General features: G+C 39.1%; 3 protein-coding genes across 3 annotated transcripts in view; all 3 read left to right on the forward strand.

The window, feature by feature from the left end:
• The first annotated feature begins 16,979 nt into the window (after positions 1-16,979).
• On the forward strand, positions 16,980-49,076 carry LOC130233682 (A disintegrin and metalloproteinase with thrombospondin motifs 5). Its single transcript, XM_056463847.1, has 8 exons — positions 16,980-18,103; positions 32,091-32,223; positions 32,957-33,124; positions 33,327-33,610; positions 37,913-38,096; positions 39,002-39,177; positions 39,965-40,140; positions 41,674-49,076. Exons 1-8 carry the CDS (start codon positions 17,186-17,188, stop codon positions 42,458-42,460), a joined length of 2,826 nt encoding a protein of 941 aa, XP_056319822.1. The 5' UTR covers positions 16,980-17,185; the 3' UTR covers positions 42,461-49,076.
• Positions 49,077-53,765: 4,689 nt separating this feature from the next.
• adamts1 (ADAM metallopeptidase with thrombospondin type 1 motif, 1) lies at positions 53,766-63,153 on the forward strand. The gene is made up of 8 exons (XM_056463857.1): positions 53,766-54,513; positions 56,714-57,054; positions 58,673-58,805; positions 58,887-59,344; positions 59,525-59,711; positions 59,785-59,963; positions 60,048-60,223; positions 60,942-63,153. The coding sequence occupies exons 1-8, from the start codon at positions 53,943-53,945 to the stop codon at positions 62,140-62,142; spliced, it is 3,246 nt and encodes a 1,081-aa protein (XP_056319832.1). The 5' UTR covers positions 53,766-53,942; the 3' UTR covers positions 62,143-63,153.
• A 3,035-nt stretch (positions 63,154-66,188) lies between these two features.
• Positions 66,189-72,089, forward strand: part of cyyr1 (cysteine/tyrosine-rich 1) — a 12,747-nt gene continuing 6,846 nt past the window's right edge. Inside the window, exon 1 of the mRNA XM_056452980.1 lies at positions 66,189-66,491. Coding sequence (XP_056308955.1) covers positions 66,413-66,491 — 79 coding nt within the window. The 5' untranslated portion in view covers positions 66,189-66,412. The remainder of the gene's footprint in view (positions 66,492-72,089) is intronic.

Genomic DNA, 72,089 nt, shown 5'->3' on the forward strand with positions numbered 1-72,089 from the left:
GACAGGAGCGGCACCCGGTGTGGTCTTCTGCTGCTGTAGCCCATCCGCCTCAAGGTTGGACGTGTTGTGTGTTCAGAGATGCTCTTCTGCAGACCTCGGTTGTAACGAGTGCTTATTTGAGTTACTGTTGCCTTTCTATCAGCTGGAACCAGTCTGGCCATTCTCCTCTGACCTCTGGCATCAACAAGGCATTTGCGCCCACAGAACTGCCGCTCACTGGATATTTCCTCTTTGTCTGACCATTCTCTGTAAACCCTAGAGATGGTTGTGCGTGAAAATCCCAGTAGATCAGCAGTTTCTGAAATACTCAGAGCAGCCCGTCTGGCAGCAACAACCATGCCACGTTCAGCGTCACTTAAATCCCCTTTCTTCCCCATTCTGATGCTCGCTTTGACCTGCAGCAGATCCTCTTGACCATGTCGACATGCCTAAATGCATTGTACTGCTGCCATGTGATTGGCTGATTAGATATTTGTATTAATGATCAGTTATACCTAATAAAGTGGCCGCTGAGTGTATATTTTTTTCCATGAATAAGTGCAGTTGATGAGAAGTATCCTCATTCACTGAGGTGATGTGATATTAGGTGGAGTTGTCTTTATTATAAATATTGTGTTCAGTTTGTGGAGCGAGCATTAGAAGCAGATGTGCAGAATCATAGATCTATTGTGTCAGATTTATTGCAAAGCGATTACATAACCTGTCTGTTAAAACTATGACGGCTGGCCGTTAATATTGTCACAGCTGGTTTAAATATGCTATATTTCATAATTCTCTGCATACTGCAATGCTGGACTCTGAAAGGTGATGTCACGCTGTCACGAATCAGTTTGTGTGTGTTGGGCCACTGATGATAAGCATTCTGATGACACAGCCTTAATTTTTCATCTAAAACTCACTCTTTTCAACAATATCTTGTTTCTTTCTTCGTGTAAAGTATCTTGATAGTAATCATGCTTGTGCTTGTACTCGTGTGTGTTTTGAGAAAACTATGACAGAATGTTGATTCATTAACGAATCAATTTGATTCGTCAACGAGTCATTCTATCGAATCGGTTCTTTTAATAACATTTTTCTATGATTCTCCTTCTTCAGAACATTTCTTAAAGGAATACTTCACCCAAAAATGACAAATTCACTGACTATTTGCTCCCTCAAGGGTGGTTAACCTGAAAATATGTAACCCTACTAGGAAAAACAAATGCTGTGGAAGTCAATGAAATAGGTTTCCAGCGTTCTTCAAAATATCTTCTTTTGTGTGAAAGTTAAACATATTTGGAACAAATGGAGGATGAGAAAATGATGACAGAATTTCAGATTTGGGTGAACTATCATTCAAACAAAAGCATAATCCAATACCACTAAAGTGAGTCGAATCACTTCGTCAGTTATAAAGTGAATCGTCTAAACGAATCAGTCGCAAAAATGAATCAGCGAATCAAATGACAGTTGAATCGAAAGCGCAAATTCGCGCCATTATTTTTGGCGTCTTTGGCTTTCCATACAAACTGTGTTTCGTGAACCGTAAGGTAACTTTGTTTGATCGTTTTAGTTTTAATCTCATTGATGAAATGAGCCCGTGATCGGTTACCAGCCGCTCGTCACCTTACCGTTACCGGACGCCGCCGTTGTGGGTCAAATAAACTGGACACTGATAGACGCCGCTGAGTGACTGTGAGTGTCTGCGTGAAAAATGAAGAGTGTGTGTGTGTGTGAAAGAGATAGAGAGTGCGTGTTTTCTGGTTATTTGTGGTTGTGAATGGGATGTTGATCTCTGCTATGTCCACTTTTAATGTTGGAAATTGAACTCTACAGTTGAACATAGTGACTTTTATTGACATTTTAGTGGTTTAAAATAAAAATATAATGTATAAGAGATAGAGAAACAAGTCTGTAAAATAAAAAAAATGTGCTGCAGTTTATTACAAGGTTTTTGTAGCGTAATATACAACATCAACACCGACAATATAGCACTGCACACTATTAAATATGTTCATTAAAGTCACTTTTTACAACTTTTCAAGCTGTTTGAGGAAAGATCAAGGTATCATAATGCAATTCAGAAGCATAAATAAACCAAAAATAAAAACATGAATTTAGCTTTTTAACAGTGCTTTTTAATGCTTTAATGCAGAAACAACATTTCCTAAAGCAATAATTCGTAAGCTTTATGTCCTCGTCATTTCAGTTCTTCATGGCATTGTAGTTTATTCCCTCATGAAAGGTATTAACCATTAAATCTGACCAGCACTAGTCCTGTAAGCCGTCCTTCATTGTTAACCGAAAGTCAGTTGTTTATATAAGTGGCAAATAAAGTCTCTGAGGCAGACAGAGAGTCTCGAGTGCTGCTAATAACCCTGCTAATGTCTGCCTCTGAATAACAGTGCATTCATGTGTCCGTGTGCAGCGTCTCCGTCTGCCGCTGCTGGACTCCACGCTGACAGACGAGCACCTTTATAATGGGACGCGCTTAACCTTTGACCTCAGCACAAAGAGGCCTAAAGAGGTGGTCGGGGACGGGTGTAACCGAGCGAAACTCAGAGGATCTGATCTGGAAACACTGTAATATCACATGTACAGCCACAACCTGAAGGTAAAAGAAACTCTTTGTTTGTTGCCAGCAGCTTTAAAAACAACTCATTCAAGACTCTCTTTCATGTCCAGCTACAGAAACGATAGATGTTTGCTTTAGAGTGAAACACCTTACATGAAAATTAAAAATACTATAGTAATTTATGGTAAATACTATACTGTTTTGGATTATACTATAGCAAAGTACTTGAATAAATTTGTCAATTTTACAAATGCTATGGCAACAACAACTATACTGATTGATCTGTTGTGGTGATTCTACAGTTGCTATGGTAACTACAACTATACTAATTGATCTGTTGTGGTGATTCTACAGTTGCTATGGTAACTCAACAACTAAACTGATAGATCTGTTGTGGTGATTCTATAGTTGCTATGGTAACAACAACTATACTAATTGATCTGTTGTGGTGATTCTACAGTTGCTATGGTAACTCAACAACTAAACTGATTGATCTGTTGTGGTGATTCTACAGTTGCTATGGTAACACAACTATACTGATTGATCTGTTGTAGTGATCCTACAGTTGCTATGGTAACACAACTATACTGATTGATCTGTTGTAGTGATCCTACAGTTGCTATGGTAACACAACTATACTGATTGATCTGTTGTAGTGATCCTACAGTTGCTATGGTAACACAACTATACTGATTGATCTGTTGTGGTGATTCTACAGTTGCTATGGTAACAACAATTATACTGATTGATCTGTTGTGGTGATTCTACCATTGCTATGGTAACTTAACAACAATACTGATTGATCTGTTGTAGTGATTCTACAGTTGCTATGGTGACTCAACTACTATACTGATTGATCTGTTGTGGTGATTCTACAGTTGCTATGGTAACACAACTATACTGATTGATCTGTTTTGGTGATTCTACAGTTGCTATGGTGACTCAACAACTAAACTGATTGATTTGTTGTGGTGATTCTATAGATGCTATGGTAATACAAAAACTGCACTGATTGATCTGTTGTGGTGATTCTATGGTTGCTATGGTAACACAACAATACTGATTGTTGTTGATCAGTACAGTACAGTTGATCAGTTCACTATCGTTAATACTACAGTATGCTGGAGCATCCATTAGAAAAGAGTTGTAAACACTATAATACTATAATACACTTTATTATAGAATGGTTTAAAAACACTAGTATTTACTGTATTATTTATGTGGCAGTCAGTGAAATCTCTAATAAACCTTTCTATAATGATCAAAGTTCTCCATAATATGTAAAATATGCCTTACGATCTTATGAATATTTAGGATATTTAATTATTTGAAGTTCAGATCATTCCTGTATTTTCAGCATCATTACTTGTAACATTATAAATGTCTTTACTGTCAAATAAAAGCATATACTCCTTACAAACAATATGAGAATACAAATATAAATGATTTTGATTCTGCAGCATCAACAAAATTTCACACATACACAGACAGAAACATGCACATGGTTTGGCACTCACAGTCCAACGTGCATTGGCTTTCCAATGTTGTTGTTTTGCACATTACAGCATCAGAAATAATCTTTATCCTCTGAACAACACAATAACACACAACCATATGGACACACACACACACACACACAGGCCATCCCCAGCCTATATATAGAGCACACACTATCAAAACGTGCATATGGACATGCATGCATGGACACGTGCACAGACGGCTCGCATATTGAGCGTCTGTGCGAACACACACACACAGAGAGAAAGCTGACAGCACTAAATAAATCCATTTATAAAACAAGAGCGCCAAGAAGCACTTCTAGTTATCATTGTGCGGCCCATCTGTTATGTGCTGCAGTCCCAGCATGCCTCATTCATAACACAAACAAACATTTTAAATAGTTGTTTTTGTAGTATATTAAATGTTTTAAAATATTTTTTTCAATATATATTTTAAATTACCATTATAAGAAATGTGCATAATATGGAATTTTATGAATAATTAACATGGAAAAATAATAAAATGCATTAAATGTAATATAATTAATCTATAATATTAGTTATAAATAATTGTAACTCTCTATTAACTACTCTTCCTTTCCCTATGATTTAATATACAATAAATAAATAATTAAATAAATAAAAAATCCTCACTTTTTGCTTATTTTAATATAAAATAAATAATTAAAAATAAAAATAATTCCTTGATTTTTGCTCGTTTTATTTTTCCAAAATGTTTGTTGACATCTCACAGTTCTGACTTTTTTGATCCAGATATTTATTAACATTACAGTCATGATTATTTATTTAATTAGGCATTTAGTTAGTGTTTACCTCCTTTAATTCATGTAACCTTTTAACAAACAACAAGCAAAATATAAATAAGACTCTAGTTTTATTCTAGGCATGGGACGATAACCGTTTTTAAGGTATAGCGTTCCTAAGGTATATGTACGATTTTTTTATTTACGTTTTTTATTTTTTTGTCTTTTAGGATTTTAGCCATTGTCTTTTAGCCATTTTAAATTGTGTTTTTAAAACATTATTTAGCCTGACATGTTTAGTTAGGGTACCAGCGGGGTTTTATTTATTTAGTTTTTTATTTTAGGTCTTAAAAAGTCTTAAAAATAGACTGAAATATTGTGTTTTAGGTCTTAAATCATTTTAAACGGGTCTTTATTTTCCATGTACAGCTATACCCAACACCCATCCAATCACTATCAATATATTTCAAGTTTTAAGAAAGATTTATTTATTAACTCTGTTTACTAATTAATATGGTTTAATTATCTCTCACAATAGCATTTGCTTTTAATGTTTTTTTAAGGTTGTAACTTGACCATTAAAAAAATCTTTAGGATTTAGCCTTGTGTGAGTCTGAAATATCTTTCATTATGGTCTTAAAATAGTCTTAAAAGTATTATATTTGAGAAACCCTGTTACTGCTCTAACATATTTTAAATGTTTCACAAAATAAAATACACTGTGTTCAAAGGAGAAAAGGATTTAGTTTTTACCCAGACATTTAAAATGAACAGATTTTAGAGCAGTAATCACAATACTGTGAAACCGTGATATCTTTATCAAAGGTTATCATACCGTCAGGATCTTATACCGGCCCATGCCTATTTTATACCTCAATCAATCAACTCTGCCTTTTCCCAATGGTTTAATATTGTGTATAAGAAAATATTAAAAACCAGACACGTTTCTAACATTAATAAACATCTCTGCATGTTTTCTCTGAGTGTTTTTGACAGGACATGTGAGTAAAGCATCTCATTCCTCACTTCTTGCTCAGATTAATCTGGTTTTTGTGTTCTTTTGGCAGGTTGAGGTGCGAGTCAAAGGTGAGCCGTGGGTTACAGCAGAACCGCTGGAGATCTCGGAGCATTCATCACCAGAACACACACACACACTCCAGCAAACATCCGGGAGCCTCTGGATCTCCAGCGCTGACAGTGAGGTGAGAGATGGAGGATTCTCTTCACAGCCCGTCGTAACTCTGTTTTTGACCACAGGGAAAATAACTCGCCTGATAGCAGAGAGTCTGACGCTGATTCCCCGAACTCACGGTCCACAGTTAAACAATTATTAGATGTTTTTAAGACACTTTTTAGCTGAACTTGAACTTCTTATTGTTCTGACATCTTTGTCTTAAAAAATCTTACAATTCTTTCCTCTTACCTTTAATAATTAGGCAGATTATTTTGCTTGTTTTAAGGAGAAACTCACTTAATTTTGACATTATCTCTGAAAACAAACCATATTTTCTGTTTGCCTAGAAAATACTTTTTTAATTCAGAATTTTTAGATATTTGACTAGAAACTCATAGAAAAACTTTTTTGCAGTGTATAAAGAGCTCATAACAAAACTATTATATAAATATATATATACATACACTCATTGGCCACTTTATTAGGTACACCTGTCCAGCTGTTTGTTAACGTAAATTTCGAATCAGCCAATCACATGGCAGCAATTCAATGCATTTAGGCATGTAGACATGATCAAGACGACCTGCTGCAGTTCAAAGCGAGCATCAGAATGGGGAAGAAAGGGGATTTAAGTGACTTTGATCACACCGGGTGCCTCTCCTGTCAGCTAAGAACAGGAAACTGAGGCTACAATTCACACAGGCTCACCAAAACTGGACAATAAAAGATTGGTCTGATGAGTCTCCATTTCTGCTGCCACATTCGGATACTCGGCTCAGAATTTGGCCTCAACAACATGAAAGCATGGATCCATCTTGCCTTGTATCAGCAGTTCAGGTTGGTGGTGGTGGTGTAATGGTGTGGGGGAGATTTTCTTGGCACACTTTGGGTCCATTAGTACCAATTGAGCATGGTGTCAACGCCACAGCCTACCTGAGTATTGTTGCTGACCATGTCCATCCCTTTATGAGCACAGTGTCTCCATCTTCTGATGGCTACTTCCAGCAGGATAGCGCACCATGTCATAAAGCGCCAATCATCTCAGACTGGTTTCTTGAACATGACAATGAGTTCACTGTACTCAAATGGCCTCCACAGTCACCAGAGCTCAATCCAATATAGCACGTTTGTGGTGGAACGGGAGATTGGCATCATGGATGTGCAGCCGACAAATCTGCAGCAACTGTGTGATGCTATCATGTCAATATGGAGCAAAATCTCTGAGGAATATTTCCAGTACTTTGTTGAATCTCTGACATGAAGGATTAAGGCAGTTCTGAAGGTAAAAGGGGGTCCAAAACGGTACGTAAACACACAATAAAGTGGCTAGTGAGTGTATGTGTGTGTATTTATATATATGGCCACTTTTACTAGCCACTTTATTAGGTACACATCACTAGTACTGGTATGTATCACTACTACATGCACTAGTATATATATAATTTAGTTGAAGTCAGTGGTTTGTTCTGGAGGCAATTGAAAACAAACAAATATTGATTAAGGAGGCTAATAATATTGAGCTTAAAATGTTTTTTTAAGAAAAATGCTTTTATTCTTGCTTAAACTGTTAAGACTTTCTCCAGAAGAAATAATATTATATAAGAAAGAGCAAGTATCATTGAATTAACCATACACACATCTGATATGTAAATCTGAGGTAGTGTTTTTCTTTAAAGTGTCTGTGGAAGTTTTGAGTTGATAATAATGTGGGATAGTGAGGAGGTGGGCTTCGGCGTCACTATGAAATATATACGTGATGGTACACAGTGTTCTCTGTGACTCCCACACACTCATATAGAAACACAGCAGGGAAGAGGGAGACGTTCACACACTGAATGACAACAGAACACATTTGTGCCAAAAATTATACTCGCATTGCTGATTCCTTCATGAAAAACCCTCTTAAAGAACACCTACCATGCAAAAATTACTTTAATAAGGGGTTTAACCTGAGTTGTGTGTCAGCAGTGTGAGAGTATATCCAGCCTCTAATGGTCAACATGAAGTAATCGTATTGTTTATAATCAGACTTGATAAATGAAACACTTTGACTGACGTGCATTAATTGAAGCCCCACCCACTAGTGATGATTATTTAATTGTGTATTCCAGCCAAACTAAAAGAAATAAGTCTCCTGAAGAAAAATATAATAGGAAATACTGTGGAAAACTCTTGGAAAAGTTGTACAGGAGTTAATCATCAGGAGCTGATGATGTTGAAGTGTTCAGGGCCAGCAGGACAGTAAATATGAGCTGTAGTCTGTGTGTCTGACAGCTCCTCTGGAAAACACTCACATCAGAGATTCAGCTTCAGTAAACAAACACTGGCAGGAGATCCGTCCACAGATATATGAGAAACTGAATGAAATTTGGCTCTGTGTGAAATATACCGTCAAGTTGGAAATGATTCATAGCGCAGCCAAATTCTGACTTAAAGTTTTTGTTCAAATGTAAAGGAAAGCTGAGAAATATTATTTCCATAATTTTTTCCCGCTTGTACATCACCTTATTATCTTTAGGGAGAAGTCTGCGTCATTTATGGTCAAATCTAAAAACTTGCTGCTTGAATTAAAGTAACTTTAAGTCTGAATTTGCCTGGGGTATGAGTAATTTCAGACTTTTTTCTTTTTCAAATATTTTTCAAGTGCTATTTAATGGATAATATTTTTATTTTGGAATAAAATAAATCTCATTTGTTTTATTTTGGATAGAATGAAAGCAGTTTTTATTTTTTAAGGTCAATATTATTAGCCCCCTTAACCCGTAACCTGTACTGTTGAGGATGTTTTCATCCACTCTGGGTGATTTTGAGTTTTAATTTGGCCATAACTTTCTCTGTGTTTCAGCTAGCAGAATGGGTTTTGGTGACAAATCTTATTTTTAAATATATATTTAGAAAAATTAAAAAAAACTGTGATACTCTGGGCAAATGTATGACCCTTTTTATGTTCGGGATAAAACATTCACTGAATTAAACTGCTGTAAAAATGCATCACATTTTTTCATATTTTTTTGCATGAATCTGTTAATCAACCTCAGTCCTGATCAAAACTACTATATTGCTTAGAAAATTACATGATTTTAACTCTTTAATTACCAAATTCATAAATCATTTCACTGATTTGGTGAAAAAAAACACAGAAAATTACATTTTCTTTTTTGTTTTAAAAGTTTTTTATTGAGATATTCATTGCATTGCATAGCGTTAGCAAATATTACAACATCTCTAGTTTTTTACAAAAAAGAAATCAACAAATTAAATTACACACACATAGAAAACAATAATAAATAAAAATAAATAAATAAAAAATATATAAAAATAAATAATAATAGTAATAAAATAAAATAATTAAGTAATTCCTATAAACCCAGAATACGCTTTTCAAAACACACAAAATGTCTAACCCCTAAAACCCACCCCACCCCTGGGACTAAAGCTTATACAGTACTGTTGTTGTGACCTTCACCATCTGGGTTTTTAACCTACACTTTCAAGAAGAGGAGACTAAATCTAGTCAATTTTTTCAATTTCTTTGCCATAATAAATCTGATCCTTTCCAGATGTACTAATTTCGTTAATTCTTCCAGCCAAAAATTACATATTTTAACATAAAAAGTAATTGTGGACTGGATTTTTTATTACGTTTCATCAAAGTCTTGGACATGTAAAACAGCATTGCCTTTGATGCACTGTTTTTGATCAATTTAAATTTTTTCTCCCTAATTTACTGTTGGTAGCTGTTTTTGCCTCATTGACTTTCATTATACAGTAATCACATTTCTTTAGTACAAAATAAAAGACAACATATAATCATGCATTTTTAATTGTTGGTGGTTTTTCCTTTTGGGAAGAGGTCAAATTTATCATTTGTACTGTTGATCATCAGTTGACAGCATTAACCCTTTAGAAAAAAAGCTTAGTTTCTGGATTTTATATGGAGTGCAACAGCAAATTAAAGTGTGTGTGTGTGAGAGTGACCTTTACACACTTAACCTTAATGTGTCTGAGAAAATGGAAATATGTATCTCAGCTTTCAGAACTACATGGAGTAAACAAAAACAAAGACGGTGTATTTATGCACCATCAAATGTGGAAGTCAATGAGGCAAAAACAGCCACCAACAGTAAATTAGGGAGAAATGAAAATCTAACAATACATCAAAGCCAATGTTGTTGATTATCATTCACATGTGCAAGACACAGTCCACAATTACTTTTTATATTGAAAATACTTCATTTTGTGTGTTTTTTTCACCAAAAATGAAAAAAAACTTGATCTGATGCATTTTTACAGCAGTTTATTCAGTGGATATTTTAATCTCCAACATAACAAAAGAGTATAGTAAATTTGAACAGTGTACAAGAGTTATTTGTTTTGGATAGTCTACAGATGACTTGCCTAATTACCCTAACTTTACCCTAATTAACCTAGTTAAGCCTTTAAATGTTACTGTAAGCTGAATACTAGTGTCTTGAAGAATATCTAGTCTTATTTTATGTGCTGTCATCATGACAAAGAGAAAATAAATCAGAAATGAGTTATTAAAACTTCTATGTTTAGAAATGTGTTGATAAAAATCTTTCCAGTAAACAGAAATTTCATATTTAACAGAAGAGCTAATAGATCTGACTCCAACTGTATATTATTTCAATATAAACTTTTATTTTGGATGCGATTAATTGCGGTTAATCTTTGCTCGGCACTAATACATATAATAAAATGGTGATTTACAAAATAAGCCTGTTTGTCAGCCTTCTGCATGCAGACTCTTTTGTCACTGACACTGAAGCTTCTATTCTGGACGTGCCATAAATTATCCAACAGCTCAAAGCTCCGCTCATCAGTCTGCAGATGAAGAAAGTGCCGTATTCAATAATTAAAATAACGTTACTCAACTCCTGGAAGAGCAGCCTTTAAAAGCTTTAAATCTGCTGTTCACACGGGAGGGAAAATCCTGTCATCGTTTACTCACAATCCTGACTGAGCCAATAACACTCTGACAGTGTTCCCTTACAGTTATTTCTGAATGTTCTCTGAGTGTAAAAAATGTTTCTTATTAGTCTGTCAATGTTAGATTCCATTCGGATTTGTAAACGTTGTGGGAGCGTTAGTTTTGAATAATCTCCGAAACAATTATAACATTTTATAACTAAAACATTTCATGAATAATGTGTTTGATTTCGAGAACATTAAAGACCAATTAAAAGTTATTACTGGATAAACATTGGATCATAACTTTGAGAGAACCTTGTAAGAATGTTCTGGCAACATTGGAAGTAACATTTTATAACTAAAATGTTTATCAAATAATATTTTTATCCTAATGTTTTGAGAACATTAAAAAAACGTATTACTTTAAACATATAATACGGTACTGATTATGGATTAACTGGATGAAGATTTGATCATAACTTTGAGGGAACCCTGTAAGAACATTATGGCAACGTTAGTTTTGAATGTTCACTGAATGTTCTGAAACAAGTATAACACTTTATAACTAAAACATTTCATGAACTTTATTTTTGTTTTAATATTTTGACAATATTAAAGACCATATAAAAGTTATTATTGGATAAACGTTGAATCATAACTTTGAAAAAACCTTGAAATAACATTCTGGCAACATTAGAATTAACATTTTATAACTGATATGTTTAATGAGACAATGTTTTTGTCCTAATGTCCTATCTAAAGACAAGATAAAAGTTATTACTTGATAAACATTGAATCATAACTTTGAGAGAACTTTGCAAGAACGTTCTGGCAACGTTAGAATTAACATTTTATAACTAGAACATTACATGAACTATATTTTTATCCTAATGTTTTGAGAACATTAAAGACCAGATAACTTAACATAAACAAACATAAACAAATGTTCTGTTATTGTTACTGGATGAACATTTGATTATAACATTGAGAAAACATTTTAGGAACGTTCTGGCCACATTAGAATTAACGTTATATAACTGAAATGTTTAATGAACAATGTTTTTGTTCTTATGTTTTGAGAACATTAAAGACCAGATACAAGTTATTGGTGGATTAACTTTTGATCATAACTTTGTGATAACATTGTAAGAACATTCTTAGAAGTAACATTTTATAACTAAAAAGTTTCATGAATAATATTTTTGATTTAATGTTTTGAGAACAGTAAAGATCAGATAACTTTGAACAAACGTTCTGGTAATGTTACTGGATGAACATTTGACTTAACTTTGAGACAACCTTGTAAGAACATTCTGGCAATGTTAGAAGTAACATTTTATAACTAAAATGTTTATTAAACAATGTGTTTGTCCTAATGTTTTTGCTCCATTAAAGACCAGATAATAGTAATTAATGAATAAACATTTAATCATAACTTTGAGAGAACCTTGAAATAATTAATAAAATAAATTAATAAAATAATTAATAAAATTAACATTTTATTTCTGAATTGTTTAAAAAACAATGTTTTTGTCTTAATGTCCTTCCTAAAGACAAGATAAAGGTTATTAGTTGATGAACATTTGATCATAACTTTGAGGGAACCTTGTAAGAACATTCTGGAAATGTTCATTTTGAATGTTGTCTGAACGTTCTGAAACAAGTAGTAAGATTTTATAACTAAAACATCAACTATATTTTTCTTCTAATGTTTTGAGAACATTACAGTTGCAGTGTGTAAGTTTGACACCCAGTGGTTGAACTAGGTATTGCACTCCTGATTCAAAACACACGTGAGTGCAGGTTGCCAGATTGACGACACCAACAAAACCTGATTTAAACCTGAATAAAACCAACGGCATGTGATAGAAGGAATATTTTTATATTATAGGAGTTTTTGTCCTAACCAACAGCTGAAATGTATATATTAGAAACGGCTTCTGTTTCTCACAGCTGAACAACAGAAAACTGACAATGATCAGCTCAGCTACAGCTCATGTGCTTTATTTAGTGTTAAATGATAATAATGTGAGTCTGAATGCCATTTTACATGACATTTATTGCCAGACTACTGAAAGCAGCAGCAGATAGTTCACCTCAGATCTGGAAAATTAAAATAAACCATCTAAAATTGAACTTTAGAACTAAACACATATCAGTGATTCAGCATCTACTTTTAATAATGTTAAAGAGGTTTAATATGTATTAATTCGTTTATAAACTTTACCATTTCGCTGGAGTGCAGTGAGTGCACTATTCTGTGCTTCTGAATGGCTGGATTTAAATGTTTCTGTCATGTTTCGTCAGGTCCAAACAGCCAAATTGCTCATCACTGCATAACCTGCTCTCGCAGTAACCTGCTCACCTAATGTTTACGTTCCTAATATTTATGTTATTTGCTAATTAATAACCACCTCATGTGGAACTCTGAATCTGCGTCTCATTTCAGAGTCTGCTACTGTCCACCGGAGGTCACATTTCGGTCACCAACACATACTCTGAGAACCCAGAGTGCTGAAATATAATTGGCTAAAGTGTCAGTGGGTGGGTTAAAAGAACCAAAACAAAGACAGCACTCCTGCACGGAAAACATGTTCAAAGCAGAATATCTGACTTCAGCATTGTTTTTCAGATAAACAAGAATGTTCATTTGACATGTGTCTGAAATATCTTATGCTTTAGAAGAGTCAAAACTGACTTACAGCACCTTTAAAGACCAGATAAAAGTTATTGCTGGATAAACGTTTGATAATAACTTTGAGAGAATCTTGTAAGAACGTTCTGGCAACGTTATTAGTAACATTTTATAACTAGAATGATATTTTTATCCTACTGTTGTGGGAACATTAAAGACCAGATAACTTTGAACAAATGTGCTGTTAATGTTACTGGATGAATATTTGATGATAACCTTGAGACAACCTTGAAAGAACATTATGAGAATGTTCCCGATTAAAGGGAAAGTACACACAGAAGTGTAAATTTCCTCATCATTTACTCACACTTAAGTGGTTCTAAACTTTTATGATATTCTAAGGAATAAGGGGCAGCTCGGTGATGTCGCACACAGCAGAAGGTCACTGGTTCGAGTCCCAGCTGCATGGAGTTTGCATGTTCTCCCTATGTTGGCGGGTTTCCTCCGGGTGCTCCAGTTTCCCCCACAGTCGAAACAAATGCGCTATAGGGGAATTGATCAACTAAACTGGCCATAGTGTATGGGTGTGTGTGTTTGTGTGTGTGAATGAGTGCGTATGGGTGTTTCCCAGTACCTGGTTTACAACTGGAAAGGTATCCGCTGTATAAAACATATGCTGGAGTAGATGGCGGTTCATTCCGCTGTGGCGACACGTGATATATAAGGGATTAAGCTGAAGGAAAATAAATGAATGAGTTCTGAGGATTAAAAGCGATGACAATTTTCATTTTTGTGTGAACTACCCCTTTAGTGTCCTTAGAAATCAATTATATTCTTCAATTATTATATATATAATATATATTATTCATTCAGTCACTCCTTTTCTTTTCGGCTTAGTCCCTTTATTAATCAGCGGAATGAACCGCCAACTTATCCGGCGGATGCCCTTCCAGCAGCAACCCATCACTGGGAAACACCCATACACACTCACTCTCACACACACTCATACACTATGGTCAATTTTTAGCATACCCAATTCACCTGAACCACATGTGTTTGGACTGTGGGGGAAACCAGAGCGAAAACCCACGCGAACACAGGGAGAACATGCTAACTCCACACAGAAACACCAACTGACCCAGGCTTGAACCAGCCACCTTCTTGCTGTGAGGTGAATGTGCTACCCACTGCGCCACCGCGTCACCTAATATATAAATTACGTGATTAGAGATTTTGTTTTGTGAATATTAATGTTATTATGATTTTTTTATCTCAGTAAGGACAGTTTTATGCACTAATATATTTGTTAAACCAATGTTAAAGAAATATTATTTCCCTCGTTGTCAGATTATTTAGCTTTGTAATTTGTAATAGCTTTGATTATTTCGATTGTAAATGGTGTTAAACTAAAGCCTTACCATTTTTTGTGAGAATTGTCTCTCTTTAATCCAGTGAAACGTGCATTGTTGTTGTTGTTGTTGTTGTTGTTGATGATGATGTCACACAGTGTTTGAGTGACAGGGCAGCAGAATGGAGCCCTCATTAGTGTGCACAATACTCAGTGTTCTGCGTCAGTGGTGTCATTGCCTGCGGCGGTGGATGCACTATTGAACAGGGTTTCCCATGCAGCGGCGGATTCCCTCCACCGCATCACGTTTATCTCCACGCTGAACACGCAGATCTCATACGAGCCCTTCTGAATGTGTCCCCATGTGGACGGCAAACCCATTAGGCGGATATTAGCGGAGATTTAAGCGTCTGTGACACAAAAATAGCATCGGAAATGTGTTACGCAATCATTTTGAGCCCTGGAAAAATACAGAAAAGCACACAAACCAATGCATGACAGGAGCGAGCATCCTCCACACTCATTCACTGAGCAGATGCTCTTATAGATGAGGAGAAAAGAGGCACTTCAGAAACACGACTCTGCAAAATATGGTCTTGTTTCTAACTGAAATATCTGACATTTCTGAAATTAAGAGGCATTTTCTGGACAAGCACAAAATATTGTGTTGTTTTCAGAAATAATGAGTCAAATTAAAGTGTGTTCATCATTAAAACAAGCAAATCTGCCAATGAGGGATGTGAAATAATCATGTTTTTCCTTTTTATTTAAGGTTATTTTGCTTATTTTAAGGAAAACTCAATTAATTATGGCTTATTATTGCATAAACAAGACCGTATGTTTCGCTAGTCTAGAAAATGCTTCTTTATTTAGGAGTTTTTAGATATTTGGGCTAGAAACAAGGCAAATAATGTAAGAAATAAAACATTTTGGTGGTGTTCAGAGAGCACGTCATGACTATTTATAGATGTTATCATTTTTATATCAGCTTTTGGAAGATTTAGATGTTTTGTTTGATATAAAACAACACTGTGGAAGTTTGTTTTCAATCATAAACATGCAGATTTACTTCTTACTCTACATGCAAGCTTTACAGATATTCCAGCCTGATCTCACGAGAAAACGTAAGTATTTTACGTTTTGACAGTTTAGTGGCTAATTCATACGAATTCGTACGAGTTCAGTCATATGAAATGGTACGATTTTAAAAAGGAGGTGTGGCACCTAACCCCACCCCTAAACCCAACCGTCATTGGAGGATGAGCAAATCGTACTAAATTGTACGAATTAGATTGTACGAATTCATACGAATTAGCCACTAAAAAAAAAGTTAGGTATTGCCGTGAGATTGTGCTGGATATTCTGAGTAAACAACAGAATTTCAAGACCTGCAAACTAGCAGCTGTCAAATAATAAATCTGAGATGTTGAGATGTGCAGTACACTGCATTAAATGCTTTTCTTACTCTGAGTTTTGGTCTTGTTTCTAATCCAAATATCTAAAATTCTTAAATCAAGAAGCATTTTCTGGACAAGCAGAGAATCTAGTCTTGAAACAATTCATTAAATTAAGTGAGTTTTTCCTGAACACAACTGTAATCTGCCAATTGGGTGTAAGTAAAATAATCTTGTTTTCCTTTAGACTGAACATTATTTCTCTTCCCCCATTGGCAGATTCTTCTGCTTGTTTTAAGGTAAACCTCGCTTCATTTTGACTTCTTAGTTCCTTAAACAACACAGTGTGTTTTGCTTGTCCAGAAAATGATCCTGATTGAAGAGTTTTTAGATATTTAGACTCAAAACAAGACAAAAACAATGAGTAAGAAAAGCAGAGAGAGAGAGAGAGATGGTTAAGAATGAGAGGAGGAGTGGAGAGCGAGCGCAAAGGGGCAGGACTCTCTCTCTCTCTCTCTCTCTCTCCCTCTCTCTCTCTCTCTCTCTCCCTCTCTCTCTCTCACCCTCTCTCTCTCTCTCTCTCTCTCTCTCTCTCTCTCTCTCTCTCTTCCTCTCTCTCTCTCTCTCTCTCTCTCTCTCTGGTGCTTTTAAGAGGAAACTTTGTGTTTTGTTCTTCAAGTTCACTTTAGTTCTCGCTGCTCTCTCATGCTGCTTTCTTTGGGTCCGTGCGTTTAGTACTGACAGACGCGTGAGATGCGCACCGGCAGCGCTGGACCCGCGTTCAGATCCGCGTCAGATCATCTCAGAGCCCAGTTTCTGGATTGTAATGTTTCCCAAAGTTTCACCAAAAGTGGCGCGTGACTGATCTGCACCGGATTACATGGGATGATAACAATAATGTGGCTGGTGGTTTTGTTGTGTTGCGCGCTGGACGCCTCCGTTGCGCGTCCACCTGCGAACGCGTCTCTGCTCGCACCTGACGGAACCGTGCGCGCGGTGGACCGGATTTATCACGGGGGAGGAAAAGCCGGGTATCTTCTGTATCTGGATGAGCAGCGCTTTCAGCTGGATATGGAACGGGATGAAACGACACTGGATCATCAGTTCAGCGCTGACGCGCCGCCGCGCAGGGAATGCGTTTACCGCGGAACCGTCAACTCAAACGCGCAATCTCTTGCTGTTTTTAACCTGTGTGGTGGCGGGCTTGATGGGTTTTTCGCGCTTGATCACTCCCGGTACACCATCACTCCTGTTATCCGAGCGAAAGGGCACGAGAATGACGTGCACATAGTCGAAGACGCCGACGCGACGCGCGCGCTTCATCTCTACACCCGGGAGCGCTTCAGTTTCGAGGCGATGCCCGAGCGACACAGCTGCGGCACGCGGGACCGGAAAACGCGCAGGAATAATAAAGAAAAGCACGGGCGCAGATGGTGGACAAAGTTTATCAAACCCGACGCTTCGCCGACGCGACGCAAACGCTCTGTATCGCGCGCGCGGCACGTGGAGCTGCTGCTGGTCGCGGATGCTTCCATGACGAAGAAATACGGGAAGGACTTACAGCACTACCTGTTGACGCTCGCGTCCATCGCGTCCAAACTCTACGGTCACGCGAGCATCGAGAACCCCATCCGCCTGTCGGTGGTGAAAGTGGCGCTTCTGTCCGAGCACGAGAAGGGCATCGAGGTCTCCAAAAACGCGGCCGCGACGCTCAAGAGCTTCTGCAAGTGGCAGAACCAGCAGAACCCTCTGGATGACGACCATCAGCATCACCATGACGCCGCGATCCTCTTCACCAGGCAGGTAAAGCGGAGGTCAGCCTCGGTCAGCCCTGGCACTGCGGCTCGGGCGCGCGCACAGATACACTGGGGGAAAATGATGCATTGGATTAACTAAAGAATTAAGGGATCTGCCTGCTTGCAAACAATATACATGGGCTGAATTTAAACAAACTCAAGTTGAATATAATTAAATTTAATTTCTTTGTTTAAATTCTTCCCAAACAAATAGTTTGCAACAAATTACCTTAAAATAATTAGAGTAAATCATGACTTACTATAGATTCATAGTGAATATTTTTTCAGTGTATGCCGTTATACAGATTTGTGTCCTGATAAATCACAAAAACACGTACACACACACACATTTTTACACTGGGAAAATGATTAATTGGATGTACTGATATTTTTAAGTTTATAAGCTGAATTTAAACAGACAAATCAAGTTAGATTAAATTTTATTTGTTTAAATTCAGCTCATATAAATTGATTGCAACAGATACCTTAAACATGTTTACTAAATCTAGTGAATCAGTTTTTTCAGTGTACAAACACCACCATGTAAACACACACACAGCGCGCGCTTCACTCCCACAGTGACATCATCACTGTTCTGTTCTGAGAGGGTTGAACTAGGTGACCTTACAAAAGTCCCAAACATGCAGTAGTGCTGCAGTACTATGGTGTTAACTACAGCACTGGCCAGTGGTCAGTTAGACCACTACTATGCCAATATATCAACGTGTGTGTGCGTGAATGTGTATGTGTGTGTAAGCAGGTCAGTCAGATCCGATCAGATGTCTGACTACTGTGGGAATGTCAGTCTTTCTCCTTCCTGTTCCACAGTGAACTGTACAATGATTTCCTCTGCTGCTGTTTTGGTAGGCAGGCGTGTTCCCCGTCCCCTGACTGGTGTGTGTCTCCATGCAGTGTGTGATCTCCAGTGCACATTCCTGATGCTGCCGGAGATCTGAGTTTTTCTTTAAACTGGACCGCAGCACAGAGACCACACGGCTGTAACCCCAGACTAACACTCCATCACCTCACTTGTGGTTTTGGAGCCTTTCGTGTTTCCAGACGGAGCCTGTAAGTCATGCGAGGTCTCGTTCACTGGAGCTCTTACAGTGCAGAAAATATGTGCTGTATCGTGTCTGAACATCCTTAAAGGGACAGTTCACCCGAAAATGAAGGGGTAATCACTATTTATGAGTCTGTTGAACACTAAAGAAGATAATTTGAAGGATGCTGAAAACATGTAACCATTGACTTCTATAGTAGCTTTAAATCGGAAAATTATCCAGATTCCCTAGTTGACTTAACCAGCAATGGACTAGTTAGTTATATTTACACTAGTTATTTATATTTACACTAGTTGTTCAGAACAGCAGTGGACTAGTTAGTTATATTTACACTAGTTATTTATATTTACACTAGTTGTTCAGAACAGCAGTGGACTAGTTAGTTATATTTACACTAGTTATTTATATTTACACTAGTTGTTCAGAAAAGCAGTGGACTAGTTAGTTATATTTACACTAGTTAGTTATATTTACACTAGTTATTTATATTTACACTAGTTGTTCAGAACAGCAGTGGACTAGTTAGTTATATTTACACTAGTTAGATATATTTATACTAGTTAAATATATTCACACTAGTTACATATATTTACACTAGTTAGTTATATTTACAGCAATTATTTATATTTACACTAGTTAGTTATATTTACAGTAGTTTGCTATATTTATACTAGTTAGATATATTCACACTAGTTATTTATATTTACACTAGTTAGTTATAGTTACACTAGTTAGTTATATTTACACTAGTTATTTATATTTATACTAGTTATTTATATTTACACTAGTTGTCCAGAACCGCAATGGACTAGTTAATTATATTTACACTAGTTAGTTATATTTACAGCAATTATTTATATTTACACTAGTTACGCAGAACAGCAGTGGACTAGTTAGTTATATTTACAGTAGTTTGCTATATTTATACTAGTTAGATATATTCACACTAGTTATTTATATTTACACTAGTTATTTATATTTATACTAGTTATTTATATTTACACTAGTTGTCCAGAACCGCAATGGACTAGTTAATTATATTCACACTAGTTAGTTATATTTACACTAGTTAGTTATATTCACACTAGTTATTTATATTTACACTAGTTAGTTATATTTACACTAGTTGTTCAGAACAGCAATTGAGTAGTTAATTATATTTACACTAGTTATTTATATTTACACTAGTTGTTCAGAACAACAGTGGACTAGTTAGTTTTATTTACACTAGTTTGCTATATTTATACTAGTTAGATATATTCACACTAGTTAGTTATATTTACACTAGTTAGTTATAGTTACACTAGTTAGTTAAATATACACTAGTTGTCCAGAACAGCAATGGACTAGTTAATTATATTTACACTAGTTATATTTACATTAGTTAGATATATTCACACTAGTAGTTCAGAACAGCAATGGAGTAGTTAATTATAGTTACACTAGTTAGTTAAATATACACTAGTTGTCCAGAACAGCAATGGAGTAGTTAATTATAGTTACACTAGTTAGTTAAATATACACTAGTTGTCCAGAACAGCAATGGAGTAGTTAATTATAGTTACACTAGTTAGTTAAATATACACTAGTTGTCCAGAACAGCAATGGAGTAGTTAATTATATTTACACTAGTTATATTTACACTAGTTAGTTATATTCACACTAGTTATTTATATTTACACTAGTTAGTTATATTCACACTAGTTATTTATATTTACACTAGTTAGTTATATTTACACTAGTTGTTCAGAACAGCAATTGAGTAGTTAATTATATTTACACTAGTTATTTATATTTACACTAGTTGTTCAGAACAACAGTGGACTAGTTAGTTATATTTACACTAGTTTGCTATATTTATACTAGTTAGATATATTCACACTAGTTAGTTATATTTACACTAGTTAGTTATAGTTACACTAGTTAGTTAAATATACACTAGTTGTCCAGAACAGCAATGGACTAGTTAATTATATTTACACTAGTTATATTTACATTAGTTAGATATATTCACACTAGTTGTTCAGAACAGCAATGGACTAGTTAATTATATTTACACTAGTTAGTTATACTAGTTAGTTATTTTTACACTGGTTAGTTATATTTACACTAGTTGTCCAGAAGAGCAGTGGACTAGTTAGTTAGATTTAAAATGAATAGACAATAAATATTCTAAAATGACAGCAAAAAAATCTTGTTTTTAGCTTTATTTGACTCTACACTCTAGTTTTAGCTGTTTTAACTAGTTCCTCTAGTGGATATAAATGTGCTTGACAACCATGTTGGCATGTCAGTAAGTGGCACTGACGTGGTTTCCCTCTCAGAAGAGCCGCCACGGCGAATCCCACAGAGACGCAGCTTCTGTTGGCAGCGGTGGCGTTCCTCTGGCGCTGAGAGCCTCACACACCTGGTGGAGGAGTGTGTGTGTGTGTTTAAGAGTGTGTGGTTGTGAAGTACACCATGTCAACAAGCTCTGATGGGCAGCAGAAGCCCACAGACACCCACTGAGAGCACTAGAACGGGTGCCAAGACCAAACACAAAGACTATGAAATAACTGGAGCATCATTTCCTTTCCCAAAGCCTCATGGATGTTTGCTGAGAATAATCAGAATCTGTCATCATTTGCTGTATGACCTTCTTTTTTTGTGTGTTTGTGTGTGTGTTAGTGTGTGTGCGTGTGTGTGTGTGGTAAAACAAAATTATTATTATTATTATTAAAATTATTATGCTTAGCAGAATGTTCATGCTGCTCTCTTCTAAATGTTTTGTGTGTATACTCGGAAATACTGTGTTACTTTTTGTTTTCACCTAACAGCTCTCAGCTTTTTTGACCCAGAATCTGTCCAAAGTCAGTCTTACTCAGTGTTCAGTAAAAGAGGAAGTTAAGCAGAATGTTCACACTGCTCATTTACAAAAAATGATTAACAGCAGTGGATTAGTTATATTTACACTAATTGTCCAGAACAGCCGTGGACTAGTTGGTTATATTTACACTAGTTTGTTTAATTTACACTAGTTACTTATATTTGCACTAGTTGTTCAGAACAGCAGTGGACTAGACAGTTAGATTTACACTACTTTGTTAGATTAACTGTAGTTGTTCGGAAAGCACTGGACTAAATAGTTATATTTTTACTAGTTAGTTAGATGTACACTTGTGGTTCAGAACAGCAGTGGACTAGTTAGTTATATTTATACTCATTTAAAGATTTACACTAGTGGTCCAGATTTTCACTAGTTGTTCAGAACAGCAGTGGACTAGTTATTTATATTACAGTAGTTAGTTAGATTTACACTAGTGTTTCTGAACAGCAGTGGACTAGTTAGTTATATTTACGGCAATTAATAAAATTTACCCTATTAGTCCAGATTTACACTAGTTGTCCAAAACAGCAGTGGACTAATAATTTTGATTTGCACTAGTTAGTTATATTTACACTAGAGGTCCAAAACAGTAGTGGACTAATTAGTTATATTTACTCTAGTTAGTTAGCGTAACACTAGTTGTTCAAAACAGCAGTGGACTAGTTAGTTGTATTTACACTACTTAGTTAGATTTACACTAGTGGATCAGAACAGCAGTGGACTTGTTAGTTATATTTACTCTAGTTAGCGTAACACTAGTTGTTCAAAACAGCAGTGGACTAGTTAGTTCTATTTACACTACTTAGTTAGATTTACACTAGTGGATCAGAACAGCAGCGGACTTGTTAGTTATATTTACTTTAGTTAGTTAGCGTAACACTAGTTGTTCAAAACAGCAGTGGACTAGTTAGTTACATTAACGCTAGTTGATAAAAACAGCAATGGACTAGTTAGTTGTATTTACACTACTTAGTTAGATTTACACTAGTTGTTCAGAACAGCAGTGGGCTTGTTAGTTATATTTGCACTAGTTAGTTAGATTAACACTAGTTGTTCAAAACAGCAGTGGACTAGTTAGTTATATTTACACTAGTTAGTTAGATTTACACTACTTAGTTAGATTTACACGAGTGGTACATATTTACACTAGTTGTCCAAAACAGAAGTGCACTAATAAGTTATATTTACACTAGTTAGTTAGATTAACACTAGTTGTTCAAAACAGCAGTGAACTAGTTAGTTATATTTACACTAGTTAGTTAGATTTACACTAGTTGTTCAAAACAGCAGTGGACTAGTTAGTAATATTTACACTAGTTAGTTAGATTTACACTAGTTGTTCAAAACAGCAGTGAACTAGTTAGTAATATTTACACTAGTTAGTTAGATTTACACTAGTTGTTCAAAACAGCAGTGGACTAGTTAGTTATATTTACACTAGTTGCTCAGAAGAGCAGTGGACTAGTTAGTTAGATTTACACTAGTTGTCCAGGAAAGCAGTGGACTAGTTTGGTTTTAGAATGCTAAAGTTTAATTAGTTAAATGTTGTGAATCTTGTTTATCTGTAAGATGCAGTCGTGTGATTGAGTACATCATGTATCTTGTGTAGTATGGATAAATGAAATTACGAAGATGAAACCTGCGTCGACCGGCTCACTGTGTGTGTGTGTGTGTGCGTGTGTGTGTGTGCGTGTGTGTATGTGTGTGTGTGTGTGTGTGTGTGTGTGTGTGTGTGTGTGTGTCAATGCAGCTTGATGCGCATCGCAGAACAAGGGCTGCATTGAGAACACACAGGCTACGAGTGCGTGTGTGATGATGAAGTGTGGCATCAGACAAACACATGATTGCAGCACAATGACGCCAGTGTGTGTGTGTTACGCCACATCACTCAGAGATCCTGCAGACGAGCAGGTGCAAACTGTATTAGCACTTAATTATTTTATCATATGCAACGTGTTCTACGGTGGCAGAGCGAGCTCAAACACACTGCAGGTTAAGAAGACACTAACAAATTAAGAAAACATCTTCATCAGTTTGACAACACAAGTGCACAAACACTCACACACTCATTCACACACACTCATACACTACGGCCAGTTCAGTTCATCAATCCCCCTATAGTGCATGTGTTTGGACTGTGGGGGAAACCCACGCCAACACTAGGAGACCATGCAAACTCCACACAGAAACGCCAACTGACCCTGCCAGGACTCAAACCAGCAACCCTCTTGCTGTGAATCGACAGTGCAAGCCACCATGTCACCCTCAACGTGAATCATGCATATTTAATCAGATCGCCCCCTAGTGGAGAATAGGTTTCATAGTTTGTATATGTTTTAATGAGACATTTGTAACATGAAAAGGTATAATATTAGAATTAATATATTAGTTAATAGTCTCCTGTTGTTATGTTGATATTTCACCAAGTAGGACATGTTCCTCGATGAACATCTATGTTGAATCTGGAACAATCAGCCAATCAGAATTAAGGAATACGTTAACTGTTTATGTTAAGTTTAGTCTTACGGTTAGGCACTTCCACATGAGTGTTATCTAATTATTATTCCCCTCTGAATTTGGGAATCATTTACAGTTATCGGTAGGGAATAGGTTGTTTTCACATGACTTCATTGATGACGCACGAGGCAGGAAGTCATTCTTCTACATCGGAGTCGCTATCAGAACATCAAAATATTGCTTTTTTATGTTGTTTATAATTCAACCCAGGCTCATTCTGAAAACGTACCTCCACGGACGTTTCTGGAGACCGCGAAATACTTCCCGGCGGCACATTTTTCTGCAGTTTTTGTTTTCGCGAATCCGCCAGAGGTTGCTGTGTACGCTTTTCAAGATCTCAAATTTCTCTCGCGAGTGCCATTCGCGCCTGCTGTTCTCGCGTAAACCCACCAGAGGCCGCCGTCGACTCACTTTTGGACAGACTTTCTGACTGACTGAGCGAACGATTGGCTGACCCACCCTCCCCCTTCCTAAACCCAACCATTAATCCAAAAAATAAAAGCCCTCGTCTGATATTTTACCACGTTTCAGATTTTACCACATCCTCACCCTGCTATTCACCTATTTGTTTTATATTTTGGATTCTGTTTTTGTCTTACCTGCTTTCTGGCACCGGACTCGAACCCCCGTCTTCGTGGTCAACTCCTCTCTGCATGTCAAAATCCGTTGACGTACGTGGACAAACTGGTTGCAGCGAATGCCTTCTATACGGAGGTAAGCGTTCAGCTGGTAAGCGCGAAAAGGAACAGCGTCACACCACCCCTTAGCGTTCGATTAAAAAAAAATGCAACCATACATACCTCCGCCTACGTAATTCGCTGTCTCCAGAAACATCCGCAGGGCTACGTTTCCACAATGAGCCTGTGTTGTTAGAATTGTTCACAATCGGCTAAAATAAGAAATGCAGAACAGCTTTTATAGATTTCCAAAAGTTATAGCTCTTTAAAGGGGGGAGAGTTTAAGAAACTGGCTGAAAGCGGAGGAAAAGGAGCATGGATAAAATTTATCAATACATCCATGGTAATTTGATATGATTCGTTGAAGCACTGATTGCATACACTAGTGTATAATATATGTAATGTTTATAAACAATCAATCCAACACCACCTACTTAATACAAAATCTAGGAGAATAATACTCTCCCTGTGTAATAGCTACAATGAAATCTCAGACTTGTTTTGCAATAATCCACGTCTTTACTGGCGTTTCAGCGGAATAAACAACCGTAATGTGAACATTGAGAGGCGCAGCAGTGGTTAATGTTTGTTGATGGTAAGTTCATCGACCGAACCAAAAAGAAATGCAACCCTTGCGACAAAACTAGATTCTATTATTGTGGAGCACTTCTTTTCCCCTTTACAAAAATAAATTAATAATAATGTAGACCATGCGTCCACGCTTTTGTATGTTTTCATCTGTTATTTCGTGATGTCTGGAAGATATCTGCATGGGGAAAAACTATAGTGATTTATAATGAACATGTTTTTGAAACGTATAGTAAAGTGTACATAATATATATATATATATATATATATATATATATATATATATATATATATATATATATATATATATATATATACATATACAGTTAAAGTCAGAATTATTAGCCCCCCTTTGCATTTTTTTCTCTTTTTAAAATATTTCCAGAGCAAGGAAATGTTGACAGTATGTCTGATAATATTTGTTCTTCTGGAGAAAGTCTTATTTTGTTTTATTTGAGCTAGAATAAAAGCAGTTTTTAATTGTTTTAAACACCATTTAAGGTCAATATTATTAGCCTCCTTTAAGCTATATTTTTCTCGATAGTCTACAGAACAAACCATCATTATACAATAACTTGCCTAATTACCCTAACCTGCCTAGTTAACCTAATTAACCTAGTTAAGCCTTTAAATGTCACTTTAAGCTGTATAGAAGTGTCTTGAAGAATATCTAGTCTAATATTATTTACTGTCATCATGACAAAGAGAAAATAAATCAGTTATTAGAGATGAGTTATTAAACTATTATGTGCAGAAATGTGTTGAAGAAATCTGCTCTCTGTTAAACAGACACTGGGGGAAAATAAACAGGTGGTGAATAATTCAATAATTCAGGGGGGCTAATAATTCTGACTTCAACTGTGTGTATATATATATATATATATAGTATAATGTGTACAACTCTTTGTTAATGAAAGCTGTAGTATAGTAAACAGATAAACTGTAATAAATACTGTAACACTGTGTTGTATTGTGATGGTGTATAATAGAATACTGAAGCCTATTGAATAATTAGTTTATTACTACAGTTGTGTCGTACCACAGCAACTGTATAGTTACTATCACAGTTTAATTCAAGTAATTATCTTTAACCTCCTAGGGCTTGAGTGTCCTCATACCTGGACAGCACATTTGAGCTCTTAAGTGGATATTTAAAATACTTTGAATGTTTTATATTTAGTTGCAGACATACAGTGTCGTCCTGCAACTGTTTTGCAGCATATGAAATGTCCTAAACTCTATTTTAACTGTCCAATATGCGGCAAAAAAAGTGTTTTTACTCTCTGATAGTCAAAGCAAGTTTCAGGAAACAAACATTTCAGGAAAAAGTGTTTTATGTAAATTCGGACCACAAGTCCACATATGGACATCATTTTTCTCTAAAAGTACATCATATCAAAAGATGATACTTAGATTTTTATTCTAATTAGGTTCCAATAAGCTCAAATAGCAAAGAGAAATCAAAAATTCATGTAGAAAAACACCTTGGGCCTTAAGAGAATAGCACGCTTCCAAACACTAGAGTATTTACTGTAGTATTTTTTCATGTAACACAGCTTATACAGTATCTACCGCCTCGATAACAGGCCAACATATTTTAGTTTAGTAGAAAACTCGTCCCTCTTCATAATATCAGGATTATGCCCAGCGTATGTGCTTATTTTCTGTTTATATCTCCTTTGAAATGTGGTATAAATAGCAAAAACACAGACTTTCCTCTACGTCTCCCATTCAGTTTTTTACCTCCTGCCCTCCATCTGAATTTCCCAGAACCACATGATTGAAAACAACCTATAGGTGTGGATTGCATTTTCCAACTAAAATGATGTTCCAGGATCAACATAGGGTCGCATCGTACTTTTCAACATCATGACATGCCACAATGAGCCAAACAATATAGGCCAGACATGATGATGTGGGTGTTCTCTAAGTCTGATCTCCCCTATATGAAATATATTCCTAGTGAGTACGTTTTCTCAGTGTACTGCTACTCACTCACCGTGAGCTCTATAGCGCTCTGCATGTACAGACAGAGTAAATAATGCACTGTTTGTTCAGAAGTCTGACCGAGGTGTGTATTGAGTGGGTTTTTACAAGACTGATGCTAGTGTACAGTCCCTCCTGTATATTCTTTATTTCTGTTTAACAGATAGAAAGAAATCTTCAACACATCTCTAATCATAATAGTGTTAATAACTCATCTCTAATCACTGATTTATTTTCTCTTTGTCATGATGACAGTAAATAATATTAGACTAGATATTCTTCAAGACACTTCTATACAGCTTAAAGTGACATTTAAAGGCTTCACTAGGTTAATTAGGGTAAAGTTAGGGTAATTAGGCAAGTCATTGTATAACAGTGGTTTGTTCTGGAGACAATCTTAAAGGAGCTAATAATTTTGACCTTAAAATGGCTTTAAAACAATTAAAAACTGCTTTTATTCTAGCCGAAATAAAACAAATAAGACTTTCTCCAGAAGAAAAAATATTGTAGGAAATACTGTGAAAATTTCCTGAATCTGTTTAACATTATTTGGGAAATGTCTGTAAAGGATGAGGGTGAATTTTGCTGTATGTTGTCCTCATCACTTGCCTCTGATGTCTCTGGTGGACGCCGTTGTGTTTCCGTCGTGGTCTGTATGCGTGTGTGTGTGTTGGTTGTATTACACTGGGGTATTTCACACGTCCGCCGTCTCTATATGCTGACAGCTGAGTGAAAACCTCTGAGCTCTTGTGAATCTGAACTCACGCTGTTTCAGATTTTCTCCATCAGTGCCAACGTTGACTAGCAACCGTCTGCAGCCGGATCCGCTCTCCGCTGAGAAACACAAGACTCCAAGAATGTGTTTTTGACCCGCAGAAGAGCTGGACTTCAGACGGCTGAGCTGGACTTCAGACGGCTGAGCTGAAGTCTAAATTATTAGCCATCTTGAACAGATTCAGGAAATTTTCACAGTATTTCCTCTAATATTTTTTCTTCTGGAGAAAGTCTTATTTGTTTTATTTTGGCTAGAATAAAAGCAGTTTTTAATTGTTTTAAAGCCATTTTAAGGTCAATATTATTAACCCCCTTCAGCAATATTAGTTTTGGATTGTCTCCAGAACAAACCACTGTTATACAATGACTTGCCTAATTACCCTAACTTTACCCTAATTACCCTAGTTAAGCCTTTAAATGTCACTTTAAGCTGTATAGAAGTGTCTTGAAGAATATCCAGTCTAATATTATTTACTGTCATCATGACAAAGAGGAAATAAATCAGTGATTAGAGATGAGTTATTAAAACTATTGTGATTAGAGATGTGTTGGAGAAATCTGCTCTCTGTTAAACAGAAATTGGGGAAATAAAAATATTCAAATTGAACAGGAAGGCTAATAATTGTGACTTTATCTGTACACTGAATATCACTTTTGTTTCAGTGAATCAGTCAACATTTATGATGGATATGTTTATATATGTTGTGAGTCTGGAGATTAGTGAGAACTCTGTGAAAGCTGATCTCAGGTCAGTTTAGCTGTTTCTGTGTGTTTGTCTCTGTAACGCCTGTAAATCAGAAGCTGCAGTTCTGCAGAATCAGCATCGTATCGCTCTCCTGCATCTGTCTGTCTGCTGCCTGTTATTCTGTCTGCCTGAGCTTTTGTCTGTTTACTGTCTGGCTGTTGTCTGCTGTCTGTTATTCTGTCTGTCTGTTATTATATCTGGCTGCCTGTCAGTTATTCTGTCTGTCTGTCAGTTATTCTGTCTGTCTGTCTGTCTGTTATTATATCTGGCTGCCTGTCAGTTATTCTGTCTGTCTGTCTGTTATTCTGTCTGTCTGTCTGTCAGTTGTTCTGTCTGTCTGTCTGTTATTATATCTGGCTGCCTGTCAGTTATTCTGTCTGTCAGTCAGTTATTCTGTCTGTCTGTCTGTCAGTTATTCTGTCTGTCTGTCTGTCTGTTATTATATCTGGCTGCCTGTCAGTTATTCTGTCTGTCTGTCAGTTATTCTGTCTGTCTGTCTGTCAGTTATTCTGTATGTCTGTCTGTCTGTTATTATATCTGCCTGCCTGTCAGTTATTCTGTCTGTCTGTCAGTTATTCTGTCTGTCTGTCTGTCTGTCAGTTATTCTGTATGTCTGTCTGTCTGTTATTATATCTGCCTGCCTGTCAGTTATTCTGTCTGTCTGTCAGTTATTCTGTCTGTCTGTCTGTCAGTTATTCTGTCTGTCTGTCTGTCTGTTATTATATCTGCCTGCCTGTCAGTTATTCTGTCTGTCTGTCAGTTATTCTGTCTGTCTGTCTGTCAGTTATTCTGTCTGTCTGTTATTATATCTGCCTGCCTGTCAGTTATTCTGTCTGTCTGTCAGTTATTCTGTCTGTCTGTCTGTCAGTTATTCTGTCTGTCTGTCTGTCTGTTATTATATCTGCCTGCCTGTCAGTTATTCTGTCTGTCTGTCAGTTATTCTGTCTGTCTGTCAGTTATTCTGTTTGTCTGTCTGTTATTATGTCTGTCTGTCAGTTATTCTGTCTGTCTGTCAGTTATTCTGTCTGTCTGTCTGTCAGTTATTCTGTCTGTCTGTCTGTCATTCTGTCTGTCAGTTATTCTGTCTGTCAGTTAGTCTGTCTGTCTGTCTGTCTGTTATTATATCTGCCTGCCTGTCAGTTATTCTGTATGTCTGTCAGTTATTCTGTCTGTCTGTTATTCTGTCTGTCTATCAGTCAGTTATTCTGTCTGTCTGTCTGCCTGTCAGTCAGTTGTTCTGTCTGTCTGTCTGTTATTATATCTGGCTGCCTGTCAGTTATTCTGTCTGTCTGTCAGTTATTCTGTCTGTCTGTCATTCTGTCTGTCAGTTATTCTGTCTGTCTAGCTGTCTGTCTGCCTGTCTGCTATTCTGTCTGTCTTCCTGTCTGTCTGTCTGCCTGTCTGCCTGTCTGTTATTCTGCCTGTCTATTATTCTGTATGTCTGTCATTTATTCTGTCTGTCTGATTGTTATTATGTCTGTTATTTTGTTTGCTGTCTGTTGTTTTATCTGTCTGTCTGTCTGTCTGTCTGTCTGTTATACAGTCTGTCTGTTATTCTGTCTGTCTGTCTGTCGTTATTATAAACTAGACTTGAGTTCATTTTTCTCAGCTGTCTGCTCTTTTGCATCTGTTTGTGTTTTTTCATTTTTCTTTTTCAGTCTGTTTTGTCGTCCTCCTCATTTTCTGCTTCCCTCAGGCAGACATTCCTCTCAGTGTCTCTCCATATCAGGTTTCTGTCTGTCTGTCTGCTTGGTTCTGTAGCAGACGAGTCTCTACCGAGCAGAGTAAAACACCAGAACTGTTCAGCAGAGCAGAACTTTCTCACAGCCACATAGCAACACCCTAGCAACCATCCAGCAGACTCAGCATCAGTGTGTGTTTAGTGACTGATGAACAGGAGTGTGTGAAGTGTGTTTGTTCCTCATTACACATGTGCTCCAATGAGGTCATGAGCTCACTCTTGACCTGTACACACACACACACACAAACAGTGCGTTGCTTTTAGAAATGCATGTGTTTTCTGAGGGCTGTGTGTGAAGAGCTGCTTTCAGCGTCCAGGTTGTTTCCATCTGCTCACACTGAACGAGTAAACATGGAGAACGCTGAGAGATTGACCGTATAACACACACACACACACACACACACACACATATAAACCTGAGCATCAGCCACTCCAAATGAGTCCCAACTCCCTAAACTAATTGTTGTTAGCTAAAACTAATGGCTCAGTGGTTAGCTCTGTCGCCTCACAGCAAGAAGGTCGCTGGTTTGAGTCCCAGCTGGGTCAGTTGGTGTTTCTGTGTGGAGTTTGCATGTTCTCCCCGTGTTGGTGTGGGTTTCCTCCGGGTGCTCCGGTTTCCCCCACAGTCCAAACACATGCGCTATAGGGGAATTGATTAACTAAATTGGCTGTAGTGTATGAGTGTGTGTGTGTGAATGAGTGTGTATGGGTGTTTCCCAGTATTGGGTTGCAGCTGGAAGGGCATCCGCCATGTAAAACATATGCTGGATTAATTGGCGGTTCATTCCGCTGTGGCGACCCCTGATAAATAAGGAAGTAAGCTGAAGGAAAATGAATTAAATAATTAAAAAAATTATAAGTACTAAAATTATAAACAATAAATATATAAAACTATGTATTAAATAAACTACAATAAATTAATGCTGAATATAATATAAGATTAAATAAAAAGATGAAAGTTTGAATGGTGTAATGCTGTGCTGACAAATGTTTGTTTATGTGTGTGTGTGTGTGTGTGTGTGTGCGTGTGTGTGTTCAGGATCTGTGTGGGCATCACTCGTGTGACACTCTGGGCATGGCGGATGTAGGAACTGTGTGTTCGCCGGAGAGGAGCTGTGCTATTATTGAGGACGACGGCCTGCATGCTGCCTTCACTGTGGCTCATGAGATTGGTACACACACACACACACACACAGAGATCATATAGACGGACATGCACAGACACAGATGTTCAAACACACACACACACACATACATACAGACAGTCCCATAAATACATAGATATGCTCACACAGACACATGCACACACACAAACACATACAGACAGCCAAGCACACACAAATCCATAGGCATGCACACACACACACAAACTGTCAGACATATGCACACTCACAGACACACACTCACACACACATAGACTAACATTAATACACAGAAACACACACATAAAGGTACACACATACAAACACTCACATGAGCATATAGAAATGAACACACACACACACACACACACAGAGAGACAGACATGCACACACAAACACATGCACAAACATGTAAACACAGGCACACACACAAAACATGCACCTAAACACACAGAAATACATGCACAGACCGGCATGCACACACGCAAACATATAGACATGCACTCGCACACACATATACACACAAACACATAGAGAGACAGAAACACACACATGGACAGACACGCGCACACACACACACAGATGATCACATGAGCATATAGAAATGCACACATATACAAACACGCACACACAAATGAATAGGTATGCACACGCACACACATAGACAAATGCACAAACACAGGCACGTATACACATATAGACATACATGCACACCAGCAGCCCAACACACACACACACACTGATGACATCACACTGTGTTCAGGTCACCTGCTGGGTCTGTCCCACGACGACTCCAAGTTCTGCGAGGAGCGTTTCGGCTCCAGTGAAGACAAGCGCCTGATGTCCTCCATCCTGACCTCCATCGACGCCTCCAAACCCTGGAGCCGCTGCACCTCCAACACCATCACCGACTTCTTCGACGACGGAAACGGTAAAACACAGAGAAACGCCGCTGCTCCATATGTCCTCATGTTACTGGATCTCTGGAGGACGCAGAAGATTCAGCTCGTCATCACAGATATACATCACTCTACTAGATATCCACATGGAGAGCAGCTGGAATGAGTTCATCAGTGTTGTACCTTTTTTCCAGTGTTGTGTGTAATTGTTGCTCTCTCTGTGTGTGTCCCCAGCGGAGTGTCTCCTGGACGCTCCCCGTGTTCCTCTGCTGGGGCCGGAGGAGCTGCCGGGTCAGAGTTACGATGCAGTGCAGCAGTGCCGTCTGGCGTTCGGCTCCGAGTACAGTGTGTGTCCCGGCATGGACATCTGCGCCCGGCTGTGGTGCTCCGTCATCAGGAAGGGGCAGATGGTGTGTCTGACCAAGAAGCTGCCCGCTGTTGAAGGAACGCCGTGTGGGAAGGGCAGGATCTGTCTGCAGGGCAAATGTGTGGACAAAACCAAAAAGAGACACTATTCGGTGAGAGCAAACACGCAAGTACAGGAGATTAATCCTGCTTATTAATTCTTGATGGATCCCTGAAACACGTCAGTATAAGATGTATCGGGGGCCTTTTAATAGTTTAATTAAATTTACCTTCATTTCTGTCACAGCAGCTGAACACAGAAGTTCTAGTAAACTGTGTCAGTCCAGTGTTCAGAGCTGAAGTTCAGTTTAGTTCAGGTCAGTGTGGTTTAATAATCACTGCTGAAAGTCCAAACACTGAAGAGCAAATCCATCCATGCGCAGATCTACAAGTCCCAAAGCAAGCAGACCAGTGGCGACAGTGAAGGAACGAACTTCACCAGTTGATGAAAGTGAAGGAACAAACATGGAGAGAAACCAGGCTCAGTTGGCTCAAACTTATACTAGTGACTAGCTCTTATTAATAGTGACAAATACATTTCTCTGATCTGGATCTTAATTAATACTGTTAATAACTAAATAATAGATGATATAAATATACATTTGACCACCCCCATATTGGTTCATGCCATTGTGAATCGTGCCAATCAGGCTATGGGAAAAATCATTCAATCATCTAAAACCAGCACATCTACAGCATTCTCAACACTCATGATATAGCTGTTTCTACATATATATATATATATATATATATATCTACATGTAGCCTAAAAGTAATGTCAAATTAGACACATAGTTTGTATAGTCTGACCTACATTAACTTCTGAAGTAGCTAATCAGAGGTTAATCTAGGTCAGAATACACTAAATAAACCTTAAAAACTATGGTTTAATAATAAATTACATGTAATTTAATAAGTGTGGTTTATTAATAAACTAAGAGGATCATGTGCTTATGATTTAACACGGCTGGTACCACATCATCTCCATATATTGCACCAGTCAGATGAACACTGACACACTTAATAAACCAGAGTTTTACACTCCAGTCATCTTCATCTTGAAGAAGCTCCCCATCCACCCCTACACTGAAAAAAGTGTTGCATGCAAAACTGTTGCAAACTATTTATTTGTGTTGAATTTAAACAAACAAATTAAATTGAGCAATGTTCAACTTAATTTGTTTGTTTAAATTCAGCCCAAATAAATTGTTTAAAACCACTTAACTTAAAAAAATTTAGTAAATCCAAGGAATCATCTTTGAATAATTTTTTTCAGTGTACTCCTCCCCTTCTCTGATAGGGCGGCCCAGTGATTAGCACTGTTGCCTCATGGCAAAAACCCCACTGGTTCAGCCCCTCTCCGAGCCGGTTGGCGTTTCTGTGCAGAGTTTGCATGTTCTCCCCGTGTTAGCATGGGTTTTCTCTGGGTTTCCTGGTTTCCTCCCACCGTCCAAAGACATACACCAGAAGTAAATTGACTACTCCAAAATAGCATCTTTAGACGTTCACAATGAGTGGAGTTCTCGAGACCTACCTGAGCTCAAACTCTCCTCTCGCCCTTCAAATGGGAGGGAGCCCCTGGCTCGAGGATATTCTGAGCTCAGGGCTCAGCAAGCCAAATACGCTTTATTATCAATCATCAGCTAAGTGGGAACTCTTGAAATACATGAATTAGCTTTGCTGAAGCATTTATTGCACAAACTAACATTACTGAAAGTATTATTTTAAAAAAATATTAATTTACTTGAAATGACCATTATTAAATTGAAATTTTTTGGTGCACTATCCCTTTAATGGACCCGAGAAGTGCTTGGAAATGTGCAGTTTTTGTTGGATTTGTGACGTAATTTGAACTAAAACAAAACACAGGGTGGGACATAGTAGCCCCTCCCCTTTTTAAACAGCTCTGCCAATGATAGTGGTTGAGGTCAAAGAGGGCGGGGCATGTCAGATTGGTCAGCTGATTCAGAAACTGAAAACAGAGGTGACCATTTATTTCTCCATTTAGGCTGAAATGAAAAACTGCAAGCTTTAGATTCTTCTTCTTAATGTGAGTTCTGTCACTGTTTTGGCGCACACTAGATCATAGATACCCTCCAGACTAATATACCTGATACTAACATACAAACAAAACTTTATTTTGATTTCACAGGTACTTTAATATGGTACGTTAAAGTGTCCTGATATATGTCTCCTACAACTGCTTTAAATGCACCTAAGGTCAACAATACATATTTAATATTTGAATCATTTTGCCTTCAGTATGATTCATTTGAATCAAGTCGAGATTTGAGGTAAGCAAGCCCCTCCCCCTTCTATATGCCTGCACTTTTCTGATTGGTCAACTGGCCAAATCTGTTTTAATTAGTGTGTGGAACAACACACTCATGTCATATGTTGTGGGTGGGTGGGGTTATGCAAATGAGTTACTTTCATTAATCTGTAGATCGGAAGCAGGTAAATGATTCAAAACATAATGACTCAATAAGGCGATTCAGAGCTGACTGGTTCTTTAGAGAGACTATATATTACAATGCAATACAGAACAATCATACAAATTATTAAATACAATTCTATAATTTATTCATCTTGCACTTTTATTGACAAATTTGCAGTCTATGCAAGGTGATCTATGCTACAAACTGCAATTTACACATTACTCAAAACCCATACGACCGGCTCTTTAAAATCTTGTGAAAAACATAGTGGTTATACATTCATTCATTTTCCTTCAGCTTAGTCCCTTATTTATCAGGGGTCGACACAGCAGAATGAACCGCCAACTATTCTAGCATAGATTTTACACAGCGGATGCCCGTCCAGCAGCAACCCAGTACTGGGAAACACCCATACACACTCATTCTCACACACACACACTCATACACTACAGCCAATTTAGTTAATCAATTCCCCTATAGCGCATGTGTTTGGACTGTAGGGGAAACCGGAGCACCCCAGGGAGAACATGCAAACTCCACACAGAAACGTCAACTAACCCAGCCGGGACTCAATCCAGCGTCCTTCTTGCTGTAAGGTGACAGTGCTAACCTCTGAGCCACGATGCCACCCTCGGCATCTTTTATAATTAATTATTCTAGCATGATGATTAGATGATCGAGAAACATGTCTGATTATTATTGATATCGTTGAAATCAGCAGTGCTGCTTCATGTTTAGATGGAAAATGAGATTCGTTTAATTTCCGGGATTCACAGAGAGCTGAAAGAGCGTTTATTTACAGTGTTTTGTAAGACTGTTCCTCTCTCTGTGAGACGCTGTTGTGTGTCTGTAAACTGTATTATGGATTATCGTCTGCTGTATAAATAGTTAACTAGATTAGCATCACACACATGCAGCGCGCAGGAATTTTTCATCCTCTATGGGTGTATTTTTATCCGTGTCATTAAGTGTTTTTTGGGTCTGGCTGGAGAAAGCGAGTGTGTTTGCGTCCTCACACACCCTTCCTCTGTGTGAAAGCGCAGTGTTGGGCTGCAGGTTGTTTTTGGCTTGTTTATTGCAGGTCTTTTAAAGGGATAGTTCACGCAAAAATGAAGATTTACTGGTCACAAAAGTGTAGGAGTTTCTTCTGTTAAACACAAGAGAAGATATTTAGAAGAATGCATGGGTTTACAGAATACAGATAAGAAAAAAATGAGAGTAAATGATGACAGAATTGTCATTTTTAGGTGAACTATGCATTTAATTGTTTATTTTTATTTTATTTTGACTTTTTTATGCAAAGGGAAATTACAAATGTGTGTGTGTGTGTGTTTATGTCTGTCTGATTGTGTATGTGTGTGCGTGTGTGTGTGTATGTGGTTATGTCTGTCTGATTGTGTGTGTGTGTGTGTGTGTGTGTGTGTGGTTATGTCTGTCTGATTGTGTGTGTGTGTGGTTATGTCTGTCTGATTGTGTGTGTGTGTGTGTGTGTGTGTGTGTGTGTGTGTTTGTGTGTGTGTGTGGTTATGTCTGTCTGATTGTGTGTGTGTGTGTGGTTATGTCTGTCTGATTGTGTGTGTGTGTGTGTGTGTTTGTGTGTGTGTGTGGTTATGTCTGTCTGATTGTGTATGTGTGTGTGCGTGTGTGTGTGTATGTGTGTGTGTGGTTATGTCTGTCTGATTGTGTGTGTGTGTGTGTGTTTGTGTGTGTGTGTGGTTATGTCTGTCTGATTGTGTGTGTGTGTGTGTGTGTGTGTGGTTATGTCTGTCTGATTGTGTGTGTGTGTTTGTGTTTGTGTGTGTGTGTGTGTGGTTATGTCTGTCTGATTGTGTGTGTGTGTGTGTGTGTGTGTGTGTGTTTGTGTGTGTGTGTGTGGTTATGTCTGTCTGATTGTGTGTGTGTGTGTGTGTGTGTGTGTGTGTGTGTGTTTGTGTGTGGTTATGTCTGTCTGATTGTGTTTGTGTGTGGGTTTTGTAGACATCCAAAGACGGCAGCTGGAGTTCGTGGGGTGCGTGGGGTTCGTGTTCTCGCTCGTGTGGTGGTGGTGTTCAGTTCGCGCAGCGGCTCTGCAATAATCCTGCGCCCCGAAACAACGGACGATACTGCACTGGGAAAAGAGCTGTGTACAGATCCTGCAGCGTCACAGCCTGCCCCACCACAGGTCAGACACACACACAGACTAATACACACCCTTTATTACCTATATACACCCTTAATCCTTTTATTAATCCGGGGTCGCCACAGCGGAATGAACCGCCAATTTATCCAGCATATGTTTTACACAGCGGATGCCCTTCCAGCTGCAACCCATCAGGGACTCGAACCAGCGACCTTCTTGCTGTGAGGCGACAGCACTAACTACTGTGCCACTGCGTCACCCTCCACTCAAATACACATACACAGTTAGACAGCAGCAGTAAACACACACACACATACACAAATACAACAGCACTAAAAACACACTCACACACACTAATACAGTAGCAGTAAACACAGACACACACACAACAGACTCACACACTTGTGCAAACATGTACACACATGATACTACAACAGCAAACAGACACACTGACACGCATACATACGCATGCACTGAAACAAGCAACACATTCTACAACAGTAAACACACACTACACACATGCACGCACGCACATCCACAGACGTGTGCACACACACACACATGTACAGAGAGATACTGCAACAGTAAACACACACACTTATACACACAAGCACACACAAACATCTATACGCAGGCACAGACATGCACACATATGGACACGCACACACACACACACACACACATTAACAGTAGTCAACATTTGAAGAGGATCAAAATCTTTCATCAAAGTTGTGCTAAAACTATTCAACAACACACATTGTTGACCACTATATGTGCACACACACACACACACACACACACACCGATACTGCAACAGTAAATACAATAAAGTGAGAGCGCAGTGGAATAAAAGACTACAGATCTAGACACAACACACATGCGCATTATAGCATATGAAGAGTATGTTCATGGCATGTCTGCTGTGTGTGTTCATGTGTGTGTGTCAGGTAAGAGTTTCCGGCAGGAGCAGTGTGAGGTGCGTAACGGCCCCCAGACGGACCCTAAAGGAGTGAAGACGCTGGTGGAGTGGGTTCCCAAATTCGCCGGCGTTCTTCCCAAAGACGTGTGCAAACTCACCTGCAGAGCCAAGGGAACTGGATATTATGTGGTGTTTTCACAGAGGGTGAGCCGCCGCTGACACACACACTCACACACACAGTACTGAACACACACCACAACACTGCAAAATATGCTGCTTCTTGTCTTCTAGTCTTGTTTTCAGAAATAATGAGTCAAAATGAAGTGTGTTTTTCCTGTAAACAAGCAAAATAATCTTATTTTCACCTTGAAATAACATATTTTTTTACCCTTAGGGATTATTTAGCTTGTTAGAATGAAAGTTTCACTTAATTTTAACTCATTATTTTTAATTGTCTAGAAAATGCTTCCTAATTTAAGAAATATTTGGACTAGAAACACGACAACAACTGGAAATAAGAGACATGTTTTGCAGTGTAAGCATGTTCATTATCTGGATCATTTATTCATTCATTCATTTCCTTTTCGGCTTAGTCCCTTTATTAATCTGGGGATGCCACAGTGGAATGAACCGCCAACTTATCCAGCATATGTTTTACACTGGATGCTTCCAGCTCCAACCCATCTCTGGGAAACACCCATACACACTCCTTCACACACATACACTACAGATAATTTAGCCTACCCAGTTCCCCTATAGCGCATGTGTTTGGACTGTGGGGGGAGCACCCGGAGGAAACCCACGCGAACTCAGGGAGGACATGCAAACTGACCCTGCCGAGGCTCAAACCAGCGACCTTCTTGCTGTGAGGCGACAGCACTACCTACTGCGCCACTGCATCGCCCCTCTCTGGATTGTTTAACTGCAATAACCATAGTGATGTGGGTTGTTCTTGTCAGTGATGTGTGTGTTGTGTGTGTTTGTCCTGCAGGTTGTTGACGGGACTGAGTGTCGTCCGTACAGCAGCTCAGTGTGTGTGAAGGGGAAGTGTGTTCGCACTGGCTGCGACGGCATCATCGGATCCAAACTACAGTACGACAAGTGCGGGATCTGCGGAGGAGACGGAAACAGCTGCATTAAAGTGGCTGGAAACTTCACCAAGAAGAGGTCAGAAAACACTCGCAGACATGCGGCAAACGCAGGACTTAAAGAGCTGCGGCCTCATGTATCAACGCTGCGTACGCCAGATTTCACGCTCACGTTTGGATTTACTAACGATGAAATGAACGTGAGAATGTGTGTTGGTCCACGCCACCTTCATGTCTGGCGTACGTGTGTTTCTTGTGTGTGTTTGTTTTATTCCATCTGCGACTCCTCGAGGCAATTATGTTCAATTGCACACTACAGAGTATCTTTAAGCCGTGCAATGGCAGCTGTATGGGGATCATCCGCATGTCTAGCAGGTATATAAGGCTTCCACACCATGCAGTTGACCAACCAAATATTAAAGCGCAATCTGCAGCCATCGCCGGTTCTCCTAATGTAATCAGAGCGATCGACTGCACACACATTGCTATAAAGACGCCATCTGAAGACGAATCTGCATACGTGAATCGGAAACATTTCCATTCAATAAGTGTGCAAATAATATGAGAGGCTCAAATGCGCTTAACAAATATTGGAGCAAGGTGGCCTTGGTCAGCCTATGGTTCATTCATCCTCACAAACAGCACGGTTGGGATGAGGCTCCAAGGTGGCAAGCACTCGGTCAGGTGTAAAGCGGGCGATTGGGCAGCTGAAATGCCGGTGGTGCTGCCTTGATAAGAGGGCAGATAACACAGTGTTCCTGTAATACATCTGTGTCTCCCACAGACACAGATACTACACCAGACAGTGAAGTGTCGCCCACAGTTGAGGCAACTCTCTCCTCAAAGGGTGTTAGTTCAGCATCTCCTGTTCCCCCGCCTGTCCGCTCCACACTTTGACGGTGCGCCGCTGTTCTCCTCTTAACCTGCTCCTTTACATGGGACCATTTCTTATTTAATTCACTCACAGTGTGATGTTCAGATCCCTCTGCGTTAACCGCGTCAGCTAAACTCTCCCACCCTATTGTTTTTCTTTTGTTATTAATTCCGGAGGACAAACTTACAAATAACACCGTTTTTCTCCGGTCTACCTCCGAAAGGAGCACATCAAGTTTCTCTTCTTGCTTGCTTTTTCGTTTGGTTTTGCCAAAGTAGACTCATTACCATATTTATAAGGGGGAGGAGTCAGGGAGGGGTTTTGCGCTCGTGCACGTGTGCTCAGATTCACGTTAATTCGGATGTACAAAGAGAATATGTGTGGGATTCAGCATACGCAGTGTTTCATACATCTGAATCTTTTACTGCGTACGCACATTTACAGCTTTGTCCGTACGCAGTGTTTTAGTATGAATTCAACACAAGTCTTCGTACATGAGGTTCCTCCTGTTCTGTGCTTTACACCAGTCTTTCACCCATATATAAATATTACAATTTCCTATTTGGATTTCACATACAGCTGAGGGGAAAATTATCCTCGCTCGTGTAAAATGTATGTATATATATATATATTCAAATATTTCTCAACTATTATTTAATGCAGAAAAGAAATTTTCACAGTATTTTGAGCAGTGTTTAACCTGATAACCTTTATCCCTCTAATCTCTGTGTCCTCCAGTAAGGGCTACACGGACGTGGTGAAGATTCCCGAGGGTTCCACGCATCTGAAGGTGCGTCAGTATAAAGCTAAAGGCCAGACGCGATACACAGCATACCTAGCGCTGCGGCGACCCGGCGGAGATTATCTGCTGAACGGCAAACTGATGATCTCCACCTCCGAAACCATCATCCCGCTTAACGGCTCCGTCCTCAACTACACCGGCTGGAGCCAGCGGGACGAGGCCTTCCACAGCATGGGCCCCGCCGCCCTCCAGGAGAGCCTGTTAGTGCAGATTTTATCCACCGATGCTAAGAAACCGCTGGATATACGCTACAGCTTTTTCATGCCTCGCAAAACGCCACTCCCAGCCAGGACGTCCCCTGAAGCTCCGCCCAGAATGTCACTTGAAGCTCCGCCCAGAATGTCACTTGAAGCTCCGCCTAGGATGTCCCTTGAAGCTCCACCCAGGATGGCTCCCGAAGCTCAGCCCAGGACATCCCCAGAAGCTCCGCCCAGAATATCCCCCGAAGCTCCACCCAGGACGCCTCCTGAAGCTCCGCCCACTGTCGCGTCTTTATCGTCAGCAGAAATTGTAACGTTTACTTCCCACGTTCCTCCAACGACGGAGAGTCCGAAATTCCCGCGCTGGCTGACGGGCCCCTGGATGAGCTGCTCCAGAACTTGCGATACGGGCTGGCAGAGTCGCACGGTTCAGTGTAAAGACGCTCACGGGAAACTGTCTAAAAGCTGCCCACTCAGCGCCCGGCCGCCAGCCTTCAAACACTGCCTGATTAAAAAGTGTTGATCTGATGAACTTTCCCGGGAAAAGAGAGACGTGTGGAGCATCACGGACGTACAAAACAAAAGGGTTTGTGTAAAATGCCGTGAAACACAATCAATGTGGATTCTGCTCCCATTCGCAGATGGATGAGAAGATTCAGGTGTGGTTGCTTTAAGCCACGCCCCTTTGACAAAGCCACGCCTCTGGCCCATATGACACGCCCCTTTGGTTCACACAGAGAAACAAAGATTATGTAAGTGCCGTGAAACACAATCACTGTGGATTCTGCTCGCATTTCACAGTCAGACGAGGAGTTACTTTAAGTCACGCCCCCTTTAAGACAAAGCCACACCTCTTGCCAACATGACACACCCCTTTGGTTCACACAAACAAAGATTGTGTAAATGCCATGGACTCTGCTCATAGTCGGATGAGGTGATTCAGGTGTGGTTGATTAAGCTACGCCCCTTTGACAAGGCCACACCTCTGGTAAATAAGACACACCCCTTTGCTTCATTTAAACATAGAAACAAAGATTGTCAATGCCGTGAAACACAATCACTGTGGATTCTGCTCGCGTTCGCAGTCGGATGAGGAGATTCGAGTGTGGCTACATTATCACCTACAAATTTAAATGATGTCTTGTGTTGCTGTTGCTCTGGGTGTAAATGGCTGAACATTCTTCGCAATATCTTGTTTGTGTTCAACAGAAGAAGGAAAGAAAGATGTAAATGCCGTGAAACAGAATGACTGTAAATTCTGCTTGCGTTTGCAGTTGGATGAGGAGATTCAGGTGGGGATGCTGTAAGCCACGCCTCTTTTGGCAAAGCCACGCCTGTGTTCGACAGGACACGCCTCTTTGGTTCACACTGACCACTTTTCTGAATGAATCAGCAGTTTTGAATGAATCATCTGAATGAATGATTCTGTGTATCACTTGTTAAAGACATAACTCACCTCAAATTTAAATAATGTCATATTTTGTTGTTGCTCTGGGTGTAAATGGCTGAATATTGTTTAGAATATCTTGATTTGTGTTCAACAGAACAACGAAACAAAGTGTGTAAATGCCGTAAAGCAGTCACTGCAGATTCTGCTCAAGTTCGAAGAGCTTTGGGTGTGGCTTATTTAAACCACACCCCTTTTTAACAAAGCCTCACCATGTTTTGACAAAGCAACATGACACGCCCCTTCAGTTCACACTGACAGCAATGTTTGCAGTTACATTCTGTTGACATGTAGGAACATGTATGAAGCAGCGAAGATGGAGGGCATGTTATAAGTTACATTCCAGACACAATATTGTGTTTTTTTTTATGACTGATTATGAAAATAGCTTTAAAGCATTTGTTTATCAGAGCAACAGTATACACTGAATGAATCATTTGAGTAATGATTCAGTGATCGATTCATACAGAGTCACTTCTTCTCTGAATGAATCAGCAGTTTTGAATGAATCATCTGAAGGAATGATTCTGTGAACACACGGTTCACCTAAAAGTTTAAATTCAGTATTTGTTGTTGCTATAGAGGAAAATGGCTGAACATTCTTCAGAATATCTTAATTTGTGTTCAGGAGAAGAAACAAACAAGCACACAGAGTTTGTGTAATTGTGTAACTGTGGATTCTGCTCACGTTTGCAGTCAGACGAGGAGCTTTGTGTGTGGCTACTTTAAGCCCCGCCTATTTTTGACAAAGCCACACCTCTGGTCAACATGACACGCCCCTTCAGTTCACACTGACGGCGATGTTCAGTCATTCTGGTTACGTTTTGTTAACATGTATGACTGTGTGAATCAGCGAACAAGAAGATCATGTTAGTTTAGACACAATATTGTGTTTTTTGTTCATTAAAACAGCTTCAAAACATTTGTTTATCAGAGCAACAGAATACACTGAATGAATCATTTGAGTCATGATTCAGTGAACTATTCATATGGAGTCACTTCTCTGAATGAATCAGCAGTTTTGAATGAATCATCTGAAGGAATGACTCTGTGAATCACTCGTTAAAGACACGGTTCACCTAAAAGTTTAAATTGTGATTTTGTTTTTATTGCTATGGAGGAAAATGGCTGAATATTCTTCAGAATAACTGAAGAACAAATTTATAACACTAAAATATTGTGTTCAACAGAAGAAGCAAACAAACAAACTGAGATTGTGTAAAAGCTGTGAAACACAATCACTGGAGATTCTGCTCACAATCACAGTTGGACACGGAGCTTTGGGTGTGGTTTCTTTAAACCACGCCCCTCTGGTCAACATGACACGCCCCTTCGGTTCACACTGACAGCGTTGACTATAAAAGTAGTTTCACAAAACATTCATGTCAGCGCAACAGTACACTGCAGTACACTTCTGCACAGCGCTGTCTGTGTGAACAACACATCTACAACGTGTGTGTGTGTATCAGGATATGTATGAGTATGTGATTGTGCATGTGGATATGTGTATATGTGTGCGTGCATGCATTCGTGTGTGTGTGTGTGTGTTTCTGATCTTAAAACAAGAAGACATTCATGAGAGTGTGTGTAGATGATGAGGAAATGTGCACTTTTGAGTGAACTGCCCCTTTCACTGAGACTGATGAATGCTGTGGAAGCTAAAATGGACAAATGTAGACCTCCATGTGTTTCTGTCTGTAAACTGAGCAGCTGCAAAACATTCCTGTTCATTTCTCCAAGCCTGAAAACTGAAGCTGAAGGAAATCCTGTTTTCATGCTTCACACGTCACACTGCGGGAGCTTGTTTTTGTAATGGATTTTTAGGGCGCTTGAGAAGGTTATTGTGACGTCTCTTAAACGTGTTATTTCATGAGAATGGCAGAACTGCAAGATAAGAAATGTTAGAATTAACAAATATACAATCAGATCTTCATCATGTCATCATTCAGTAAATGTGTCTCATTTAAAGAGACAGTACACCCAAAAATGGACATTTCCTCATCATGTAATCACGCTGGCTCTGAACATCTGTTGAACACAGTACGGCATATTTTGAAGCAGCCAGTGACGTCCATAGCAGGAACAAAAAACAAACCACAAAAGTTTATCCAACATTAATCAGTATATCAGTATATTCACTGTTCAACAAAACAAACTCAGGTTTGGATCAAGTGGAGGATGAGGAAAGAATGACAGAACATTCCAACACAGACTCATTCTGGACACGTAGCCCCAGGGCTTAATTTGTGCCAGAACACTCCGGATCCGGCACCCCTGAAATCTGATCCGGCACCTCATTTTACCGATCCCCCTCCTCAACTGCTCTCCTACCCTGTCCACTGTTCACTTTCACTTTCATCCACGACACCCCCGCTCTCCACCACTATACACTGCCAAACAAACCACAACCCCTCCCCTGCCCCTGCTTTACACTTGCGTGCACAAAACCTCTCCATCGTCGAGATACGTGCCGGATCCATTACCCCAAATTAAGTAGCCAGAGCTATGTATGGCCGCATTTCATCTTAAAACGATCGCTAGGGGGCGGTATGACACCATTCCTTTTCTCGCTTACCAGCTGACCATTTACCTCTGTGTGGACGGCTTCTCCGCTGTTACCAGTTTGTCCAGAAGCTTGCTGCCTACGTTGGGGATCTTGAGGCGCAGAAAGGAGTTGACCATGATGACAGAAACAAAGAACAGTTCCAGATAGCATGTAAAACAAAAACAGAAGCGAATTATGTAGCTATGGCTGCATTTCATCTTTAAAACGATTGCTAGGGGGCGACATTACGCCGTTCCTATTCTCGCTTACCAGCTGACGGTTTACCTCTGTGCGGACGGTTTCTCTCTGCCTACGTTGGCAGTCTTAAGGCGCAGAGAGGAGGATGACGACGGGGTTTGTGTCAGATGAAGAACAGTTCCAGATAGCATGTAAAACAAAAACAGAAGCAAAAGATTGAAATAAACGAGTAAATAACAGGGTGAGAATGTGGTCAAATCTGAAAACGTGGTAAAAATCAGGCGGCTTTTCTTTTTTTAGATTGCATTTGAAAACCCTGTGGGTTGGGTTTAGGGAAGAAGGTTGGTCAGTCAGTGAACAGCGGCCTCTGGTGGATTTATGTGAGATTGGCACTTACGAGATAAATTTGAGGTCTGCAAAAGCGTACACAGCGCCCTCTGGTGGATTCATTACAACAAAAACTGCAAAAAAAATGTATCTCCTGGGACGTATTTGGCCCTCTCCAGAAATGTATACAGGAGTACGTATTCAGAATGAGCCTGTGTTGGAATATTAATTTTTAGCTGTGCTGTCTCTTTAAAATGAACATTGAAAGTTCCATCTGTCTTTTATAAGCTGCAATTCTGAACAGTTAAAAAAGTATTCATTTCTGAGGCAAATTTTGGGATTGTCATATTTGGGTGTACTGTCTCTTTAAAATGTACATGCAGAATAGCAGAACTGCACAAAAAAAGTGTTAAAATTATGAAATATAAAATTAAAAATGTCAGACTTGACTCCATTATTCAGTAAATGTGTCTCATTTAAAGAGACAGTACACCCAAATATGAACATTTCCTCATCATGTAATCACACTGGTTCTAAACTTCTGTTGAACACAGTACGGCATATTTTAAAGCAGCAAGTGACGTCCATAGCAGGAACAAAATATCAAAGTTTTTTCCAACATTATTCAGTATATCAGTATATTCATTATTCAGTATATCAGTATATTCACTGTTCAACAAAACAAACTCAGGTTTGGATCAAGTGGAGGATGAGGAAATAATGACAGAACATTCCAACATACACTGTAGGCTCATTCTGAACATGTACACCTGTATACATTTCTGGAGATGGCGAGTTATGTAGTCAGAGGTGCGTATGGCTGCGTTTCGTCTTTAGAATGAACGCTATGAGGCGGTATGACGCTGTTCATTTTTGCGATACCAGCTGACCGCTGACCTCCGTGTGGACATCTTTACCACTGTTACCAGTCTGTCCAGTGGCTTGACATGTACGTCAGAGGACTTGAGATACAGAGCGGAGTCGACCATAACGACGGGGTTCGAGTCCGGTGAAGAACGGTTCCAGAAAGCATGTAAAACAAAAACAGAAGCAAAATAATTAAATAAGTAAATAACAGGGTGAGAGTTTGGTCAAATCTGAAAAGGTGGTAATAATCAGGCGGCTTTTTCTTTTTCTGGATTGCTTTTGAAAACACTGTTGGTTGGGTTTAGGGAAGGGGGTTAGTCAATCAGTCAGTCAGTCAGTGGACAGCGGCCTCTGGTGGATTTACATGAGAACAGCAGGCGTGAATGGCACTCGCAAGAGAAATGTGAGATCTGCTAAATCATACACAGCGCCCTCTGGTGGATTCACAAAGACTGCTAAAACATGTAGCTCCTGGGACGTATTTGGCGCTCTCCAGAAATGTGTACAGGGGTACTGATCACTAATGAGCCTGGGTTGGGTTCAATTTTGGGTGTGCTGTCTCTTTAAAATGAACATTCAAAGTTCAATCTGTCTTTGGGTTTTATAAGCTGCAATTCTGAACAGTTAAAAATTAATTCCTGAGGCAAATTTGGGGATTTTCATATTTTGGGTGTACTGTCTCTTTAAAATGTACATGCAGTCCATCTATGTTGTTATAATGCTTCACAAGTTTTACTTTCTCATGCACTGTTTTGTTTTCAACATCTTGTTTTATCAGCCTATGAGGTGTTTATATAACTGTCATTAAACCTTTATAAGCATGACATAAGCCATCATGAATGTGACAAATCTTATGCATGTTTATAACAAATGTCATAAAGTGTCATTTGTTCAATTATGACATTGTTTGTTATGACAAAGTTTCTGTCTCCGTCATGGCAACTTGACATCATCAAGACAACAAAGCTTGTCATAAATCTGTCATAAACATGATCATCATAAGGCATTATAGCTGTGTCATAAATATTTTTCTGATCACGTTTTCACTGCATTTGTCATTAAAATGCCTCATTATAAGTGTAATAACTCTGTCAAATCAGTTTATAAGAGCGTCATTAATATTTAATGACATTTTAATGACAAATTCAGCTTGTACCACAGTAGTTGAGGTTAAAATATATGTTTATTAATGATGCAGTTATAAAATTTATGACATATTCATAATGGCTTCGTGATCAATCATGTTTATGACGGGTTTTGTTGTCTGGGTAATGTCATGTTGTCATAACAAAGACAAAAACAGGTTGTGATGTATTTGTTTATGTCAAGTTGTCATGATAAAAACTACATAATTGAGCAAACATGCAATATAAACATGCATAAGATAAGAACATGTCATGATTATAAAGGTTTAATGACAGTCTTATGAACTCCCCTTCAAGTAAAGTGTTCAGTGTTGTCCGTAAAGCTGCTGCGCTTCATCTCCTTCATTGGTTCTGCTTCATGTCCCGGTTCCCGATGGCCGTATGACTGAGAACACACAGCACTGAGTTTATAATTTATTGTTTGTACAACTTCTATGTAAAAAAACAAAACAAAAATGACATGATGAATTTATTTATTGTTACGGTCATTTGTCTCATCAGTACTATTTAACTAGGCCTATGATGAATGAGCAGAATAGTTTAAAAGTGTGTGTTTTTAGCCATTTCATGAATATATGTGTATATAAAACAAAGCGCTATATTTAAATCATCACGTTTGATTGATTCATTTCTGTCTGATCATGATCTCATATTATAGCAATACATTGGGGAGGGAAAAATAAGCTTGACACTCAACACGTCAACATCACACCTCGAGTGTGCAGTAATGTATATCAGTTCAATGCAATGGAGTGCATTACTCTGCATAAGATATTCAAAATGTAATCATTGATATATAAAGATATATCAGATATATCATCAAACTAATATAAATAGCAGTCAAAGATGACACAAGTAAACACAAGTTTCCCCCACAGTCCAAACACATGCGCTGTAGGGGAATTGATTAACTAAATCGGCTGTAGTGTAGGAGTGTGTGTGTGAGAATGAGTGTGTATGGGGGTTTCCCAGTACTGGGTTGCGGCTGAAAGGGCATCTGCTGCGTAAAAACATATGCTGGAATAGTTGGTGGTTCATTCCGCTGTGGCGCCCCCTGATAAATAAGGGACTTAGCTGCAGGAAAATCAATGAATGAATTATTAAGGGAAAACACAAAGCCCTGTGTGGGAAAGTGTTTGCCCCCTAAACCTAATAACTGGTTAAGGTTAAAATATATTTAATTAATAATAATAATTAATATATTTTTGTTTGAATGTTCTCTGAAGTGTTTAAATAATGCTGTGAATGTTTAACTACAACACAGATATATTGGGTCAAATAAAATAATATCTTATATCTTCACTTCTTGATTATTAACATTAAGAACTGCAAACATTCATAAACATTTTGTATTAGATTTTTTAAAAATATTACATTTAATATGTAATTAATTAAAGCATTTTAACACACATCTACACTGGATGCACACAGGATAAAGCCATTTCTTTCTTTCTTTTTTGTCAGTTGTTTTATCAGAGAGGATGATTTATGCATGTATGTATATATATATATATATATATATATATATATATACATACATACAGTTGAAGTCAGAATTATTAGCCCCCCTGTTTTTTTACCCAATTTCTGTTTAACGGAGAGCAGATTTCTTCAACACATTTCTAATCATAATAGTTTTAATAACTCATCTCTAATAACTGATTTATTTTCTCTTTGTCATGATGACAGTAAATAATATTAGACTAGATATTCTTCAAGACACTAGTATTCAGCTTAAAGTGACATTTAAAGGCTTAACTAGGTTAATTAGGGTAAAGTTAGGGTAATTAGGCAAGTCATTGTATAACAGTGGTTTATTCTGGAGACAATCTTAAAGGGGGTAATAATATTGACCTTAAAATGGCTTTAAAACAATTAGAAACTGCTTTTATTCTAGCCGAAATAAAACAAATAAGACTTTCTCCAGAAGAAAATATATTATAGGAAATACTGTGAAAATTTCCTGAATCTGTTCAACATCATTTGGGAAATATGTAAAAGAGAAAAGAAAATCAAAGGGGCGCTAACAATTCTTCATGAATGATTTCAACTGTATATATATATGTATATATATATATATATATACACACATTTTTGTATCTATTTTGTCAAATATGGTATAAATTTAGGCTTATTATTATGATAAATGATGAACAAATCCCTCTTTAATAACCTAAATAAAGTGTAGATTAAACTAAATTTTGGTGCCTTTAAATGAGGGGGAAACTCACTGTGAGGAAATTGTCTTTATTATTTTTAAAAAATAAACATATATAGGCCAAATTATTTTTAAAAATTACGAGCTGATAAAGTACTTTCAAAAATAGATGTTTAAAAGTGCGTGTCGGTGTTTTCATTAAACTGAAGAAGAAAAAAAAACTAAAGTAAAATAATTATTGAGTAGGGGGCGGAGTTTAATTTTTTGAGCTCCTCCTCTCATCTTTCACTTGCAGCGTACTAACATTTGGAGGGGCGTGGCTAAGCATGCTTCGTCCAATCTGTCAAACTGACGTCATCAGAGAAGGAGAGCAGAAGCAGGTGGGTAAATGTTGACTGTTTTGGTCATCAACTTTTTTGGTAATGTTAGTTTGTGTAATACATGCTTCAGCGAATCAAATTTATGTATTTAATTAAATTATAAATAATTATATCTACTAATAAAACTTAGGTTTTTGGTATTTGGAGGGATATTAGTGTATTCTGACCAACCGTATCCTCTGATTAGCTTTATCAGAGGTCGCTGTTGGTCAAACTATAAACTATATATCTAGTTTGACTTTACTTTTAAGTTATATGTATGAGTGAACACATATATTACGACAAAACTGTCTAGTTGTGAATACTTACGGTGTCTTTCGGTGCTCTAGATCTGCCGAGACCGTTAAATGATTAATTTCCCTCAGACTGATTGGCGCCATTATGCGTTCAAAATGGTATGAACCGTTTTAGGGGTGGTCAAATGTTTATTATCTATTTTAATTATTAATATTATTATGTAAGATACAGATCAGAGATTTCTGAATATTTAAAAGGCTGACCCCCATACATCTTCTTTTAACGTCTTTCAGAGAGGATCAAGTGTTAATTAGTATGGTTAATCCCTCCTAAAACCCTGTAATTATCACCCTGCCTAAAACTAACAATGTGCGCTAGCAAAATAAGCATTGAACATTTGGATTTAACGAGGATTTTAACTCAAATTATGCCGTGATATATACTGTAAAAACATCATATAATTCATTTATTTGTTCTCTGCAGTGAGAAAACTTGTGCGGTAAGTTTTGATGTTGTGAACAGACTGAGTTCAGGAGTTGTGTTGCAGCGCCACCTGCTGACTAACATCTCAAACTAACATGAGACTAACATCAAATTTTAATTAAAGTTTATTTAGAAAACAATAATAATAAAGTAGTTAACCCACACATATATCGCCCATAAAGGTGACCCCCTGTGTGTCTTGTTATTTTCTAACACTTGTGTGATTATTAAACATGTACATACTAACTAATATTAATTGAGATGCTGCAAGAGGGTTTATACTTTTAAAAAATAATTTATATTTTATCTAAATATTTATTTTATAAGTCAAATAAAGTATTGCTTTAAAGAAAATGTCAAAATGTGTGTGGAATAATGTTCATCTTGAATTTAGCATAGCAAATATGACGAAAATTAAACGAAATACTTATTCTGAATTTCTGTATTTAGTAAATAGAGCTAAGTGCTTTTTAGATTCAGTTTAATAGGTCATCAAAAAATTCATGTTTTAAATATGAAGGCAGGATTGTGGCGCATATAAATGACCATTTTAGTGGCTGCCTATTGGAAAACCTTGTGTAAAATGGATAATTCCGCTCAGGAAAATAAAATATTAAATAGGACAGATTGTTATGCACATTTTAGTGTCTGTCTAATGCAAATCATGGGGAGCTAAATTAAATAATGCTAAAAGACATCAAATACAATGGATAATGGATGGAGGAGGATAATATGCATTCAGTTTTGATAAATACATACATACATTTACAGTACGATTAAACATGAGTGTGTATGGATGTTTCCCAGTACTGGGTTGCTGCTGGAAGGGCTGTGTAAAACATATGCTGGAGTAGTTGGAGGTTCATTCCGCTGTGGCGACCCCTGATGAATAAAGAGACTAAACTGAAGAAAAATGAATGAGTGAATTAAACTTGACTGTAATGCACCACTGTGCTGCTCTCTGATCTGCAGGACTGAATGAATGAACTGTTGTGTTCTGCTGCTCTCTGGTGGTTTGGTGTTGAACTTCACGCAGAGGTTTAAACTCTGAGCCAGTCGCTAATAAGATTTAAGGTGGACTGTTGACTCTCTCAGCATGAGGACTGACCTAAAACTACTCATTAGTTCATAATAAGTCGTATAATTATGCATAAATTAACTTACTGATTAACCTTTAACTTACATTGAAGTGCATAAAAAGGATTCATATCTAAATGCATGATTAAATATGTTTAATTAAGTGTGAATAAATAAATGAATAATTAAGTGAATGAATAAATAAGTTTATTTAAATAATAACAGTGCATGTTCATTTTAAACAGCTCCACTCTGATGGTCTTTTAACTCTGAACACTTTGGGCTAATTCTCTGACACTGTAAAAATCAATTAGCTTTTTAAAATGTATTTATCAAGTAAATTAAATATGTGCATAATTATAAAAATGAAGCTACGTTAACGTATTACACTTTTTAAAGAAAATTAAATATGTGCATAATTAATTTATCAACTTAGTATCTAGATACAACGTGTATATTCACCTTAAGTAACTAATTGCTTTGTTATAATGACTGTTAAAATGATATTATATTGTGTTATATTATAAATTATAACACAACACATTATCTGCTGAGCATTACGCTATTAATGCAGTGTTTGGCTGAAGATCTCAGGTTCTCCACCTTAAGGGCACCGCGGCGCGCTTTTCCCCTGCAGCCGAAGATCCTGCTCTTCCTCCGGCAGCCGCGCTCCAGTCACCAGCATGGAGACCCAAGACTCTCCCCCTGATGTCCTCACTAACCCCGCGTGAAACTGACTGATTAGTGCTCTTAACTCTGGACTTTATGAGTTACATAAGTGCAGGAGATGCCCAGCAGCAGACAGACAGACGGATGAGGAGTTTTCAGGAGCTCCGCAGAGAAGCGCGGTGCTGTGATGATTGATGGCCGTGGCGGAGCTCCAGAACTCGGCTGCGTTACTCAGATCAAAGGGGCTCCAGGAAAGGGGTGGTCCTGCGCTCCTGCATATATAGAGAGCCGGGACTCTGGGTCAGAGACAGAAGGAGAGAAACACACTGCTGCTACAGACTGCCAACACTTTATTTATTGCCACTTTTTAAGTGCTTCAGCTGTGGATTTGGGATTGGTTTTTGATATATAAATATAGGAGTCAAATACTTTGTGAGGATATTTTGTGTTTTGAGAACTTAACAGGAATATAATGTCTTTTTTGCGTGTGGTTTTGAGTTTGGCTGGGTTTGTCCTGTGCGTAAACGCGGCGCAGAGCGCGTGGGAGGAGAGCTCCGTGCTGCCGGTGCGTCTGGACACACAACCGGGACACTCGAAGCAATCCCGAGAGGAGGACTCCGAGAAACGCATCTATCGCTTGGATGTCTTTGGAAAGCGGATGGTGTTGGCGTTGGAACCGGACCAGACCTTTTTGGCGCCTGGGTTTGTGTTCCAGATGGTGGGGAAACCGGAGACCGGTGAGTTTGACAGCGCTGGGGAGGCGCGATGCTTCTTCTCGGGAACCGTAAACGGAGATGAACTTTCCTCCGCGGCGATTAATCTGTGCAACGGGCTGCGCGGAGGCTTCTCTGTCGGCGGGGAAGAGTACTTCATCCAGCCCGAGAACTCCACCAGAGCTACAGACCGAGACGCTCACACCATCCGCCGCAGGACACGGGGGATCCACGCTGAGGAGAGCGGCTCCAAGTGCGGCGTGAACGAGGAGGAGGAGCGGGTCACCGAGAAACCGTACCCAACCCATTCCGAACCATCCGAGTCTAAAGGTAAATAGTGCAGAATTAAACACAGTGTTGGGTCAAATGTGGTCAGACGCATCTGTTGGGTTAAAAAAGTGTCTAAAATGATATTTTATATTAAAACATTAGCCCAAGGGTTGGTTTGTTAATATTTGACCCAACATTGGGTTACGAGAGTCTGTGATTGTTTAGAGTGAGCTTTCTTCATTCATCTGCCTGATTACTCCTTACACTTGGAGGTTTTATCCGGTGATATTTCGTGCACGCCTCCGGTAACCTGAATAAACTCGGTGACTCGGCGCGCGCTGGCGCATACGGAGCGAATTAAGCCGGTTTGGAGCGAGATCTGCTCTCAAAAATAATGCTTTTTATTAAACTTCTTGTTTAAAAAGACCTAAAACAATGCAGTTATTGAGATTTTTTGGGACAACATCATTGTTTTATGTTCAATCCACTTAAATGTGTTAATATAACTTAATCGATTTGTGTTGTGGTGGTATTTTTACAGTGTGCGTCCTCCTTTGGGTGTTTCTCAGGGGGTTAATGTGTAAAATGTGCGACTACCATCACAGAAGTTCTACTGGTGCCGACTCAGTTTAAAGAATATTAAAACCCTCTATTCAGTGCAGATGAGCGTCTCCAGAAGCGAGGCGAGGGTTAATTGGAGAAGCTGAAATCTCCGGCGGGAGGAGGGAAGGGGACGCGGTGTTACGGAGAGGGGGAGGCGGGCAGACGTGGAAGTTCTGCTCCCGGTACCGCATGTTGCGCAGATCAGCACCGGAGGACTGTGCACGGCTTGTATTTCCGCCAACGTGAAAGTGCGCAAGTTTTGGAGAAGTTATTAGCAGGGCGGAGCAGAAGCTTAGACAAACGGAGAAGACAGCAAACTCAGCACTTTACTTCACACAGTCCTCCTGCTTCAGTTTTACTAATAATTAATCACTTTATCAACTATTTACCATCAAAATACATGGATGATTATTACATTTGATGCATTATAATGAGTTAAAGCGTATATAAACATTTAAATATATGTAATACCATTTAAACATACAATTGTTTGGTTTCATAGAAATACACCAACATTATTGATCACATCATCTTACCATCATATCCATACACAGAAATAGTCAGATAAATCTCTGTTTAGAGTGAGATCGCCCCTCCCAAATATCACCTGACTTCCAATAGGAAGTAATACCTATTTAAAGCATGCCAGTTAAAGGGACAGTTCACCAATAAATGAAAATTCTGTCATTGCTTACTATCCCTCCAAAACTGTTTGAGATGTTTTCTTCTGTTGAAGGTGTTTTGGCTATTGACTTCCATGTTTTTCATACCATGGATGCTAATGGTTACAGCTTTACAACATTCTTCAAAACATCTTCCTTAGTGTTTAACAGAAAAAAATGAAACTCATAAAGGTTTGGAACCACTTGCGGATGAGAAATTTGTCAGTGATTTTTGTTTTTGTGCGTAAACCATCCCTTTAATGCGTACTGGCTGTGATCAGCATGGAAGATATATCTATAAGCATAGATATTAATTGCATTTTATTGTATGCTCTAATTTAAAGGTGAGCTATTATTCCATATACTATGCCTATGGTGACTGTCGCTTTAAATTCAAATGGCATTGTGTTCCCTGTCCACTTTTCTAATAGCGAGGTGCTTCTCACTCAGGGCTGTTTATGCTAATGAGGGAGAGATGGGCATTAGTGGGCGGGGCTTTTCCCCCTCTGATGACACGTACAAAGGGAGAATGTCAATCAAAGTGTTTCATTCATCAAGTCTGATTATAATAAACACAATTCATTCCTGTTCACCATGAGAGGCTGGAGATATTTACACACTGCTGCTGTTTAAACCAACACAATCTCACGGGAATTCGTAACTTTTTGATTTAGTAGTGAATTCGTATAAATTCGTACGATCTAATTTGTATAATTTAGTACAATTTGCTCATCCCCCAATGACGGTTGGGTTAAGGGGTGGGGTTAGGTGCCACGCCTCATTTTCAAAATCGCACAATTTCGTACTATTGAACTCGTACGAATTCGTACAAATAGCCACTAAACTGACAAAACGTAAAATACTTACGTTTTCTCGTGAGATCAGGCTGGTTTAAACCCCTTATAAAAGCGATTTGCATTATAGCTTCTCTTTTAAAAGACTAAAGCTGATCTAGGATTTAATTCCAGGTTTTTAATGTTTGTGTCATCCTCCAGCACACCACAGGTCTCGTCGCTTTGTGTCCACGCCTCGATATCTGGAGATCATGATTGTGGCAGACCAGTCAATGGCGGAGTTTCATGGTGCTCAACTCGAACCTTATCTGCTGACCATCATGGCGGTGGCATCTCGCCTGTATCGACACCATACCATCCATAATTCCATTACTCTGGCAGTTGTGAAACTACTTGTTGTGCATGATGAAGAACACGGTCCTCAGGTGTCCACCAATGCTGCAATGACCCTCAGGAGCTTCTGCCAATGGCAAAAACAGCACAACCCACCCAGCGACCGACACCCAGAACACTACGACACTGCAGTACTGTTCACCAGAAAGGTAAGCATCACTAAGGCCATGTCCACATGCACATAGATATTTAAAACATCTCAGTCTACATGAAAATGCAAAAATGCACTGATGGATGTTAAGAGCACACCGAACCAACAGGGGGCGATAAAGACACTTTAATGCTGAGTTCACACCAATAGGGGAATTCAGTATTTGCATTAGTAAATTGCATACAAATGAATGCAAATGTGAGGACAGAAGCGTATTACCATCCCGTTTGCGAACAACACAAAATATGTGATATGTTTGCCAAGAATGTGCAGAATTTTGCCTCATTTCTGGTGTAAACTCAGCCATGTCAGCCAAGCAGAGAGGCTGACGTCATGAGGCGAAAACACCGGTTTTATCGTCCACATGACCACATTGTACCTTTTTTATGTTACCATGATAATAGTTTACATCAGGCTTGCTCAACCCTGTTCCTGGATATCTACCTTCCCGCAGAGTTCATCTCCAACCCTGATCAAACACACCTGAACTAATTAATTAGGCCATGAAAAGCACTTGGTAATTACCAGAAGGTGTGTTTGATATGGGTTGCAACTGAAATCTGCAAGAGGGTAGATCTTCAGGAGCAGGCTGGTAATCTCTGGTTTGCGTAATATCTGTATTGCAGAGACGTGCAATAAATTTAATTTAAATTTCATTTGTGTGTTGCATGCATTGGTTACAGGGCTGGCGCGTCCAAAGAGGCGACCTAGGCAGCCACCTAGGGCAGCAGAGTAGTCAGGGCAGCACCAAACATCCCACATCCCCACCCCCTAACCCCCTCTCACCCAAGTCCCTAGGCCCCCAATCTTGCCTTTCATTCATCCTCATGATCTTAGTTTGCCTAGAGTAGGGGTGCCCAAACTCGGTCCTGGAGGGTCGGCGTCATGCATAGTTTAGCTCCAACTTCCTTCAACAAACCTGCCTGGAATTTTCTAGTATACCTAGAAAGAGCTTGATTAGCTCCTTCGGGTGTGTTTAATTGGAATTGGAACTAAACTCTGCTGGACAGCGGCTCTCCAGGAACGACTTTGGGCAACCCTGGTCTAGAGCGTCAGTTGAGCTTACTCCAGCACTGATTGGTTGTATATTCAAATTTTACCAATCAGATGAGGCCATACTATGTTTAGACATGCCCCAGTAGATGCTGTTTTGCTATTGGCTAGAGTGGCTCAACGGTGTCAATCTAGAGTTTAAGAAAACCCAAAGCGCAAAACACCACGTCACTCGCTTGAATTTACACATTTTTCGAGTTCAATTATTTGAGACATAATTAAGGTGTCATGCATTCCATGTCATTCACACAGCGGTAATCTGCCTTTATTATTGTGTTTGCATTGCATTTGCATTCCATGGTTGGTGTGAACCTTGCTCAATGGTAGAAGTCCAAGAGATGGAAATGACAACGTCCAAAACAAATCAGAATATGTACCTATGTTTTCACTCATTTAAAGGGTTTTAAAGTCTTAACATTTGCACTTTGACATCACTTATCTTTGCCCAAATTAGATTAATTTAGAGAATTGTTACATTGCAAGAAACTTCGCTATACTTAGCAACAAAAATATCACATTTCCCCAGTAACGTGCAAACCTAACATGAACCCTGTTGCATGCAGGATCTTTGTGGAGCTCACTCTTGTGACACTTTGGGGATGGCAGATGTGGGCACCGCATGCGATCCAGACCGAAGCTGTTCCATTATTGAAGACGATGGTCTGCAGGCAGCCTTCACGGTTGCACATGAGCTTGGTAGGTATATCCCCATGCTTCTTTCTCAGAACTGCAAACCTTGCAAGTGTAACTTAATAAATAATCATGCTTCTGCTGTAGGTCACGTGTTCAACATGCCCCATGATGATGCCAAGCAATGTGCCAGTGTTAACGGGGACCAATGGAGTGCCCACATGATGGCTTCAACATTGTCAAATCTAAACCAGTTAGACCCCTGGTCCCCTTGCAGTGCTCTTATGGTCACGTCATTCCTAGACAATGGCCATGGTCAGTGTTTACTGGACAAGCCCCAAAAACCTAAAGAGTTGCCCCAAACTCTGCCAGGATCGGTTTACAGTGCTGATAGACAATGCCGTCTTACATTCGGAGATGAGTCCCAGCACTGTCCTGACCTGAGCTCCACCTGTGCCGCCCTTTGGTGCACTGTCACCTCTGCAAATGGCTTGTTGGTCTGCCAAACCAAGAACTTTCCATGGGCCGATGGGACGCCTTGTGGGTCTAACAGCTACTGTAGGGCAGGCCAGTGTTTGAGCAAGACTGAGGCTGCCAAATATGAGGTAAGGACCATTTGGTTTGCCATTTGTTCAGTTCAGTTTATTTTCACAACAAGGGACAGTGTACATTAATCAATGTCCCACAATGTGCCCAAATTAACCATGCATATCTTGTAAGCTACACAGCCATGTTCTCATATTTCATTCTGATTTGTGATTGACAATTTATCTTTATTTATCTAGACTACCGTCAATGGTGGATGGGGATCATGGGGATCTTGGGGAGACTGTTCACGTACCTGTGGAGGAGGTGTGCAATACTCTTTTAGGGACTGTGTCAATCCCCGACCCAAAAATGGAGGCAAATACTGTGAGGGCAAGAGAATTCAGTACCGCTCCTGCAACACAGAGACCTGCCCTGATTGCAATGGTAAGGGATCGTCTTGTCAACTGATGCATTCGGATGCAAGTTGCTCGATACTCAGGTGTATTTATCTGCGCAGGTTTGACCTTCCGTGAGGAGCAGTGTTTGGCACACAATGACCTCTCCTCTCAGGTGTCACTGGGCTCAGGTGAGGGTGTTGAGTGGGTGCCAAAGTACGCTGGGGTTTCTCCTAAGGATCGCTGCAAGTTGGTGTGCCGAGCAAAGGGAACGGGCTACTTCTTCATTCTGAAGCCAAAGGTGAGCATTCCTACTTGCCTTAGAGTTTGTTGATGTTAAGCGCAAGGATGGGGTTTAATCTGAGGTTCCTTATGATGCCTACAGGTGGCTGATGGGACACCATGCACTCCAGATTCCACTTCAGTCTGTGTCCAAGGACAGTGTGTGAAGGCTGGATGCGACAGGGTCATCGGATCCAACCAACGATTCGACAAATGTGGCATCTGTGGAGGAGATGGATCAACTTGCAAGAAAGTTTCCGGATCAATGGAACGTGCTAGGTAAGCCATGATCTCTACCAAGGTTTTTACCAGCTAAAATCTTTAGATTAGTTCACCCAAAAGGTAAAATATTGTTATTAATCGCTCGCAAATTAAGATATTTTAGATTAAGTCTGAGAGCTCCCTCATCGTCCATAGACACCAAGGGTTCAGTGACTCTCAAAGTCCAGAAAAGGAGCCAAAGCATTGTCAAAATATTCAGTGTGACTTTAATGGTTCAACTGCAATCATACAAAGCTCTTTTGTGTGCCAACATAAAATAGTAAAGATGACTTTGTTCATCTATGTCTCCAACATCAGGTCAGAGTTTGCCTTTACTCTGGGCAATACGACAGTACTGACCCTAATGGCAAAACGTTTTATTGCCCAAAGTAAACATGCACCATGGCATCGGCAATAAAAGTTGTTTTTACCGTTTCTTTGGTGCACAAAAGAGTTCTTGGAGCTTCGTTTGATGAAGTCAGATTGAAAGTTTTGTTTTTTTTCTGGACATTGAATGTCTTGGGGCCCTTGCTTTCTAAAAAGGATGAGGAAACTCTCGGATTTGATCTAAAAATCACTTAATTTGAGTTCTGAACATGAACAGAACTCATAAGGGGTTGTAACTAGCAGAGAGTGATTAATTAATTAGAGTATGTTAATATTTGGTTGATCTAACTCTTTAAATAGCTTTTCAGATTTCAGTTGATACTGACCTTTGCTTGTTTCTGCACATTAGACCGGGCTACCAGGATGTGGTGACGATTCCAGCTGGTGCCACAAACCTAGATGTCAAGCAGCGATCTTATGGAGGCCGTCACCAAGACAACAGCTACCTAGCAGTCCGCCGGCAAGATGGCTCCTACCTACTGAACGGCGACTATAAGTTGACCACTTTAGAGACTGATATCTCTGTGAAAGGTGCTCTGCTGCGGTACAGCGGCTCATCTGTTCTTCTGGAGCGCCTGAGAAGCTTTGCTCCCTTACCCGAGCCTTTAACCATCCAGGTGTTGTCAGTCGGTGAATCCCCCAGACCTCGTGTCAAATATAGCTACTTTGCTCCACGTCCCAATGGCTCAAACCGGCCGTCTATTAACGCAATTAGTAAAGCTGTAGATGCTGAATGGTTCTTAGGTGAGTGGGGACCTTGTTCGAAAACCTGCGGTGGTGGAATCCAGACTCGGGATGTTATGTGCCTTAATTCTAACCGTCGTCCATCTAAAGACTGTGTTGATGAGTTGCGCCCCACATCATCTCGGCAATGTGCTTTGCAGGATTGCCCATCCTGGTTCTTAGGTGAGTGGGGACTTTGTTCAAAAACCTGCGGTGGTGGGATCCAGAAGCAAGATGTTGTGTGCCTTGATTCTAATCGTCTTCCATCTGAAGACTGTGTTGATGAGTTGCGCCCTGCATCATCTCGGCGATGTGCTTTGCAGGATTGCCCATCCTGGTTCTTAGGTGAGTGGGGACCTTGTTCAAAAACCTGCGGTGGTGGGATCCAGACTCGGGATGTTGTGTGCCGTGATTCTAATCGTCGTCCATCTAAAGACTGTGTTGATGAGTTGCGCCCTACTTCATCTCGGCAATGTGCTTTGCAGGATTGCCCATCCTGGTTCTTTGGTGAGTGGGGACCTTGTTCAAAAACCTGCGGTGGTGGGATCCAGACTCAGGATGTTATGTGCCTTGATTCTAACCGTCGTCCATCTAAAGACTGTGTTGATGAGTTGCGCCCTGCATCATCTCGGCAATGTGCTTTGCAGGATTGCCCATTATGGCAGCTGGGGAACTGGTCTGAATGTTCCAGAACATGCGGTAGAGGCTTTCGCAAGCGTACACTTAGCTGCATTGCACATGATGGTCACATTTTACCTCATAATAGCTGCAATGCAACAGATCGACCACGACCCCTTCTGAATTTGTGCAATCTGACTCCCTGTTGAAAACCGAGGGTTTAAAAACCTTGCAAGTTATATCTGGTGCCAACCAATACACAGGTTCTTGGATTCAAAGGGCTCCTTATGACTGAGACTGCAACCAAACTTCTTTGGGTTTCATCTAACACTGGGTACAGGGCACAAGGCTGGCACACTGTGTACCTGTCTGTGATGGAGGATGAGGACATGCTGCTTTGGATGCTGCGTGTTATTTTTCAACATGCATGGGTGTGTGTGGTGGACGATTATTGAAACAGCTATGCATTTATGTACTGTCTGAGCAGGACTAGACAGACAGCCTTTTTTATTATACAATAGCATATAGGAGTATTGTTTTGCCAGGGTCGACAGCAGTACTGATTTTCCTAGAGTGCCCTCTAGTGGTTCTCCATTTAAACGTTGCAAACTCTGGCTTTGAGCACATATTTAACACGTCTTTTTCTTGCCAAAATCAGTGCCAATCTCACCTCAGCTAGGCACACATGCTGCTAATCAAACACCACAACAGGTATTATGCAATTTCCTCATAGATCAGCTTAACTAGCTTTACGTTTAGCTTCCTAGTTTGATCATTTCACCGTTCTGCAAAGCCATACCTGATCAAGAGGGATCGTGTTTTTAAGGGGGAGGGAACGCAAAGGGCATAGTTTCTACTACATCTGAGGAGAGAGTGTGTTTACTTGTTTATGTATGTGTGTGATTGTGTGTAGAGAGATACGGCGAGGGATTCGCTCCTGCTACTACTTCATAAGTAATCCTCTCCTGCCTTCTGAGAAGGTTTTGTAATGAGATCTTTGTTATTTTTTGCTTTTCTTTCTTTTTGTACAGAATATCCAAAGGTTATTTATTTTTGTACAGCCCGTTTAATATAATCTTGTTGCCTTTTTTTATAATTATTGTATTTCTGTTTGTTATTATTATTATTGAAATAACTGAAGGATGTAGATTATATTAGAGTATTTATACAACATCTATGATCTTAGGTTTATGAATAAAGTATCACATTGATTTGTGGAACAGTGTTGTTGAGATTGTGTCTTATTTTGTGTGTCTTATATCTGAGACTGAAGCACTTCATGTGCTACTAAACCAGTTTAACCTAACGATATTGATATTCGAAAGCACTAAATCAAACACGCCCACAACACAATAAGACCACGCCCCTTTTTCTGATCTCCCACTGTCAATACTAGACACGCCCCTCACTGCTGATTGGCTGCAGGTGTGTTAGTGGTCAAAACCGGGTTTCAAATATTGCTTAGTGTGCATCTTAAGGTCTAAATCCTGGTCCCCTAGTGGTTTAAAAAGGTACTGCATGTGCAATTAAATATTGTTCACTGGTATTTTAATGTGGTTAATCACATCCAAAGACAGGACAACATCTAACAGTTATTTATTATTAAAAAATATGTGAATAACTGGCAAGTAAACCTAAACCAGACACAAGATAATGAAGATATTGTTAAATATGTACCAACTTCACATTTTCATTAATTGTATATGCATAAATAAAGTCTAAATATAACTAGATCTTAACTAATGACACTGGTTGTGTCTGTCTGCTCATATTACAAGCCAGTCTGGGCCACCAAAATTCAATTTATTTAATATAATCACATTAATTAGCACTCCCAACAGCTGTTTGACTGGTGTATTTATTGGGTCACAGGTCAGCGGTCATAACGAGCAAGTCAACAGGCATTAATGATTAAAGAGGACACGGTGGGGTTTAGTCAGATTGTTTTAAGGGTGGTTCGGTGCATTGAGCTCCAGTCAGTCTGATGAACCAGAAGCTCCAGAGTTTGCACACAGTCTGAAATCTGCACAGGATTGAACAAGCAAGAAGTAGATGTAAACATACAAGACAGCAAGATGCAGATGATTTATATTAATTGAGTAATTGATGGAGGTCAGTTGGTGTTTCTGTGTGGAGTTTGCATGTTCTCCCCGTGTTGGTGTGGGTTTCCTCCGGGTGCTCCGGTTTCCCCCACAGTCCAAACACATGTGCTATAGGGGAACTGGGTAAGCTAAATTGGCCGTAGTGTATGAGTGTCTATAAGATGAATTATCAACCTTTGTCACACATGGCGTCACATGGGTTCCCGGTTGCAAAAAGAGATCGCTGGCAATAGTACACATGTCATGTTGTGCGGTAGGATGCCAAATTCGGAAGTACAAAAATAGAAAACGTAACTTTTACGGTACACCACACTGCTTTATGCCAACAGCAGACGCCTTTGGCTAAAAGGGAGCTGAATGGAGTGAGGACCTAATTATAAATGCTGGACTCAGCAGATTTCATGTTATATCAGGTAAGTTCACGCTATGCTGAATCGTACACGTTACTCGTTTTTGATTGCAGCAATGATTTCAGCAAAAACAGTTAAACATGGTGAATTAAACTGCGCACACTGAATGCTCAGAATGAAACGTGAAGTGTAAGTTATTAAGGTAAACTTGGTTTAATATTCACACATTCATTCAGTGACAACTTGTGTCACACTCCCTATATTGTTTACCACGACACTCTGAATATTCGGTCTGAAATAACCTGCAAGTGTGACTTAAACAACATTGACTCTGTTTATTTGACTGTGAACACTGTTGTACTTTGATTACCTCTATGTGTAAGTTCACCTTGCCGTACAGGTGTAGTTCACTGTCAGAATGCAGTTGTTTTGCTTGTTGATGACTACCCAGGGCTTCCCTACTGAAAAAAACAGCTTAAACCAGCCTAGGCTGGTTAGCTGGTTTTAGCTGGTCAACCAGCCTGCTTTTAGAGGGGTTTTGGCCATTTCCAAACTGGTTTCCAGCCATTCCCAGCCTGGTCTTAGCTGGTCAGGCTGGAAAATAAATGACCAGCTAAAACCAGCTTGACCAGCCTAGCCAGGCTGGGAGCCCAGCCAAAACCAGCTATGTCCAGCCTAAACCAGGCTGGTCAAGCTGGTTTTAGCTGGTCACTTTCCAGTCTGACCAGCTAAGACCAGGCTGGAAATGGCTGGAAACCAGTCTGGAAATGGCCAAAACCCCTCTAAAACCAGGCTGGTCAACCAGCTAAAACCAGCCAACCAGCCTAGGCTGGTTTAAGCTGTTTTTTCAGCAGGGTTGTACAGTTTTCTGTGGGGGAAACCGGAGCACCCGGAGGAATCCCACGCCAACACGGGAAGAACATGCAAACTCCACACTGAAACGTCAACTGACCCAGCTGAGACTCGAACCAGTGACCTTAATTCTTGCTGTGAGGTCACAGTGCTAACCATTAAGCCACCGCGCCGCCTACAGGTTTTTAGCTTTCTTCAAAATATCTCCTTTTGTGTTTAACAGAAGAAAGAAGCTCATGAAGGTTTGGAAACACTTGAGTAAATTAAAAAAATTGTGAACTTTCGCTGTCCTGAGCTACTCATCAGAATGATCATATTAGTGTCATTCTGGAGCACGAGTGTGTGTGTTTGTGTGCGCGCGTGCGTGTGTGTGCGTGCGTGTGTGTGTGGCTTTTGTTGTCTTGTGTTGTCCATCTCAGGGATCCTGCATACAAAGCAGAATCGTGAAAACACGATTAAAGAGAGATCTAAATTTAGTCTTCAGGGTCATTGGCGAGAAGAAGAGGCCGCAATTTGCAGCTCTTGAAAAGACGAGCGAGTTCTCAGAATGATCGTGAGTTACTGATGAAGATGATGGGGGTCGTGACGCGGAGGCGGGCACTCGTTTATTACTAAAAGGGATACAGCTGTAGCCATTAAATTACCCATTAAATTGCATTTCATAAACAATGTCTACCTTTACCCCCCAGCCATCAGTAATGTTAAAACAGTAATTTACTGAGTATTATTTATTAAATTACCCATTAAATTATATTTTATTAACGCCCACCCCTATCCCAACTCTTAACCTACCCCTTACAGTAATGTAAAAATATTAATTATTGAGTTACAGTGTCACAAAAAAAATGACGCTATATTGATGTGAGTATCCGCAGCTGTATCCCCTCAAGCCGTTCCCCAAGGCGGGCTCTGACTGCTGCTGTGCCGGCTCAGGGGGAGGGTCGGGCGGTCACGCAGAGAGCGCAGCGCCGTGGGAGAACCAGAAGCTCCAGACAAAGAGGAAGAGCTGGACACACATACACGTGCAGCTCATGGAGGATATGTGGGAACTTTTCTGACTCTGAACTTTTGCTTTCGACTGCAGTCATGGCTGAGGTAGCGATGCACTGCGGGAAGAGGAAGAAGTAGTGCGGAAAGAGTGTTTAGATGCGGAGTTTTCCTTAAATAAGCGGATTATGGAGAATCCCAGAAGCGCGAGTTTACCGAAGAGCTGGAAGTTCGTGCGGGAGTCGCTGCTGCTCTGCTTAATCGCCGGTATGAAGAACTACTTTCAGCTTTATTTAATGCTGTTTAAACAAACTCAAGTTAATTACAGCAACTTTTTCCTTAAATTACAAATAATAACAACAAGAAATCGAGTGTGTTCGTACAATGTTTTGCTGGACATCCCATGAGTATACGCTTACGTTACTTTTAGTACATTTTTTTCGTTATGCGAACGTTAAAGTAACGTTTTGTTTTGTTACGTCACGTAAATCACGTAAACGATACGTTCAGATGTTAACAAAATGAGTGCTATTGTTCTTAAAGGTTAAGAAAACGTTCATAATGTTGTTAAAATATAAAAAATCCGATATCTTTGAATGAATGTTCTATTAATGTTACAATAACGTTGCAGGAATGTTTAAACAATCTATTATTGACTAATATTAAATGTAGTAATATCTATTCATTATATGTGCTTTACAGGTCATTTCAATGTATGTTTATGTCATTCCATTGTAAAACTTGGTAACTAATTATCTACTCTTGCATCCAACTATTTTTAACGTCACACTCTATATAAATCTGTTCATTTTTTAATACACTGTTAATTAAATTGTTCAATCCAACATAACCCAACCCAACAATATTTGTCTGACCCATCTATGGGTTAAAACAACCCAACATTTTTTTACTTAGCATTTTTAGAGTGTACTTTGAGCTTGGTGTTTAATGCTACCATGGTAATGCTGTGGTATCCTTTAACATGCATGTAAATATCATGGTGTATTCATTAACTAGCATGGTTTGACCATTTTAATTCTCAAATTACAAGTAATAACAACAAGAAATCAAATGCGTTTGTAGAATATTTTGCTGGACATCTCATGAAGTTACACTTACGTTACTTTTAGTACATTTGTTTGTTATGCGAACGTTAAAGTAACGTTTTGTTATGTTATGTAATTTACGTGAACGATACGTTCAAATGTTAATAAAATGAGTAGTGTTGTTCTTAAAAGTTAAGAAAACGTTCTGAATGTTGTTAAAATATTATTAAAAATCATATATTGTTTAATGAACGTTCTATTAACGTTACTATAACGTTGCCAGAATGTTTAAACAATCTATTATTTACTATTATATTTACTAATATTCATTATATGTACTTTACTTTGTGTCATTCCATTGTAATAACTGATAACTAATTAGCTACTCTTGCATCCAACATTTTTTAATGTCACACTCTATAAGGCTGGGTTGTTTAAACTCAGTGATAGGTCTAATATCAACTACCCCAACAAAAATCTGTTCATTTTTTAAATACACTTTTAATTAAGTTGTTTAACCCAGCTTTGTCAATATTTGTCCGACCCATCAATGGGTTAAAACAACCCAACATTTTTACTTTGCATTTTTAGAGTGTACTTTGAGCTTGGTGTTTAATGCTACCATGGTAATGCTGTGGTATCCTTTAACATGCATGTAAATATCATGGTGTATTCATTAACTAGCATGGTTTGACCATCTTATAGCATGTCCATTGTGAAGTGTTGTGATTAAACTGGACTCAGACAGACTGGCGGATGAATGTTTGTGTGTGTGCGTGTGTGCGTGTGTGTGTGTGTGTGTGTGTGTGTGTGTGTGTGTGTGTGTGTGTGTGTGTGGTAACATTTAAGGCACCAGTGCGTCTAAAGCGTCTTTGTCCCAGAAGTGTTGACCGACGGGACCCAGAGGTAAATCGCGGGCCCCCGGGGGACCACCCAGTCTGCAGGCCCCACATTTGCTCTCAGTTGCTCTGGGAAGCCAGATGTAAACAGACGCCACGCAAATTGAAGCCAAATCTTGCTGCTTTAGAAGACATAATTACCCCAATTATACCGTGATGATGACTGTGGGCAGGACAAGATAGCGCTGTAATTGAGTGCCAGCCAGCCTTCAGCTCCAGATATAGATATTTACAATGTTTATGTGTTGACATTAAAAGATTCTCATGCTTTACTGGGCTTTATAAAGATGAAGAAAACACACTTCTGTAAAATTTAGTATTATTATTTCTTTTTTAATATACAGATTAATGACATTTTAATGACACATGAGTATTTCCTATGATATTTTTTTTTCCTATAATATATTTAAGTCTGATTTCTGTTTAGCGTGGCTTAAATAAAAGCAGTTTCACATTTGTAGATTAATTTTTATGACCAATATTATGTCAAAATTCAATTGGCTACAGAATAAAACACTGTTGTGGTTTGCCTAATTAATCTAGCCTTTGAAATGACTGTAAATTGTACTTTAAGATGAATATTACACTGTTAAATAGTTTTTTGCCATTTATTTATCCTTTTAAATTGCATTACGGGTCCTTGAACTTCCTTCCAACAACTTATAACCTTGAGAAGTTGTAAAAAAGTGACTTATTGTCATATTTAATAGTTTTTAACTAGCTCTCTGCAGCTCTCACATGGTCGCCCACTGAAGCTAAGCAGAGCTGAGCCTGGTTATGTCCTGGATGGGAGCCCACATGGGAAATCTAGCTTGCTGCTGGAAGTGGTGTGAGTGTGACCAGCAGGGGGCGCTCAACTTGTAGTCTGTGTGAGTCCTAACGCCCCAGTATAGTGAAGGGGACTCTACACTGCTCAGTAAACACCGTCTTTCAGATGAGACGTTAAACCGAGGTCCTGACTCTCTGTGGTCGTTAAAAATCCCAGGATGTCCTGCAAAAATATGCATCCTGGCCAAATATGCCCACTGGCCTCTGTCCATTAGGGTTGGGTCGATAGACGACATTACAGTACTGAGCCGACGTGACCACACACACAATCTGTCATGCATTGCAGTGTAGGCTATTCGCGAGTCTGACTCTGAGTTCCAGCAGTCAGCCCAGACAGCAGTGCACGTGGGACAGTTGATCAAGGATGTCCCGCTGTGTCTCACTATAGTTAGTAAAGGTGATATTTAATTCATCTTATCTCTATCTAATGACTCTTCGCTCTTTTGAATCTCTCAGGTAACGTGTCACAGCGTCAGTACACTGCTTCAGTCTCTCACTTTCACGCTTCTACTCAGTCATTTTAGTGTAAACCTCAGATACTGTTGGTTGGTTCCTGTTGGGTGTGCACCTTTATTACCAATTAAGTGTGTGGACGCCATTATAAGGACACAGATCACTCTGACTATTCATGCCAGAGTCCTGCTGAAACACTGATTGACAGGTGGTCATCTGTGTGTGACTTTCTTTATTTATTTTTTGATTTGGTTTTGGGTAAAACAAAGACCAGGTTGTTGAAACGGTAAGCTACAAATAATTAATTAGTTATAAATGTATTAATTATTCATAAATCATTAATTAATCTACGACAACGATGCTATCATCCATCTCAATGTTTCACGTTAGACATCATACGATGCCAAATTGGTCGACATCGCCCAACCCTACTGTCTATCATGGCCTCCTAACCATCCCCATATCATAACTGGCTTCATCACTCTCCTCAACGTCTCCTCTCCACCAATCAGCTGGTGTGTGGTGTGCGGTCTGCCGCAGTATGCCTGCCATTGTGTCATCCAGGTGGATGCTGCACAGTGGTGCTGGATGAGGAGATCACCCCCCCCCCCCCCCCCCCAAATAAAAATGTGTGTAAAGAGCTTTGAGAGTCCAGTAAATCACTAAGGAATGTAAGGAAATATTATGATTATTAGTGTGCAGTGCTATACTGTGTGTGTTGGTGTTGTATATTACGCTACAGAAACCATGTAATAAACTGCAGCACATTTCCTGCTATTTTACACACTCATTTCTCTCTTTCTCATACATGATATTATCATTTAAACCACTAAAATGTCAATAAAAGTCACTTTATTAAGCAGTAGAGTTCAATTTTCAGCATTAGAAGCGGAGAGCAGAGATCAACATCCCATAATACAACTCACCACCACAAATAAACCCAACACACTTCCACACAGACCCTGTTCATTACCAGATATTGTGATTATAATGCAACATCACTAATATATTATAATGCACTGTCATCATCATGATTAAGGAAATATATTAGTCCAGTTAGGGCAAATGTTTGATCAAGAATTTAAATTAATAACTGTATTATTAGACCTGCGTTATGCATATTTTACACCTGATCAATGCTGAAATGCACGATGATGAATCTCTCTGCATCAGTGATCTGCAGTGTGTTCATGTGAGCATGAGCGCGGGCGTCTGTGAGCAGGAGATCTGATGATTCTCTGCAGGATCAGACTCGTCTGGAATGATAGGAAGAGTCAGATTCTCCCTCCTACACCACACTGAGACAGAGAGAGAGACACTGCTGGAGATGTGGAGCTCTCTGACTGATTAGATTCATTCATTCATCTGTTTCTGATTAATTAGCAAACATTGATCATGCTGGGGAAAACAGCAACATATTTGAAGGTTTTCTGAAAACACTGTGCTGTGCATCCTGTGATTCTGTTCTCCTAAAATGAGTGCACTTTATTAAACATTTAATGAGTTCCTACTTTAATTTCACATGACGATGTTTCACAAATGTGACCAGGTTATTAATTAATTTAGGCTAAAGCTATGAAAACATATTCAATTAAAATAAGCATAAATAGAAAACAAAGATAGTTTCCAAGCCAGCACTTCTCCTTTCACTCTTTAATTTGTTTGATTTGTGCTAAAACAAAATAATAAAATTATAGACATTAAAAAATTCATTCATTCATTTTCTTTTCGGCTTAGTCCCTTTATTAATCAGGGGTCGCCACAGCGGAATGAACCGCCAACTTATCCAGCATATGTTTCCCCTTCCAGCTGCATCCATACACACTCGTTCACACTCATACACTGCCGACAGTTTCGCTTACCCAATTCCCCTTGGATCCAGAGTTACTTTCTTTTGTTGAACACAAAAGAAGATATTTTGAAGAATGTTGGAAAACCTGTAACCATTGACTTCCATTTATTCTTTCATTTTCATTCAGCTTAGTCCTTTTGTTCATCAGGGGTTGCCACAGCGGAATGAATAGCCAACTATTCCAGTATATGTTTTACACAGCAGATGCCCTTCTGACTGCAACCCAGTACTGGGAAACACCCATACATACTCATTCACACACACACACACACACACACACACACACACACACACACACACACACACACACACAGACCTTCTTGCTGTAAGGCAACAGAGCTAACCACTGCACCACTGTGCAGCCTATGTTGTCATATGTACACTCTAAAAAATGCTGGGTTATTTCAACAGAATTTGGGGTAAATTCTCTGTCCACTGGGTTAATTTTGTAGTTAAATTTATTGGACCAAATTTAACTGAACATTTGGGCTTTTCCATATTTTCTAAATTTGAAATAACAGTCAGGTGTCTGTTTTTACATTTTTTATTTAAATATAAGCATTAAAACTCCTCATTTTCACTATTCATGAATAATAATAATAATTATAATATTATAAATAATTAATCATTCATTTCCTTTTCGGTTTAGTCCTTTTATTAATCAGGGGATGCCACAGCAGAATGAACCGCCAACTTATCCATGTTTTACGTAGTAGATACCCTTCCAGCTGCAACCCATCACTGGGAAACACCCATACACACTTATTCACACACTACAGCCAGTTTA

This window comes from Danio aesculapii, chromosome 1 (assembly GCF_903798145.1).
Source record: "Danio aesculapii chromosome 1, fDanAes4.1, whole genome shotgun sequence".
Classification (NCBI taxonomy): Eukaryota; Metazoa; Chordata; class Actinopteri; order Cypriniformes; family Danionidae; genus Danio; species Danio aesculapii.

Coding starts and splice junctions, on each gene's coding strand:
- LOC130233682 (XM_056463847.1), top strand. CDS start 17,186: ATGATAACAATAATGTGGCTGGTGGTTTTGTTGTGTTGCGCGCTGGAC. Junction 33,611..37,912: donor CCAAAAAGAGACACTATTCG/GTGAGAGCAAAC, acceptor TGGGTTTTGTAG/ACATCCAAAGACGGCAGCTG. Junction 39,178..39,964: donor ATGTGGTGTTTTCACAGAGG/GTGAGCCGCCGC, acceptor TTTGTCCTGCAG/GTTGTTGACGGGACTGAGTG.
- adamts1 (XM_056463857.1), top strand. CDS start 53,943: ATGTCTTTTTTGCGTGTGGTTTTGAGTTTGGCTGGGTTTGTCCTGTGC. Junction 54,514..56,713: donor CGAACCATCCGAGTCTAAAG/GTAAATAGTGCA, acceptor GTCATCCTCCAG/CACACCACAGGTCTCGTCGC. Junction 59,712..59,784: donor GACCTGCCCTGATTGCAATG/GTAAGGGATCGT, acceptor TTATCTGCGCAG/GTTTGACCTTCCGTGAGGAG.